At 48.0% G+C, this 60,989-nt stretch overlaps 2 protein-coding genes across 4 annotated transcripts; one reads left to right on the top strand and one right to left on the bottom strand.

Annotated features, from left to right (window-relative positions):
* Positions 1–399: 399 nt before the first annotated feature.
* MYDGF (myeloid derived growth factor) lies at positions 400–13,713 on the top strand. Its single transcript, XM_043976040.1, is given in 7 exon segments — positions 400–557; positions 559–832; positions 5,171–5,221; positions 6,993–7,054; positions 9,202–9,283; positions 10,981–11,053; positions 12,970–13,713. Coding segments are annotated over 7 exon segments (726 nt in total). The 5' UTR covers positions 400–453; the 3' UTR covers positions 13,050–13,713.
* Positions 13,714–18,346: 4,633 nt separating this feature from the next.
* On the bottom strand, positions 18,347–51,051 carry TNFAIP8L1 (TNF alpha induced protein 8 like 1). 3 transcript variants are annotated; one of them, XM_043976894.1, is made up of 3 exons: positions 50,767–50,902; positions 45,845–46,474; positions 18,347–20,149 (listed from the first exon to the last, which is right to left on the bottom strand). In XM_043976894.1, the coding sequence occupies exon 3, from the start codon at positions 20,142–20,144 to the stop codon at positions 19,584–19,586; it is 561 nt and encodes a 186-aa protein (XP_043832829.1). In that variant the 5' UTR covers positions 20,145–20,149; positions 45,845–46,474; positions 50,767–50,902; the 3' UTR covers positions 18,347–19,583. The 3 variants fall into 3 exon arrangements, with proteins under 3 accessions (XP_043832829.1, XP_043832831.1, XP_043832828.1); XM_043976896.1 differs by lacking the exon at positions 45,845–46,474 and having other exon boundaries at positions 18,347–20,130; positions 50,767–51,051; XM_043976893.1 differs by lacking the exon at positions 45,845–46,474 and having other exon boundaries at positions 50,767–50,893.
* Between the last annotated feature and the right edge of the window lie 9,938 nt (positions 51,052–60,989).

The raw sequence follows: 60,989 nt of genomic DNA, 5'->3' as shown, positions 1-60,989 counted from the left end.
GCGCAATGGATAGAGCAGCGGTCCTGGAATCAGGAGGACTTGAGTTCAAATCCAGCCTCAGACGCTTGACACTTACTAGCTGTGGGACCTTGGGCAAGTCACTTAACTCTTATTGCCCCGCAAAACACCCCAAAACCAAATACATGAATTAACAAATAGAAATCCCAATTCTGTTCTCTTGGTGCCGGGTTTGACGATATACGAAACGGAGGGAGGGGAATGTGATGTAACGCCACGGAGCGTGACGTAACGCCACGGAAGGCAAAGAAATGAATGGGTCTCGGAAAAAGCGCCATCTGTGGGCGGGGCTTTTCCGGTCCCGGGTCCGCGTCTACTTTCTCATTGGAGTCAAGTGCGGATTGAGGGGAGCACCTCACAGGACAAGGTCACCCCGTTTACAACCCCGAGGAGCCCCCCAATTCTAAACCTGGGGCAGGCCTACAGTCCGCTCTGATGCCTGCCCCGGCTTCAGATCACCTCCTTCACACCCAAGATGGCGGCCCGGCGGCGGGGGAGGGGAGAGCCAGTCACGTGGCCAGCGCTAGCTCTGACGTGGAGTTCTGTCCCCCGCCCGCCCCGCGGCCCGCTTAACGTGTCCCTCTCGGCGCCCCGTCAGCGTTTTCTTCCCTCCCAGCCTCCGGCCCGAATGGCGGCGCCCAGCGGCCATGGCGGCCTCGGCGCCCCCGGCCCACGCCCCTGGGCCTCACTCCTCCTGCTCCTGGCGACGGCGGCCGCGGCAGCGGGGGGCGGCAGCGAAGGGGACCGCGCCGTGGAGTTTGACGTGCGGCCCGGCGGGGTGGTGCACTCCTTCTCGCAGAGCCTCGCGAAGGCGGTACGGGGGCCGGGGCCGGGCTGGGGCCGGGGCGGCTGGAGGGGCGGGCCTTTCGTCCACCCGAACGAGAGGCGAGAAGGGGACGGCGGGACAGGGAAGCGCGAGCCCGGACGTCCGCCGCGTGCTACCGGGCCTGCGGGTGAGGGGCGCCCCGGCCTCGGGCCGCTCCGACCCCCGCCTCTGGCCCGACAGCCCGGGTCCGAGTCCGACCCTTGCCTGATGACCCAGGGCCTCCAAGAACGGGATTGGGTGCCCAGACTCACTCCCCCGGCGGGGGGTGGGGGCGAGCCCCAAGGACTTTGCCGTCCTGTGGCCGAAGGGTCCTCCCGGCTCCGACTTGCTCAGTCCTGGGGACCCTTCCACTTCAGATATCTGTCTCGAGTCGTTGAGTTCCCACCATTATGTGTCAGGCACCGTGCTAAGCATTGGGGTGCAAAAAGAGGCAGAAGACAGTCCCTTGCCCGCAGGGAGCTTAGGATCTAATGGAGACACCATGCAAACGAGTCATATACTGGATAAACAGGCAATAATCAGCTTAGGGAAGGCTGTTTAGTTGGTCCTTCTTTCTGGAAGAGGACCATGATAGATATCATGACTTGCAGTGAATTGCATTTAAGTGAGGGAGGGCTGGGCAAGGTCACCAGCCTCACTTCCTGCTCCAGAGCCAATCCGGGTCCTGTGGCAAGCTATAGATCAGGATGACTGGAGATGACCTCTGATGTTTAAGGCAGATACAGCTAGTAAGAGGTGAGATTTGAACTCAGGTCCTCCCACCTTCAGGGCCAGTGCTCTATCCACTGCACCACCTAGCTGCCCCGGGGGAGGGGGGGGGCAGTATCTCTAGAATCAAGAAGGCTTGGCAAAGGTGCTTGTAGAAGATGAGGTTATATCTGGGAATTGAAGGATGTCAGGGAAGCCAGGAAGGAGGACAACCACTTCATTTAGGGTTTTCTTGGCAAAGATCCTGGAGCGGTTTGCCATTTCCTTCTCCAGTTCATTTTACAGATGAGGAAACTGAGGCAAACAGGGTGAATGAAGTGACTTGCCCAGGGTCACAGATCTGGTAAGTGTCTGAGGTTGTATTGAAGTCTTCCAGACTGTACGGAGTGCTCTGTCCAATGTCCAGTCACCTAATGGAGCCGGGAGGAGTGTCTTTTAAAGGAATAGTAAAGAAGGACAAGCACTAGAGTAAGTGGGAGATTGACTTAACAGGAACACACATTGAACCCTTACTGTGTGCTGGGCCCTGTGCTAGGCGTGGAGGGAGACACTGAAAGAAGTGAACTTCAGCTCCTATCCACATTGCACAGTCTTCTGGACCAGATAAAACATATGCAAATACAGTATCTTCCTGGATAAGTGGTTAACATAACAGTCTGGTAGGGAGATTATGGACGTGGAGATCCGGTGAAAAGTGAACAGTCGTTAACTATCTGTACTGTATATGTGCAGCATTGTGCTGGGGAGTCACAGATGAAAATTTAGGCTGGTCCTGGCCTTGCCCCGGCCAGACGGGTCACTACTTCTGCAAGGCTTAGTTTCCTACCTTTTCAAAGAATCAATCGTTTCTCTCTCTGTATCTCTCTTTAGCTCAGGCCTCAGCACCTCTTGCCTGAACTGTTTGAGTGTCCTCTTCTTTGGTCTCCCTGCACTCCTCAAATCTCTCCTGCACTCTGGTCCATCCTCCACACAGCTGTCAAAGGGATCTTTCTAAAGCAAAGGTCTGACCAGGTGTCTGTCTGTCTGTCTGTCTGTGGGTATATTTGTAAAATCTGTCTATTTCTTTCTTTATATATGTAAAATCTGTCTTTCTAAAATTTCACACACACACACACACACACACACACACACACACACGCTCTAGTAGGGATGTCCATCCCTTCCAGGTTCAGATAGAACCTTCTCCATCCGGCATGCAGAATTCTCCACCTCCTGGCCCCTTCCTCCCCTTAACAGATTTCCGTTCCTACTCTTCAGCCCAGATACACACATGATATGGAGTCTCCCATCTCTGTGCTTTGCACTAGACAGGCCATGCACCAGGCCCAGAATACACCTCCCTTCTCATCTCTTCCTCTTGAAATTCTGGGTCTTTCTTTCTTTCTTTCTTTCTTTCTTTCTTTCTTTCTTTCTTTCTTTCTTTCTTTCTTTCTTTCTCTCTCTCTCTCTCTCTCTCTCTCTCTCTCTCTCTCTCTCTCTCTCTCTCTTTCTTTCTTTCGCAGGGCAGTGAGGGTTAAGTGACTTGCCCAGGGTCACACAGCCAGTAAATGTCAAGTGTCTGAGGTCAGATTTGAACTCAGGTCCTCCTGAATGCAGGGCCGGTACTTTATCCACAGCGCCACCTAGCTGCCCCCCAGGAGGTTTTTTCAAGGCTGTTCAAGCACCACCTTGTAGGTGCTTAACAAGCATTTGTTACTTGATTCATTCCTCTGTAAAGAGTAGATGATGCCCAATGCTCTGCCTGCCTCCCCTCACAGGGTTGTAAAGATTAGGTAAAATAAGTAGTGGCTGTGAACTGTGAATTCTATGGGGACAAGGGGCAGCTAGGTGGCACAGTGGATAGAGTGCTGGCCCTGGAGTCATGAGGGCCTGAGTTCAAATCTTACCTCAGACACTAGCTGTGTGACCCTGGGCAAGTCACAACCCCAATTGCCTTAAACATCCAGGGCCATCTCCAGTTGTCTTGATCATGGCTCCGGAGGAGAAGTAAGGTTGGTGGCCTTGCACAGCCCTCCCTCACTTAAATCCAATTCATTACAAGTCATGACTTCTGTCATGGTCCTCTTCAAGAACGAAGGACAAACAGCAACCATGAGGACAAGGACTTCCAGACCGCTTGCCTAGCCCAGAGCCCTGCTTGTACTAGGCGTTAAATAACTGTTGTATATGACCAAGTGTTCTGGGATGAAGGAAAGAGAATGTAGGGAAGAAGTTCCCAAGCCTGGGGTCCTGGTGGCCCCAGAGCTCTGCTGTCCAGTGCTGGTAGCACTGTGGTCTTTTATGAAGTGGCTAGGGGAGCCCTGCCCCCCAGAACCCCTCAGCTTGGGGCTACAGGAGCAGCCCAGCATCTCAGGAAGAACAGCTCCTCTGTTACAGACCCCTGATGGACATTCCCAAAAGTCGACTCCTGGCACCACCAAGGTTCAGGGGGATGAGTGACCACCTCCCAAAGGAGTGAGCTTCTCAGAGGGTTTGCCCTGTTACAGTGTGATCTTCATCTGCACTCCTGCTAAATCAGCCCATTTGTGTGCCCCAGTGTGGCCTGGGGGTCCTGGTGCCCTGGACAGTAAAACAGAGAGAGATGCCCTGGGCTCCTCTGTTTCTGAAGCAGGAGTGCTTTGCAGCATGCAGCGAGCACATCCTGTGGGCAGGGCTCAGTGCAGGCAGTCCTGCCCTTGAGGAACTTTTATTCCCTGAGATTGAAGTTTACTTACAAGCCTCTGTAATTTCTCGACAGCTAGATGGCCTAGGGGATAGAGTACTGGACTTGGAGTTAGGCAGTCCTAACTCTGAATCCAGCCTCAGACACTTAATAACTGTGTGATCCTGGGTAAGTCACTTAATCTCCCTCTGCCTCAGTTTCTTTATCTGTTAGGATAAGGGTGATAGTAGCACTGGTCTTACAGGTTCTGCCATATCAGTATCTCTCTTCAATGTGACATCCAGAACTGTTCCAGATCCTCCAGGAGTGATCTGACTAAGGCAGATTACAGGGGCCCTTAATCCCTCTCAAATCTATGGGCATTGAACCCCTGGGCCAAGGTTCAGGAGAGCATAGAAGAGGAGAATGGAGTGGTAGATTGTGTGTTCAGGGCTGTGGATGGTGTAGTTCAGGGAAAAGGAAAAATGAGTACATTGTCCATCGAGCCACTTACCCAGGAATAACCAGGAGGGAGGGCTGGAAATGACAAAGGAGGAAGATTTCAGCTCTGCATAAAAAAGTCTCCCAATAAGTCAAGTTGTCCAAAAGTAGAATGACTGCCCTGCCTCTGGAGGGAGTGAGTTTCCCATCACTGGAGGCACCCCTATTGGAAGACCATGTCAGATAGATTCTTGAAGGTGTTTATTCTTCAGCTTGAAACAGGATTTTTCTAAGGTTCATTTCCACTCTGGGCTCCTGTGTCTTAATCCTCTCCCAACTTCTTGGTGTAGATAATTGAGTTAATTGATTGTAGTTTGCCTATAGCAGTGCCTAACAAAGGCATTTGACTTCCTCATTTGACTTCCTTTGCTCAGAGCCAAGAAAACTGAAAAGTAGGGGAGATGTATTTAACAACACTTTATGATTTCCCGTTGCCTGCTGTTCCCAAGATTTATTTTTTCTCCTTTGTTCTCCAGGGAGGGCACACCTGCACATTCACTTATGCTTCTCAAGGTGGGACTAATGAGGTGAGTTATTCAAATCCTAGCACAGCTTGGCCAGAGGCCAGTTCCATCCCCCCATAGAAGCAAGCTCCACCTTCCCTTAAGAGGCTGAGTGAGCGGATGCTCCTGAGAGGCGACAGAATAGCTGACTGGGGGTCAGCTTGTCTTGGTTCAGCGGGACTCCAGGCAGGGCTTTTAACCCTGATAGGCCTCACTGTCAGTGCAGTAGAGAAACATTACATGCCCCATACCTCCCAGACTTGACTGGAGAAGGCCTTGGATTGGACCCAGAAGACCTGGCTTTGAGTCCTCCCTCTGCTTCTTAAGGGGCCTGAGCAGATCCCCTCAGGGGGCTCGTCCATCAAGGGGAGTCAGTAATAACTGCTCTGCCTGTCTCACGGGGGAGGTGTGGGGGCAGGGAGGGGGGAATTCGAGGAAGATTAAATGCAATGATGTGTCTAAAGTGCTGTGTAAATGTCACCCACTATTATTATCATTTTTATTATTTATTCTTATTCCTTTGCACTCCCTGGGATGAAGAAGTCGTATAATAGGTTTTGAGTTTTTGTGGAACCCATGGTGATGATGTAATTTAAAAGATGCTGTCTAGTGAATTTCATAATTTCGTGGTGGTAATTGTTTAGAATTCCCTAGCATTTCTTTAGCATTTTGCCTTTGAAAAGAACTTGATGATAACTAAGAGGTGCTGAGAAGTAGATTCATCACCTGGCCCCTTCCCTCCCCTGCCTTTCCTTACCATTGTGCCCCCTGGAATCCCTGGGTCATTAACAAACCTCCCTTCATCCTTCATCTCTTCTGATCATGCTCTTTCTATCATCTAGGGCTCTCTCGAGCTGACACCACACCTTCTTCATGGCTTAGCTGCTCCTCCTCTCGTTCCTCCAGACTCTGGGCTAGGAGCCGGAGTGGGTGCTCAGCAGCCTCTCCTCTGGCATTCCCTCTGTCTATATGAGGGCTTCTTAACCTGGAGTCTGTGCCCTTGAATGGGAAAAAAGCGATCATTGGTTGCCTTCTTAATCCTGTGTATTTTATTTTATGTATTTTAAAACATTCTGAGACTTCAGCCTGCCAAAGGGTCTCTGACAGAGGGTCTAAGAACCTTTGATATTGTCCAGTCTGGATTCTTGTTGCTGTGATCTTCTCCTTTTCTCAAATAGTTCAATACATATTAACAGAGACATGTTAGAAAGGAAGTGCTGTTACTTTAGTCCACCTGAGAGGTGTGTCCTTGGGGGGGAGGGGTGGAACAGGAGGTGACCACTAGGTGATAGGGAGAAGGCCCAGGATGGGGGAGGACTTGTGGAGGGAGAACAACAAGGCCTGACAACTGACTGCTGGATTGAATGGAATCGCTGTCATGCTACTGTAATAGTCCCTCATCCAGAGGCTGCATTTACACCCTTCTTCACCCCCGACCCAGAGATGGGCTAAAAGTCAACAGGAACAAGTAACTGACAGTGCTGGGGAGGCAGGGCTACCCCCGCCAGACCTTGGTGTGACATGGCCCTCCCTCTCTGGACCCATCAGGCTTCATGCTGCCCCTTCCACCAGGGGTCCTCACTCACATTCTTCGTCAGCATCGTCAGCAAGTCGGTACCTTCTTAGGTAATTTTCTAAAAGCAGGAAGAGCGTTCCTTGGTTGGTTGGATGCTGTTCCTGGGTTAGAACGTTTTACTGGTGCTCAGGGGCCTCAAAGCAATTTTAAGTGGAAAAAAGTCGTAAGATGTTTTCTGTTTACAAGCATCATGAGACTTAAGCTGTCTTCTGTTCACAGCAATGGCAAATGAGCCTGGACCTCAGCGATGACAGCCAACTCCTCACCTGCATCGTTTGGAGGCAAGTTCAGTCTTTGACTGTTATTTTATCTGCCCTCTGGCTCCTTTAGAACTCATGATGGATATGGCTTGGGGCTTGGGGTCAGCATGACCTGGGTTCAAATTCTCCCTCTGACACTATGGCAGGATTATGTGGCCCTGGGCAAATCACTTTACCTCTCTGTGCCTCAGTTTCCTCATCTGTAAAATGGGGGTAAGATAGTATTTGTAAACTGCTTCACAAACTTTGAAATGCTAGCCAAAAGCCAGAAGTAGGAATTACAGCAGCAGTGGTGACGGCAGAGCCAGGGAAAGCTAGAGAAGGAGCGGCCTTGGAACATAAAATACAGGATGTCATCAGAGCTGGGAAGGGACCTTAGAACACTGAATGAAGGGAGGAAAAAGCAGTTATTGAGCTCTCACTTTGTACCAAGCACTGTGCTGAGCGCGGGGGGGAGACAAGTAGAAAAAGGAGAAAGTCTCTGTTTTCAAGGTGCTTATGTTGTAATTAGGGGAGAAGAGACAACACAGGTCAGATGGGAAAAAGTCCTGAGTGTGCAGTTTCAGCAAGGCCCCAGCCCCCGTGGGCAGTGGTCAGCAGTTCAGGTGACAGGGAAGTGGTCTTGAGGCCTAGAGGACCATAGGATGTATTGGCAGAGCAGGTGATAAGGGCTGATGGTTCTCCATCTGACAGGAAGAAAAAGACTTGGTGGCTCCCATCTCAGGACAGCTGGGCTGGACCTCAGATAATCCTTTGTTCCATCTCCCTCCTTTTCCACTTAAGGAGACCCAGAAAGGACTTGGATGCATTTCTCACTTAATACTGCTGAAGAGTGTCCTTTGCCTCCTAGAATGGATGGTACAGTGGTGGTTTTCATGGGGTCTGTCATTGGGTGGAGTATAGTAGCCAGCTGTCATGAAGAGTTAGTTCAGAGCATGCAGCTGTGTGGAGAGAAGAGCTAGGATTGGAACTAGGTCCTAAAAGTAGGGTAGGGTTTGGGTAAACAGAAGAAGGGGGTATACCGGATAAAGAAAGCAAACATGTAATTATGCTTCGGTTTTCAGTTAGCTTTTCATGTACAGTTTGGGTCTTCTCTTTACCCAGTCCCACTGTGAGCTCCTGGAGGCCAGGAAATAAGGCTTGTATTTCTAATTCCTTTCGTATTGCTTGCACTTAGTAGGTGCTCAATAACTATTCGATACTTGGGCCTCACTCTGTGTTGAATTGATTTGGATTCCCTATGTTAGCCTGAGGCTATCTCAGAGGCTTCTGGATGACCCAGGTTTTAGGAGTACTGCTCTTGTTACAAGAGAATGAAAGCATGGATGTAGTGTGGGGAGCTAAGGCAATGGGCGAGCATTGGCCTTACTTCTGATCCTTCTGTTGCCTTACTGTAGGTCTGGGGAAAACCTGGTTAACTTTTGTTTTCTGGTTTGGCTACCCTCAAAATGCAGGTGATCAGTAACCCCTCGAAGGGCATTTTTGAGTTTTATTTTAGCACCTTCGAGATCATCAGAATGTAGCTCAACACCTAAAATACTCGATAAACCTTAAAGCTGAATTGAATCACCCATTTCTGTCACTATTGGTGATTTCCTGGCCGTGAGGGCTCCTTCTGCTAATGCGGTTCCCAACTCCTACGTCTGGAGCCTTTCCCCATTGGCTGAGCTAAGCTGGTCTTCAGACAAATGTTTCTGAGGTTATCCCCAGGCCCAGAGTCTGGCTGGAATCTCAGCTTTCTAGGTCACTTTAGGGTTTACAAAACACTTCTCCTGAGCTACCTCACTTGCCCCTGACAACAGTTCTGTGAAGTAGAGAGGGTGGGTATTATCCTCATCCTATAGATGAGGACACCAAGCCTTAGCAGCAAAGTAACCGACCAGGGATCATCCAGCTAGGCAGAGATGGAATCCAGGCTCCAGGATGGCGTGGCTGCCCTCCCTCAGCAGGGAAGGAGAGACCTGCTGCATCATCCCCCACAGTGCGATGCTTCTCTCCCAGAGCCCATGACCTCTTGGGCTTCCATTTCTCCCTGGTTTTAAGAAGCCAGGATCAGGTGCTCAAAGGGCGCTGGGCAGCTGCAGATCATTTGTGCAGTGACTATTCAGAGTGTGTACCACCTCGACAGCGTTCCCTTCTCCGAATGACTAATGATTTTTTTTTTTTAGGCCCCAGGGAAAGTCCTACCTGTTCTTTACTCAGTTTAAGGCAGAAGTGCAGGGAGCAGAGGTGGAATACGGCATGGCTTATGTAAGTCTTAGTATATGACTCTAACTAAGGGTAGGCATTTGGGGATAATGCCAGGATTGCTGCCCAGGCCTCTGCTCCATGAAATCAGGTGCCCGTGCTGATGGGAGGCAGGGCAGAGGAGGCTGTCTGAATTAATGACAAGTCTGACTTGAGAAGGTGGTTAAAATTCAATTTTGTTACTCAGAAAGCCAGAGAGTAACACACACTTAGGTGGTTTTAAATGAGTTGCCAAGCAGAGGCCCTGCGTGACTGCTTTCATGAATAGATAATGGGTCATTTGTAATTAGTTCTGGGGTTTGGGGTGGATGCTGTGGGAGGGAAGGGAAGGCTGGTCCCTGAAGTAAGTTAAATATTCCCCCTTAATTTCATAGGCTGCCCTGTAGCCAGTATATGCCCAAATTATCTAATTCTGAATTGGTGGGATGTCAATGGGTGAAATTGAGAGTTTTAGTTAGAAGGGTTTGACTTTATTTCTTTCTTTATTTTTTTTCCCGATATATAAAATATATATATTCTGCTGTCACTGAGGCAGGGAGCCAGGGCCCTGGCTGTCAATGGGGTGCATGTACCCCTTGGGGAGGATAGTCCACAGCCAGCTGTGGGTGGGCTCAAATGACAAAGGGGAGGAAAGGGGGTGTTCCCACAGGTAGAGTTCCCACTGCATTGACTTTGCAGCAATCTCTGGCTGACCTACCCAATGCCCACCCCTAAAAGCTGGGAGGCCAGGAGCTGTAGGCAGGCAGGCCAACAGGGAGGGGCTTAGAGGAGGCTGAGAGCCATGTGACCAAGAAGTCCCCCTAATTTCTAAAGGGCCAGCAGGAGGTGTGTAGTGCGACCGAACAAGGGAACCTTCACCTGTTCGAGGGGGAACAAGGTTCCCACTTCAAACTATACAGTAATACTGGGGCGGGGGTGGGGTGGGGTGGAGAGGAGCAGGTTGGGGCAGCTCATGGCTGCCTTGCCTTGGCTTTATTTTTAAAAAAGGAATCTCTTCTATATTGATTTTTGGGGTATCCCAGGCCTCCTCATGTCACTAAATAAGCTTAGTCCTGGCTGCCAGCCTGTGGCTGCCATGCAAGTATCTTGCCTCTCTTTGGCCAACATGGAAGGGAGCCAGTGCTGATAAATGTGCTTTCTCTATCCTTTTTACAAATCTCTGACTGAGGGAAAACTTAGAAATGACAGCATCATCGCTAGTGGGCAGAGAGAGCACCGGGCATGGAGAGACGGACGCAGGAGGCCCGGATCAGGCCCAGCTCTCACACTTGCTGGCTGGGTGGCTCTGGGCTTTGTCTGGCCACTAGGAATACAGGCGTGGGCAGACCATGTGTGCTCTGTGGAGGCTTCATAGTCCTTTTTGAAATGTCAGCCCATGTTTCTCTCAAGAGTGTCAAGGCTCAGTGCCCCAGTGATCCTCACAGCAGCTCCACGAGGGGGAGGCAGTGAGGGCACCTCAGAGAGGGGAAATGGTCTGCCCACAGTCACCCGGCCCCTAAGTGTCTGAGGCCCAGGCAGAGCGGGTTCCCTTGTGCCCTTGCTAGCTCTAGTCGAGCCGTTTGATGAGCTCTGAAATAGATGAATGTCCACAGCAGCACATGAGCTTCTCTGGCCTAAGAACCGGGTTTTTTGTTCAAAGCAAATGGAACAGTCAGACCCCTATACAGAGTCCTCTGGTAAACCTCAGAATTGCTTTTCAGTCTAAAGCTTCAACTGGAAAAGATGCAGATGTTCCCCTGAAGCCTGAAGAATTTGAAGTGACCAGCACAGCAGGTAAATATTTATTTTAGAAGAGCAGTGAAGGGGAACTGTGAGAGATGAGTCAGAAGGGAAAGGAGGAAGGCATGAGAGAGAGAGAGATGAATGCTGAATGCAGTATTGAAGGGAAAGCATGTGGTAAAATCCCCTGTGGCTTTCCTTGCTACCAACCATATGACCTTAAAGAAGGCCTTTCACCTGAGCATGGTGGCACACACTAGGGAGAGGGAGGCTGGCGGACCACCTGAGCTTGGTAGTTCTGAACTTTGGAGGTGAAGGGAAATGAGGCTGCTTACGAAGGGTCTGTCAGCCCACACTTCTGCCCACGGGAGCCAGTCAAAGATCCTGTGTCCAGATTGCAGTGAGATCAGGTCTGTGAGAGGTCACTGTCCTTCCAGCCTGGGCAAAATAGGGAGACCCAATCTCTAAGAACAAAAAAACAGGATTTCTTTTCTCTGGGCCTCAGTTTCCTTATCTGTAAAATGTTTCGATTGAACTAAAGAATCTCTTAAGATTCCTTAGAGCTGTAAAACCTATGACCTAGTGACTCATTTTATAGCTCAGACGCAGTGATGGAATGGATTTGGGTGTGAATACCTGGGGTAGGATAGCAGGACATCCAAACAGAAGGGATTGATAGGCAACAGATGTGGTAGAAGAGAGGACTGAATTTGGAGGCAAGGGAGCTGTGTTCAGATCCTAGAGACTAGCTCTGATAGAGCCTGGCTTTGTTTTCCTTATTAAGAAGCTGAAAATAATTACCCTACCCAGTGAGACTGCTGTAAGGAAATCATCCTGTCAGCTGAAAGCACCCCATGGAGTTGTTATTCTTAAGAAGTCTGATGTACAGGCCAGGAATCGGCCCTGATTCCATCAGGTCTTAGGCCTCGGCTCTGCTCACTTGCCATAATGACAGGAGGAAAAGTTGAGACAGGCTGATGTCACAGAAAGCACGGTGTTTAGTGCTCAAACGAAATTGATTATCTTGGGTGTGAGCTGCCTCTCATGTCTGGCTTTTCAGTGCAGAGTTATAGTTTTCAAGGGAGATGGCCTCAATCCCCAGTCTTTTAGGCCTTCAATCTACCCACATTTTACCCATGGTTACCTTTCAAATGAACAGCCCCACCCAGACCTCTGTTAAGACTCTAGGAAGCTTATATTGGGAGTGGGTCCCTGGGTGTAGGGATAGGGCTTGGCTTCCCTTTCAGTCATTCTAGAGCCAAGAATAGCCAGGGGTGTCACAGGTTCATAATTAAAGGCCCTGAGTCAGAAACACTCTACTCATGTAGGGCTCAGACTCCAGATGGTTGAGAGAGGGTATGACCAAGAAGCCTAGTATAAGCAAATACGGCCTTTGATTGGGAAGTGGTTGTCACCAAGTCCATGTTTCTAAGAGAGGCAGAGCTGCAGGTGACAGTTGACAGCAGAGAAAGGAGAACTTTGGGCCTAGTTCCAGCATTTAGCACAGTGTCTGGCACATAGCAGGCACTCAATAAATGTTGATTGAGGTGCACAGCTCTCTAGGACTATTTGGAAGAGGGGCAAATAGGCCCACGTCTGTGACATGTCTTGTGATGGTGAGGAATCTAAGAGCCCATCTGGTGCAGGACCCTCATTTTATAGGAGAAACTAATCCCAGAGGGGCTGAGGGACTTGTCCCAGGTGAGACAAGCAGTGAGTGTCGTCGTTGCCCCACTCCAAAGCTGATGCCCTCCCCACGATGCTGTGCTGCGTGTGCCTAGTAACTGGAGGAAGAGAGAAATTACATGTTTGAGAGGAGATTTCCACTTAAAAAGGTCAAACTTAAAAAAGAATTGGCAACAAAAGAAAGTGGGGTTCAGGTGTCCAAACATTCATGAGGGGACTTCTGCAGAGTGTGTTCTTTTTTTCCCCCTCTGATTGTATATTTTTGTCTGTGTTTATTTTTTCAGTGACCCACAGGCAAGGAGCATTCCGAGCTGAACTGTCTAAAATTGTGATAGTGGCCAGAACAGGCCATGCTGAACTGTGATCTGAAGCCTTGTCCGAAGTTTGTCTTGTCTTGTCTCTACTGACGTGCCCGGAGGGGACTGTCTTGGGCCGGTTTCCTAGGGGATATTGTCATGGTTTGCCACACAGATGTCTACATTGTTGTACTTGGGGTGTTAAGGCCAGGACTCTGCAGGTGTATGGCTCAGAAGCCTCTCTTCCAGGCCCGCAGGAGTGGCCCAGATCCCTGGCCTGCCCTCAGACAGCCTGTCACTGCTTTTCCTTCCATACCTCATGGTACTTCTGTTCTAGACAAGAGTCCTTTGATGCTTCCTCTTGAGGGGAGGTCAGAGGAGGGCCAAAACAAATGGGCCCAAGGCTGACTCAGCATCACTTCAGTTTCACAAGAACGTATTCGCCTTCCTGCCCAGATGGGCACCTCTGTCCAGGGAGGGCATAGCCCTTTTTGCCCCCAGACGAGGGGGATCCAACTATCTGCTGCCACATGCCCAGGTCTGAAACTATCGGTATGGGGAAAGGCAGCTTGACTCTGACACAAACAGAAATCCAGCCAACTTGTTCTGTCTCTTCAGGACTACTTTCCTATGTCTAGCCCATTTGTTTCCTTGTAGATTGACTGTGAAGGGAATTCAACATTCTTTCATGTCTAAATAAATGATGGGGGGCAGGGCAGGGTTAAAAACTAACCTCTGTCTTTGAAGAGCTTTTCTTACTCAAAGGATTCAGTATCTTCAGGCTGCTGCTTGTGATCTGAGAGAGGGATCCCTCTGCCGGGGGGGTGGGGGTGGGGGGGGGTGGCTCTTGTGTGTAGCTGCCAGGGTAGAAGCCTGTGCAGACCGAGCACTTATCCAAAGGGTAGGGTCTGACTCGGGACCCAACTCTCCCTTGTAGTGTTTTAGCCAACATAGGATTAGAGATGGAAGAGAGCTTCTATTCCAAACCCTCCTTAAACTGAGGTGGTGGAAAGATTCCATAATTTCCCCAACTTTGCACAGTGAGTGTCAGAAATGGCCTTTGAACCCAGGTGGATCCTCGGATTCTAGGACTGGCCCCCGTTGCCTCTCTACTAAGCAGCAAAGCTCCAGCCCCAGCCTGGGCCCTCGGACTCCAGATCCAGTGCTTTTGCCCCAATCTCTAGATACAGAATCATGAGATCACAGGATTTAAAGCCAGAAGGGGCCTTAGAGACCACCTAGTTCAAGCCCTTCATTTTACAGGTGAAAATGAAGGGTCTTCAAAGATAAGTCAATTGCCCAAGGTCACCCAGCAATAAAGGGAGGCAGGATTCAAACCCAGGTGTTTGGCTCCATGTGCAGTGCTTCCCCACCATGCCAGGCTGCCTCATGCTTTTGTGGGGAGCCAGTGCTGGTGACAGGCAGTTCATCTGTATAGTCCACTTGTTGGGCTGTTTGCCTGACACTTAAGAGAGCTTTGATTGGGGGAAGGGCTGGGGAGCCGAGAGCTGAACATTCCCACTGGAGTGCTCACTCATCTTGGCAGAGACACTCCCAAGTCAAACCATTTGGTTTCTTTCCCTCCCCTTACGGAAAATGGAGCTAATAAAAGCACTAACCTAGTTCTTGGGGTGGTCTAAATGTTATGGGTAAAGCCCTTTTGAGGCTGAAATTCTCTGTGTAAGTGCCCTAAATTGTGCCTTAATGGTAAGGGAGGATGTGCTAGATAGAAAAAAATCCTTTTGAGTTCAGAGCAATTTAGCTGCTCTGTGACACCCTGAAGACCCTGATGGGACTAGACTGTCTGGCATTATGTCTGTACTTAATGGAGATACTTCACCAGCTCAGTCATCTTGTTGTCACTGTGTAGCATCTTCCTAATAGGACGAATAATCATCTCCAGCTACCAGCCTGGGCAGCTGAATCATCCGTCAGAGCTGCTGGGGAAGTTTTGCCTAGAGCAGAAAAGACAAGGGTCATGGTCACTTTTCAAGGGCTATTGTGCGGAAAGGAGCAGACTTGTTCCGCTTGATGAGGAGAGAACCGGGTTTCAGCTCAATGTAAAGAAAATAACAGTAGTGGCTAAGGTTTATATAGCACTGAGTAAGAGGCACTGTGCTAAGCACTTCACAAGTATGACCTCATTTGATCCTTATGACAAACCTGAGCGGTAGGTGCTGTTATATTCTATTTTACAGATGAGGAAACTGAGGCAGACAGGTTAAGTGACTTGTCCAGGGTCATGCAGCTAGCAAATGTCTCAGGCTGGATTTGAACTCAGGTCTTCCTGAATTAAAAAAAAAAAATCAAAAACCTAATGATCAGCTATCCAGAAGTGGAGTGACCTGTGTTATGAAGTAGTGGGTAATGGGAACATCACTGAAAGTTTGCAAGTGCAGAGATGATGAACCTTTGTAGAAGAGCATACCCACTTAGGGGCAGTTGGGCTAGATCGTCCAAAGACCCATGCAGTGCTTACTCTGCTTCGGTTTGCCCACTGATGATGTCTTCTTTCCTCCATGAGGGACCAGGCTGCTGTTTTCATTAAGCTGGCTAGTGTTTCCCCTAAAAAGGAGGTATCCAGAAAGTTCTTGTGGTGAAAGGATTGCTGCCATTCCTTAGGTAGCTTCAGCTAATGCAGACACGCACATTATAGGATGGAAGAAGCCAGCGGTCCCAAGAATGGTTGTTGGTGGACTGTGGTCACAGAAGTGGATCTAGTTAGTGGCCCATGAAAATTTATGGTACCAGCTCCTTCCACCCTTTCCTCACTGCCTCTGATGGACGCTCTACCAATAAATCACAGGGATGCTATTCCAGGCCCTCGTTTCTTACATCTGGATTGCAGTACAATGACTCAAGCCAAGAATCACATTGGATGAAAAGTCGTGACTGCCTTTGGAGTTTAGGGAAAGAAAAAGAAAAACACGGCCACAGAATGAATAAACAAACAAAATCCCACCAGGGTTCTGATCTCACTGGAGCAAGGAGCCTGGGAGTTTGACTCCTGGGTTTTCTTCCCACTTCTCCTTGCCTCTGTTTTCCTACTCTGCAAATCAATCAAGGTAGTCTGTTTCAGTTTGCCGATTGGAGAAACGGAACTCTAGTCGCTACCCAGAATCCCAGGTGATTGGATTCCAAGATGAAAGGCACTTAATTACAAATCAGTGTTCTCAAAGTAAGGGGTGGGGAAGAGAGGTAAGATTAGGTTGGAACTAGAGATTCTGATGATGAGGAAAATCTACCACTAATCTGTAACCCCCAGCTTGTCAGTGCAGGACACAGCATAGTGCCATGAATGGTGTATTGGACTGGGGGTCAAGCCCAGCTCTGCCATTAACTGGCCATACAACTTTGGCAAAGTAGAGTGCTGGCCCTGGAGTCAGCGGGACCTGAATTCAGATCCAGCCTCGGACACACCAGCTATATGACCCTAGACAAGTCCTTAACCCTGTTTGCCTCAGTTTTCTCAAATGTACAATGTGCTGGGGAAGGAAATGGCAAACCAGTCCAGTATCTGTGCCGAGAGAATACCAAATGGCATCACAAAGAGTCGGATGTGACTGAAACAATTGAACAGCAACAACAAACAACTGGGCAAATCACTTCTCTTCAAGAGTCTGGGAAATGCAAACATAATTAGACTCTTTCCTCATGGAGCTTCCAATCTACAAGGAAATAGACATCATCCTAGGTCACTCTAAGGAGAATACATGCTAAGGGTTTTAAATGAAGACAAAAGGCTCTCAGGTGGAAGGGAGAAAAGCAGGGCCATCTAGGTCTTGGGGAAGATTTTACAGCAGCTTCACTGGAACTTGTCATTAAAGGATGGGAAGGCAATGGGTGGAAAGAGTCTAGTTGTCCCAGTCAGTATGCAGAGGTAAAAGAGCATGGGACCCACACTGTGGACAGAATTGTCCTATGAGGCATGAAAGGTAGGGTGGCACTGGTTCAATACTTGGTAGGCACTGCGGTTTTTGTTTTCAGGGCAATGAGGGTTAAGTGACTTGCCCAGGGTCACACAGCTAGTAAGTGTCAAGTGTCTGAGGCCAGATTTGAACTCAGGTACTCCTGAATCCAGGGCAGGTGCTTTATCCACTGTGCCACCTAGCTGCCCCGGCACTGTGGCTTTTACACAGAAGAATGACTTTCTCCAATTGATGCACGAAGATGAGCCTGGCAGCTGAATGAAGAACGGCTCAGAGGAGGGTGGGGGCCGACAGCAGAGGTGGGAAAACCAGTTAGGAGATTGTGTGATAGTTCTAGGGGATGCTAATGAGGGCTGGCATCGAGGTGGGAGCAGTATGACTGGATGGGAGATACTGAGGTGGTCTCCGATCCTCTGTTTCTTCTGCAAAATGAGGAGGTAGGACTGGGTGGTCTCTGAGGTCCTTTCAGGCTCTGACATTCGATGATTCTAGTGCAAAGAGATTCCTTGTTAAGTATAAATTAGCCTCTATCTATGGGGGAATGTACTTAGATGGAAGGTGGTTGGGCTTTGAAACATGAAAGCCTGAAATTTATCAGCTTTGTCAACTGACAGGAGCAGGAAGCGTCTGGCAGGCAGAACAGCTCCGTGTTCCAAACCTTGTAGTCGTTTGAAAGAGCAAGGGTGCAGAAGCCTCAGGCTGTGCGCCACACAGCAGGCGTGAGGCTGAAAAGATAAGTCAAGCCTGGCTCTGCCAAGGACCCATCACCCTTGTGAAGGGACTAATTCGTACATGACAAAACTGAGTTCTAAGCTGCGGCTGGTCCCCCTCTAACATTTGATAGTCTACTCACTACTCTCCTCTGGTCCCCCATCACTCAATCGGGTAGGAATTTATCTAGGGCACTGCTTTCTGAGCCCACCTCATTTTCAGTTGTTTTGATGTGTGGTGTGCAAGCAATGCCCTCAGTGGCATTTGGTGTGGGGAGGGGTGGGGGAACAAGGGGGTGATGGGTAGAAAAGCTGCAGACAGGCCGTCTCAGTTTGTTTGTCAGCACGGATGGGCTTTTCTTCCAACTTCCCCCTGCACTGGTGTGTGTGTGTGTGTGTGTGTGTGTGTGTGTGTGTGTGTGTGTGAATACTTACGCTTTTTGAATGAGCAATAAAACTAAGCTTCGTTGGTCTTTGGAGTCCACAGCCAAGCTGAGCATGTTCTGAAATGAACCCTTGTTCTGGAATAGAGTGGCCCAAACTCCCACTGCCTGTAGCCCCCACGCTGAGGGATGGGGAAATGGGAGCTGTTGTCAGAAAAGGTCACAGGAATATGATCATTTGTGCAGGGCTGGGGCCATTATTTCCATTTGAAAGGGAAGAGGGAGAGCAAGAGCAGACTATGAACCAATTGTGATACCATTTAATCAGCAGCTTTGAGCCAGTCCAAGTAGAAGGTATATGATTTTATTTAAATAGCTCAGTAGTATCATTTGTCTTTAAAAAAAAAACAAACAACAAAAACAATTGAATCCCAAACCCATGAAATCCCAAGGACAGATTGGATAGTGACCAAAGAACAAACACAATTATATTGATAGATAGGACAGAATGTCATTTGGGAACCTCCTGGTTCCTCTTAGGATAACCAAAGTGCCCATTTGTCATTTGGTCTGAAGCTGCATCTCTGATCTCACTGGAAATTAAGATTCCCCAGTCTAGGAGATTCATTTGCATCTCATGGATGAGGATGGTGGTGGTCAGGGCCTTTTGCCCACACATAGAAAGGGAGTCCCAGCCACGATGGAAAAATACCACAGGACAAACAACTATATGCCTCTGAGTTCAAAAAAGGACATGTAAGATGAACCATCAATCCCTCTTCAATAGCGGTATCTCTCTTCCCTCTGCAAGCTGTCTCTTTAGCCCAAGGAGATATACCAGAGAGATCTGGTTCTTACAAATTTTTAAGTCCTAAAAAAAACCCAACCCACCTCCCTGAACCTTCTGCAGGCCTTGCAAACAAACAGCAGCTAAGCCTGTGTGTGTGTGTGCTGGCACTCCCAGGCCTTTCCCTTCATTTGCTGAATAAATTTCTCAGTCCTGACTAGCTTCACAGGAACCAAACCCAAAGTCCTGTTAACACTGTGAGTGGGAAGGAGTCTTGCTCCTGTGTGGTAGGTTTTCCCTAGCCAGCTCTTGGACTGCATACACTGGGCTTTCAGAGTGTGAAAGCAGTTGGATCTCCTAAGACCACAGGGCAGTTCCTGAGCTACACACAGGCATGAGCATTCAGACCAAGTCGGAGGATGGGACATACATTAGGCCGCATGGTCAACTCCCTGAAGCTGAGGTGCCAACTAATGGACACCTGAATTGCCTCTAGTCACCTCACCATATTCTCCATGGGAAAACGCATCTCTCTTTGGAGCAAAAAACTCCGCCTTGGGCTCCTTGATTTCCCCAGAGTGCTTCCTACACAAGTGGAGGCGAGGCCTGTGAAACCTGCTGATAAAACGATTCTGTGGGTTGCAAATTCCCATCAGGAATGGGAGAAGATGGAGTCAGGTGGGCTAGATTCAGATTGGGAGAAATATTAGAAATAGGAATAAGAAGCACATCTCCCCCACCTCTGAAGCCAAGAGCAGGATGGTTGCCCCTGTGTTTCATGTAGTTTCCAGGGTCATATGCTGTCTTCATCCAGCATTTTATTGATCCCATCACAGATCCGTCGCAGGTGGGACCGGTAGGGCTCAGAGGGTCCATACAGAGCTGCCAGGAACTCAAAGTCTGCAAAGTGGTTAAAGACATGGTTGATGCGCGAATGGGACTTGCTGGTCAGGTGTGTGTTGACAGCCTGGTGCAGCAGGTCTCGGCACTCGTGGAGGGTGGTGGCCATGACCCGCCGGTCAAACGTGAAGTCTATTTGGTAGAAGCTGACCGCGGTCATGGCCAGGTGGTGCACTTTCTTCCGGAAGCGGTCCATCAGCGCCAGCTCCTCGGGGCTGAACTGCCCGTTGCGGTAGAGAATGCCTAGCTTCATGACGATCTTGATGAGGTCCTTGATGATCTTTTGAGCCTCCTTCCGGTTCCGGGTGAATTCCTTTGTCGCCCTGTAGAGCTCATCCAGGACCTCACTGGTCGTGTCGTCGATGAACACGCTGGCCATGGTCTTGGAGGCCATCTTGCTGAGGAGCTTCTTCTGAGCCTGCAGGGCAAGGTTCTTGGTGCTGAAGGTGTCCATGTTTGCTGAAGGCAGGAGAGAGAAGAGAGAGAGAGAATGAGAGAGACAGAGACAGAGACAGAGGAAAGACAGACAGACAGACAGAAACAGAGAGAGACAGAGAGAGAAAAGAGAAAAGCATACGTGAGTAATCATTCCTTATACCCTACCTGGGAGTTCTCTAGACAGCCTGCCCCCCATTTTGGCTGGCTGAAGAGTCAGGGGGTTCACTGTGTAGTCACTTTCATTTTTGTGTGATATCATTTTCCCCCTTCCCCGTTTGTTTTTTGTTTTTGTTTTTGTTTTTTTGTGTGTGGCAATGAGGGTTAAGTGACTTGCCCAGGGTCACACAGCTAGTGTCAAGTGTCTGAGGCTGGATTTGAACTCAGGTCCTCCTGAATCTGAGGCCAGTGCTTTATCCACTGCTCCACCTAGCTGCTCCCCCTCCCCTATTTATGAAATAGGCTCTGTTCTGTACTCCCTTCCTAGCTGTGTGACCTAAAGCAAAGCATGCCTCTAGAAGCCTCTTTCTCTCTTGTAAAACAAGGGGGTCAGATTTCATCCCTGACTGTTAATGGCCCAGACAATCAAGAATCTTCTAATGATTTCTTGATTTTTTAAACTAAAGACATTTAAACTAAAGACATTTCATTTATACCTTTTGGGTTTTATGTCACTGCAATTTCCTTCCTTTGTAAAAAAAAAAAGTTCAGAAAAACCACCTGATACATCAACAGTAGCTGTTACTGTAAGTGACATCCGGCACTCATAGGATTCTACTTTTCTAAGGAAAGGTGGGAGGTGCCTTTTCTCCTCTCTAGGACAGACTAGTCATATAATAACTTCATCAAGGTTGGTTGTTTGCTTAAAAAAAAAAAAGCAAATGACTCGGTAGTAAAATGCTGTCAGAAAGACCTGAATTCAAATCTGAACTCAGACAGTTGTGTCTACCTATGTACCTCAGTTTCCTCAACTGTAAAATAGGGATAATAACAGCATCTACCTACTTCATAGGGTTGTTGTAGGGATCAAATGAGATAATATTTATAAAGTGCTTAGAACAGTGCCTGGCACACAGTAGGCATTATATAAATGCTTATCCCCTTCTCCATTCCCTTCCCTTCCCTTCCCTTCCCTTCCCTTCCCTTTCTTTTCCTTCCCTTCCCAGAAGTAAATGAATTTGGTTTAACAATTGGAGGGGGAAAATAAAGGATGTCTGTAACAGCAGGTATATGTTGAGGGTCTGGCTGAGGGTGGATTGTATTTCCTTGCTCCAGAAACCTGAAAATGACAAGTTGAGCCATTCATCCCTCAGGGGCCAGGAGAACTGTCTCACCATTTACCAAAGGCAATTCTAACATCTTGGTCATTCAGAGAAGCCCTCATCTCCCCAAATACCTGGGGGACCTTGGAATTCCAAGTCCCTTGGAATCATTCTTGAGTCTTCTCTCTTCTCCACCCCTCAAATATTCATTCATTTGCTAAGCCTTACCCACTGATTCTACCCAGACAAAATCTCTCCCATCCATAATCCCTTCTCTCTGCTCTCGTGCCATTAGTGTCTACCTGAGGCCTTCATTACCTCTCCTCTAGACTCCTCTCCTAGCTGTTCTCAGTCTTCCCCTGTTCCCATCCATCCTCCACACAGCTGCCCAAATAATCTTCCTAAAGCAATGGTCAGATCACATCGGTGCCCCCACTTCAAGAAGCTGCACCAGCTCGCTATTGACTCTAGGATAAAATCTGAACTCCTCAGCTTGGCATTGAAAGCCACTCCTAGTCTGACCGCAGGCTCCCTCCCTTTCCAGACTTATCTCCCATAACTCCTCTTCATACACTTTTTACATTCCGTCCAAGACTGTCTACTTTTTCTTCTCCAAATGTGGCATTCCATCCCCTGGCTCCATGATTTTGTACAGCTGTCCCCCATGCCAGGAATGCACTCATCTCTGCTTAGCTTCCCACAAGACTCAGCTAGTCTGCCACCTTTCCTGATTCTCCCTAGAGTTAGTTATTCCTCTCTCCCTCCTCAAATTATGTTGCAGCTTATCCCCAGGTAAAACATAAAACTTCTTGAGGACAGAGGTGGTTTTTCATTTCTATCCCCAAGTCCCACACTGCATACTGTGCCTTTAATCAATCCTTGTTCAACTGAAGAGAAGCACCATCATCCCTATGGGCATTTGTAGATTCCCTTTTGGAGGAAATTGTTAAGATCATCAGAACTGGGACTTGCCATGATAACGTAAGTTATTCTAGTAAGTGACATTAGATTTTAGAAGATCATAGATTTAGAATTGGAAGGGAGTTTAGAGGTAATCTAGGACAACCCTCTTGTTTTATAGATAAGATAACCGAGGTCCGGAAGGAAAAGTAAAGTGATGGGTCACACATGTAGTGAGTGGCGGAGCCAGGGATTCCCATTCAAGTCTCATATCTCCCTGTTCAGTTTCTGCACTCTTACTATTGCTTCAAGATGCCTTGCAGTGTAGTCCATTTTCCAGATAAGGAAACTGAGGCCCAGGAAGTGATAGATAATACCTTGCTCAAAAGAACCCCTTGTTGGGGGCAGCCAGGTGGCACAGTGGATAAAACACCAACGCTGGATTCAGGAAGACCTGAATTCAAATCCGGCCCCAGACACTTGACAGTTACTAGCTGTGTGACCGTGGGCAAGTCACTTAACCCTCATTGCCCTGCCCCCCCCAAAAAGAACCCCTTGTTTTTATAGCACTTTAAAGTTTCCAACGTACTTTCTGCACAACAATTCTATAAAGGCAGATGGGGGCAAGAATGATCTTCCTTTTGGTGAAGTCACCTTCGGTAGTCACACACACACACACACATGCTATCAAGCATCAAAGGCAGGACTTTTAACCCCAAGCCCCAGTGCTCCTTCTGCTACACAATGCTAAGTCTCCTCTGGAGGGGAGGAGGAGTGCTCCTGCCACAGCCTACCTTTATAGGCAAGCGGGGGTAATGGGAACAATATGGAATTTAGGGTCAGAAAACCTAGGTGTGAATTCTCACTCTGTTATTTGCTACTTTCCTGCTTATTTCTGCAATTCCTAGCTCCCTCTCAAAGTTCCCTGTTCAATAACAGATTCAATCACAGGATGGCACACCCAGAAGTCAGTGCCATTCTCTGGGCACTACCCTCTGGGACCAGCCCATGTGTTTTGGCAAGGGTAAGTTCCTGCAGCTGTGACCCAAGGAAGTTTGTCATGAAACCAGCTAGCAAGAAAGGGTAGCCTGATCTGGTTTGGGTTATGATAAACTATTTGGAAGAGTACAGGAAGTGACCATCTTTCCTTGGTGTAGAGGTGGGGGACTATGGGCGTGGAATATTATATATGCTGTCAGATGGGTCTCTGTGGGTTGGTTTTGCTTAACTATTTTTCTTTACTACAAGGGAAGGCTCGTGGTGTGGGAAGAATGGGAGAGGTGCAAAGGGAGGGATACAAGGAAGAATATTTCTACGACTGGAAAACAAAAAGCACCCCAAAACTTTTTAAAATAAAATAAAATATTTTTTTTAATGACACAGACAAGATATGTGAATCACACAGGATAAGTCCACATGGATGGAATGCAATCTTCCTGGCTAGAAGGAACATTCAGATCACTGGGACCACAAAGAGGCTTGTTCTTGATAAATCTTCAAACACTTGCTCAGCACCTACTGTGTTATTTTGATTTTGCCTTCAGGGTCTATCGAGGAATTAGATTCACCAAACCCACTTCCCTAAACCTGAAAATAGAGTCAGAACTTTAAGCTCATAGATCCGGGAAGCAATTTGTAGATTGAGGCCAATCTTCTTATTTTACAGCCGGGGAAACTGAGGACTTGGATGGGGAAGAGACTCCTCCAGCTACTGAGTGACAGAGCTGGCCTACAACCCAGCTTTGCTGGCCCATCCAGGGCACTTGCCACTGCAGCACACCATGGGAATAGATGTACTTTCCCTCAATGCATTCGATTCTTTTATTATCCCTTCCTCCATTCATTCAACAAATATTTATGAAGCACCTACTAGGTACAAAGTTTGGTTTCATGAAGTCCTAACCCGTATGGTGTTTTAACCTACACAAGATGCTTCATAAATGAGAACTGAATGAATGGAGGAAGGAATACGTCCTTACAGTCTACTGGAAGCATACACACAGTGGAATGCTTGGGGAATGTTTAACAACTGACTCTTCAAGAAAAAAAAGTTTGAAGAACATTTTAAGTTTAATTTGCATTATTAACATTTTCTCCATCATTTTCTTAAGTCCAGACAATCAACAAAACAATAAAACAAGCCCAGGTCTTGATTTGTATCATTTGCCAACTTCCAAGGTATAAATGCTCACCCTGAAATTTTAACAATCAGCTCTTGTGAGCCAGTTCAACCTGGTTCCAGCACAGCCCAGGACATTTACAGAGATAAGTAAATAAGACCTAATTTGATACAAGAGAAAACAGCAACAAACTAGGGAGATCAGGGAAGGCTTCCTGTGGGAGGTGGTCCCTCTGTTGAGCTTGAAGAAATCAGAGGATTTCTAAGAGCCCGGAATGAGAGTATTTCATGCATGAGAAATGGAGGGACAGAAGCTGAAGATGGAACTCCAGGTTCAAGGAACAGCAAAAGCAGGGCAGTTTGGTCGGAATGTGTAGTTTGTAAAAGGGAAGAATATGAAATGAACCTGGAAATCGAGGCTGGAGCCAGATTGTATCTTATTCTTGTTCATCCTTCATTTCAAAAGAGGACCAATGACATCACAGGGGGACATCTTGACTTGTGAGTGAATTTGATTGGAGTGAGGCAGAGATTTGTAAAGTCATCAGCTCACTCACTATCCCAGAGGCATCGAAATCCAGTGGCAAGACAAAAGTCAAGACTAGTGGATATGACTCAGGATGCAGTAGATGAGCTTGGCATCTTGGATGTCTGACCAAGCTCTAAGTCCTCCACCTTCAGCCTCCTTCATGGCCAATGGAACAAATTGTTTTCATCTGCCTGTTACCCTCAAGGGTGTGTGTGTGTGTAAAGGGTTGGAGGGAGTCTTCACATTTTCCAGGTAGACATTCTAGCAGGGGTTTTGAAGCAGGGGAGTGATGTGTTCACACCTGTGAAGATGATTTAGGTAGCCCTGTGGAGAGAGAAGAGTCTGGAAACATTCTCCAAATGCCTAGATCTGTGTGTGTGTGTGTGTGTGTGTGTGTGTGTGTGTGTGTGTTGTCTAATGAGCCCAGGCCATGGATGGTCAGAGAAGGACTTGTGGTGGTCACGGTGTGAGAATGAGAAAACAGACCCCATTCCTGGTTCTGAGTGGCTGTTTGGGCTGATGATTATCTGGCAACAATTTGTGTCTCTACAGAATTTTTAGACTCATAAAGCACTTTTCTCACAGTGACACCCAGTGGGTAGATTTCAGAAGATGGGGGGGGGGCTTCAACCCTGTTTAACGAAAAGGATTCTTAACTTGGGGTCCGTGAACTTAATAACTGTATTTCACTATAAATGTTTCCTTTGTAATTCTCTGCATTTTGTTTCATGCATTTAAAAACATTCTTCTGAAAAGGGGTCCCCAGGCTTCCCCAGACTGACTTGCCAAAGGGGGTCCAGGACATAAAAAGGATGAAGACCCCCTGCTGTAGTCCAGTCCTCTCCTTTTATAGGAGGAACCTGAGAGACAACAAGTGATTTACCCAAAGGCACACCATAAGTGGAAGAAACTCAGGACTTCCGACCTGGAGTGTGTGTGTGGGGCGGGGGGCAGGTCTCTTCAGCCCATAATAGCCTGTTACTATCTTTGTTTTACAGACAAAGAAAGGAAGCCCAGAGGACGTCCGTGCTCTCTAACTGATTAGTGATTAGGCTCAGATTCGGACCCAGTTCTCTGGACTCAAATTTAGAACCCCTTCACCACGCCACAACAGTATTTTTAATCCCCATTTTGGAGATGAAGAAACAGGCCTGGAGTAGGCCCGTGATGACCCCCAGGATTTGGACAGAGGGCCCCTGACTCTAGCTTGAGCCCCCCTTCCACTATAATAACACGTTGCACTTTGCACTTAGGTGAGAAGCCCTCCTTAGTCATCCAGACTCCTCCAGCCCAGCAGATAATGGGGATCCTCCCTGGATGCAAAGCCAGCTAATCAGGATGGAGCCACCAAGAAATTTATTGTGCCTGTGCTTTCACACAGAGTTATTTATGGCTTTCTGGAAATGCAATGGCCTGTCAGCATTCCCTTTGATGTGAAAACATTGATTTTTAACAGTGTGAACCTTGGACAGGGGGCTGGCTCCCACTCCTAATAAAAAGCAGAGAAAACATAGGGGCAGGCCAGCCCACAGCTGGGAGTGGGCAGGGACCAATCATTGATGAGGAGAAGGGGGGAGGAGGAGGAGGAGGAGGAGGAGGAGGAGGGGGAGCAGGGGGAGGGGGAGGAGGAGGGGGGAGGAGGAAGAGGAAGAGGAGGAAGAGGAAAAGGAGGAGGAAAAGGAGGGGGAGGAGGGGGAGGAGGAGGAGGAGGGGGGAGGAAGAGGAGGGGGAGGAGGGGGGAGAAGGAGGAGGAAGAGGAGGGGGAGGGGGGGAGAAGGAGGAGTGGTTTGCCATTTCCTTCTCTAACTCATTTGACAGATGAGGAAACTGAGACAAACAGGGTGAAGTAACTTGTCCAGGGTCTCATGAGCTACTAAGTATCTGAGGCTGGATTTGAACTCAGGTCTCCCTAACTCCAGATGTTCTATCCACTGCACCACTAGTGCTTATATCACATGGTAAAATGATAGGACTGTAAGAGATTGTCTTTAAAGTTCTTGTTGAATGTAAGCTCTTGAGGGCAGGGACTCATTTCTCTCTCTCTCTCTCTCTCTCTCTCTCTCTCTCTCTATATATATATATATATATATATATATATATATATTTTTTTTTTTTTTTTGCAGGGCAATGGGGGTTAAGTGACTTGCCAAGGGTCACACAGCTAGTAAGTGTCAAGTGTCTGAGGTTGGATTTGAATTCAGGTCCTCCTGAATCCAGGGTCGGTGCTTTATCCACTGCGCCACCTAGCTGCCCCCTTGTCTTTATATTTCTAAGGCTTAAGGACACAATGCCTGGTATAGAATATACTTATAAATGCTTATGAACTGATTATTGCTCTGACATCCTGTGTTCTCAGGGCCCTCCTATCTCTGACAATCTGTGTTCTAAGACCCTCCCAGCCCTGACATCCTGTGTTCTAAGACCCCTCCCAGTCCTGACACTTGGTGTTCTAAGGGCTCTCTCCATTCTAGTCCTCCACTCCTCATCCCCACAGTCCTTTCCATCCCCTCGATTTGCTTCTCTTTCCAAGGTCATTGCTGAACTTAGCATCCTATTTCCTTGCAGCTGAACCTTTGTAATAAATAGCTTCTTAACTGGTCTTGTAGCCTCAAAATCACAGAGTTGGAAGGGACTTCAAAGACCATCTGGCCAAACCTAAAGCCATCCAAGAATCCTCCGGACAATATAATAATAATGACAGCCAACGTTAACATGATATTTTAAGGTTTGCAAAGTGCTTTCTATATAATATCTCGTTTGACCGTCACAACCGCCCTGGGTAAGGTAGGGGCTATTATTCCTGTTTTATAGAAAAAGAAACAGAGGCTGAGAGGGTGACTAGTAACTCTGGCAGGGTCAAACAGACAGTGTCTGAAGCAGGATTCAAACTCAGGTCTTCTTGATTCCCAGCTTAATCCCTTCACCACTTAGTTGGACTATCCAGTCAAATCATTATCTTGCCTTTGCTCCACTATCCAGACCTCCAATGAAGGAGAACCTCACCTCCCCCACCTACAGACGCACTATATATCCACCACACAACTCACCCCCACCCCTTCACACACACCCACACCCACACCTACCATACACCATACACTCACAGCCACACATACATACACAGACACATGCCACACCCACACCTACCATACACCATACACTCACAGCCACACATACATACACAGACACATGCCCCACCCACACCAGGTGTTTACCAGAACCCCCTGAGGCTTTTTTTGCCATCCCAGGTGTTTCTTCCCCTCTCCATCCTTTCTGGGTTTTTTTGTTTGTTTGTTTTTTGGGTGAGGCAATTGGGATTAAGTGACTTGCCCAGGGTCACACAGCTAGTAAGAGTCAAGTGTCTTCAGCCAGATTTGAACTCAGGTCTTACTGACTCCAGGGCCGGTGCTTTATCCACTGTACCACCTAGCTGCCTCCTCTCTCTCCTTTCTGCCCCAGCCCCACCTGTAATCCCTAGCAAACCACTGCTCTGATCAAATATATTCAATGGCTCCTACTACCTTCAAAATAAAAACTAAATTCCTCAGCCTGGCATTCAAGGCCCTCCTCCCTGCATCAAACCAACCAGTCCACTTGCTGCTCCTTGAAAACATTTTGCTTTTTATTTGGCCACCTCCAGGCTCCTTCTTATATCAGTTCAGAGGCCTCCTTTCCTCCTTGTTGTCTCTGAGTGGCCACCCCTCAAGACCCAGCTCAGATCTCCCCCTTCCAGGAAGCCCACCCTGATAGCTCAGGGATGGGTTTGTACAGTCCTCACTCCTTCACCCTTGTTTCCGACTCTGGAACCTTTCCTATTTTCATCTTTTTGGGGGCCCAGTGGACCAAGCATTGGGCCTGCTGTCGGGAAGGCCTGCTTTCAAATCCAACCTCAGATGATAACTAGATGTGTGACCTCGAGCAAGTCCCTTAGTCTCTTCCTGCCTCAGTTGCCTCATCTATAAAATGGGGGTAATAACAGCATCAACTTCCTAGGGTGGTTGTGAGGATCGATGAGATAATACTATATTTGTGAAGAGTTTGCCAAACCTCGAAGTGCCTTATAAATGTTAGCAATTCTATTCTGCCTCTATCTAAACCTGCCTGGATGGTCAACCTGTGGCTGGGAACTCCCTGGAAACAAGGACTGACTCTTCTTCTTCTTTGCCCCTCCTACCACAATGCAGTAACACTAATTATAACAACAGAAAACTCACAGAGAGACAGTGCAGTACAATGGGAAGAGCCCCAGGCTTAGAGCTGGAGAACCTGAGAGGAAATCCCGACTCCCTCACTCTCTCCCAAGCAGCTTAGATTTTACCAGTGACTGGGGGAGTGAGGAGGAATAAGCCTCTGTGTGTGTGTGCACGCACGTGTACATGTATGTACACACATTGCGTGAGTACACATGTGACCCCATGGGCAAAAGTCTGGGCAAAAGCATAAAGAAAAATATATAGGATGATGAAAAGAAACCAAAGCTTAGTGAAAATAAAGATCTTCCCCCCCCCCATTCCAGTTCACAAACTTGCATAGACCCCTTGGCAAGTGTTGCTGGTGAAAGTGGGGTCTGGGGACGGCAAGTTAAGAACCTTTGGACTATGGGGAACAAGAAATGTACAGAAATCAGTCCTTTCCACTATATAGTCTCTGTCTCTGTCTCTCTCCCTCCCTTCTTCTGTTTCTGTCTCTGTCTGTCTCTGTCTCTGTCTGCCTGTCTCTCTGTCTTTCTGTCTCTGTCTCTCTCCCTCCCTCCTTCTGTCTCTCTGTTTCTGCCTCTCTCTCTCTTTCTCTCTTTCTCTCTCTCTCTCTCTCTCTCTCTCTCTCTCTCTCTCTCTCTCTCTATCTATATATATATGTATATATATATAATATAATATGCATATATAATTCCACTATACCCTAATATTTGAGCAAGCGGAGCAAGACTCGGAGGAGAATGATACCAAGTAGAGTGGAATAACGTCAAGGAAAGGTCCAAAGTACTCTAGGAGAATGTGAAGAAGGAGGGATGGAAGCAGGGACAGCCTAGAAAGCTTCATGGCCCTGGAGCCAGCAGGAAGCTCAGCTTTGAGTTATGTCTCTGTGAGTGTGCAAGTGAGTCTCTTTCCTCCTTGGCTGCTTTCTCATCAAAAAAGTGTGTATGGGGGGGTGTCAGAATAGACAGTGTCAAAGGTCTCTTCTGGCCCCGCCATTCTGTGATCATGGCTCATGAAGTTGTTAGGGCGAATATTACTGTTCCCACTTTACACTGGAGGGAACAGGGACTCAGGAGAGATCGAGTGGCCAGCCTATGGTCAGTCACCAGTGAGTTAAATGGGATTGAAGGCAGGACTCCTGACCCCAAGCCCAGAGCTTTTTTTTTTGTTCCCCAGAGCTCTTTGTATCACTGCCCGCATAGAACCATGCAAGGTATCCACTGGTTTGCTCTCCTGACCAAGAAGAGAAGGTGGCAAGAGCTCTCTGACCCAGTTGTTCCACTGAGGCAGGTCCTTCTTTCTTGGGGAGCCCAGAGCCTACCTGGGGAGATGAGACTGACTAACTGGGGCAAAGTGAAGTATCCTCCTCACTTTTCCCTTCTTGGAGCTTGGGGGAGGGAAAGGCCTAACAGAGGCACGAGTCAGGGGTCATCCCTGCCCCAGTCCTTCATGCCCCCATCCATGACAATCCTCCTAGTTCATGCTGGAGGCAGGGGGCCACGTGGGCCGCCTTCTGTTCTCTGGAGACCCTGCGCTATTCAGCTGTAACAAAGTTTGCCTTTGTCTGAGCCGGAAGGCTCACTCCTCTTACCCCCTCTGCCTGCCAAAAGACAGCTGGATGGGGATCCACACTGCGACCATCTACCTACTCCCACACTTCATCAAGGCACTTGCCCACTGGAGAGCTTCCTGTGGCTCCCCACTGCCTGATCAAATGCCAACACTGAAGCCTGGTGTCGGACCAGGTCTTCCACAATTCAACCCCACCCTAATTCTCCAGCCCAGTGTCTCCTACTTCCCCAACATGGAGAAGTGGAAAAAACGCTGAAGTTGGGGTCAGGAAACCTGGGTTTAAACTCTGTCACTTACTGGCTGTGTAATCCTAGCTAAATCATTTGTTAAGGTTCAGTTTCCTCCTTTGTAAAGTGGGGATGGGATGATAATCCTTAAACCACTCCCTTCACTGGGTGATTACAAGGAAGACATTCTGTAAACTTTAAAGCACTAAAGATATATGAGGGTTTTCAAAATTGTTTTATAATAATTACATAATTATAACAACTCCCATTTACTTTGGGACTTTTAAGATTTACAAAGCACTACGTGTATATGTGTGTGTATGTATATAATCTCACGAATCATCACCATAACCCCTCTGAGATAGCTAGCGCAAATATTATCACCCCCATTTGACCGGTGAGGAAACTGAGGCATCCAGCGGGGAGGTGAATTACCTAGGTTACATAATTAGTAAGTGGGAAAGATAGGACCTTCATGGAGATCCCAGGACTCCAATTCTTTTCTAATCTGGCCTCAGGTGCTTTTTAGCCATGTGACCCTGGGCAAGTCACTTCACTTCTGTTTGCCTCAGTTTCCTCAGCTGTCAAATGAAGATCATAAAGCACCCTCATTGCAGGGTTGTTGTGAGGAACAAATGAGACCTCAGTGATGTCTGTAAAGAGCACATTGCCTGGCACATAGTAGGCTCTGAATAGATCCTTCCTTGAGCCTGGCATGCCATGCTTTCCCATCCTCCCTTTCATTGGGGCCAAGCTGATCCTTTCAGTACTAATACTCTACAGCGGTGCTCAGCCCTGAGGCCCAGGCCCTTGCGAGCGATGTTGCTGAAGCATATCCAACACGGGTGGAGCGTGGCCGCTTACCCACCTGGGAAGCAGGGGTCTGAGGCTGCTCTGGCATCACTTGCCCAGTGAGGATGGATGTCTCAGCCCTGACCCTTCTCAGAGCCTTATTGTTCCACAACCTCCGGCCATGCACAAAGGCAGGACCTGCTCCGGGAGGATGGTGGAACAATTGTCCATTATGACCGAGTGCCAGGTAGATGGTGGCCATTGCTCGTACCAAGAGCCCTTTAGCCCTGGACCCGGGAGGGGGGGGCTCCAACTTCAATCCCCTTCAGGAGCTGGCTGTGGAGGCTTCCTCACCCCCAGACCTACTGCTGCACATGGGATGTGGAAGGGATATTAACTCTGTTCTGCTTCACTGTGAGATCTGAAAGAAAACCAGTGGCTCGGCTATCCCCCCACACCCAGGGAGTACCCAGACACCAGGCATCTGGCTAGCCAGCACCTGGTCTAGGATCTGGGCCTCTGACCTGGCCCGACCAGAAGCCAAGCACACGTCTCGCAGGGAGGATCTCTTCTGGGCATCGTTCCCCGCCATGTTGAGATGGGGCAAAGTGTCAAGTGTGAATCCAGTCAGTGTCCAGAGGATCCTGACCCATATGTCCCACCTGATCTCTCCTTGGTGGCTCAGCCCTTTCTTCCCTGGTGTTTAAAGAGAGCCCAGAAAAAAAAAAAAAAGAAAGCCCAGGTGTCTGTCCTTCATCATCACGGCCTTTCCTTCTGTGGAACCCTGACTCAATGAGTACTTAACCCCATTCTGCAGCTTAAAAACTCCCACTTCCTCCTCCCTCTGAATGCCCATGATTTAGAATCACTGCTTTCTGAGGCAAAAATGCACTTCTCCTGCTACCACTGTGTGATCTCTCATCGCCTCGCCTCTACCCAGTCCCTAGCTGCCTCCTCTGCTCTCCCCCTTGACTCCCTCAGTCAATAACAAATTTCCCTCCATCCTAGACCTCTTCCTCACACTCTTCTATTTTCTTGAATCATCAAGAGGTAAGAGTACTAGATTTCTGAGCCACAGGACCTGGGTTCAAATCCTGACTTTGCTAAGCACTGCCCTGTGACCCTGGATAAAACCACTCAGGGCTTCAGTTTCCTTAACTGTAAAATGGGAGGGAGGGGGCAGAGTAAGGTTAGACTAGATGACTTCAAAGGTTTCTTTCAAGCTCTCATCTGTTTCTTCCTGTATTCACTGGCCCCACCAATTGTAGGTGCTCCTCTTTCCATCATACACCTCCCTCAGGTCTCCACCACACTGGACAAGGAGGAGGAAGAGAAGGAAGAGGAGGAAGGAGGAGGAGGGAGAAGGAGGGAGGGGGAAGAAGGAGGAGGAAGAGGGAGGAGGAGGAGGGAGGGGGAAGAAGGAGGAGGAGGAGGGAGAAGGGAGAAGGAGGGAGGTGGGAGGAGGGGGAGGGGAAGGAGGAGGAGAGAGAAGGAGGGAGGGGGAAAAAGGAGGAGGAGGGAGAGGGGGAAGAAGCAGGAGGAGGGAGAAGGAAGAGGAGGGAGAAGGAGGAGGGAGGAGGAGGAAGGAGGAGCAGGATGAGTAGGAGGAAGAAGGAGGAGGAGAAGAAAAAGGAGAAAGGAGGAGGAGGACACTCCCTCTGCCACTGTCATCACATGATAAACTCTCTTCCTTTGGGGTTCACTCCATAGATCACCCATGCCAGGTCCTTGTTGCAGTCTTCTGTTGTCCTTCAGGTTACTCTCTCTCCTTCCTCCAGGAGCTCAGTATCTGGTTCAGTCTTCCTCTCCAACCTCACCCCTGCCCCCATACTTGGAGAGTTGGATAGACCCATTAACAGCCCTTCCCAATTAATTCACTGAGTCCTCACCTCCCCAAACCTTTATCTTCAGTCCATCCCAGCCACTGAAGTCCCCCGTGACTGCCCTACACCCACCAGCCTGCTGTCCCAGAGTCCTCTCTCTGTACCCAACCATTTGTTCATCCATCTCTACCTGACTCCTCCTAAACCAGGGCTCCACCACCTTGTCTTTGTATCCTGGACCCCATAACCTGTGGATGCCTTCTTGGGATAATGCCTTTAAATGCCTCAAAATGTGCAAAATTACAAAGCAAACCAAACATGTTGAAATACAGGCCTTGACATATATTAGCACCAAGTCCACAGACCACAAGTTAAGCTGTCCTGACCTCGGTGTGACCCTCAGCCCCTTCATCCGTTCTTATTCTCCCAATCCCATGCCCGTGCTCTGGTTTCTTTTCCTCCCTTCCAGGCTTTACCACATAACAGACCGATTCAATCATGAACTGCTATCCTCTCCCTTTAAATCCTCTTCCGGCCTTGTCTTGTCAGACGCCAACCATGGGTTACCCCCACTATCCGTCTTTTCCGCTCCCACCAGCTCTGCTCTTTGGTGAATGCCCTCGGAGGAAGTGGCAACTTTTACTGTTGCAAAGAGACCACTGTGCCAACTCAAAACTCTAGAAATTTATCTAATTTCAACCATGGCACAGGCCTCCTTTTATTCTTCCTTGATTTTCTCTTCAACTCCCTGCAGTAATTCTTCCAAACTTTCTCTCTTCTCTCCACAACCCCTCAAGATGATCACTTTCCCCCACTGCTCTTTGAGGAGGACCTACCTCAGTTCCACTTTGCTGAGAAAATGAAGGTCACCCGCTGTAAATTCTCTCTTTTCCCTTGTCTCCCCACTCCAAATCCCGCTAATCATCCCCTGTTCTCTCCTCCTTGGCTCCAGCCTGTGAGACTGTGGTGGGCTGTCCCCTAGGCAGAGCAAACGACTACTTGAGACCCCGATCCCACCCCTGCCAGTGTGCTCTGAGCTTTCCCTTCTGCCATCTTCTCATCTCCAATCTCTCCTTATCTCTTGGCTGAGTGCTCACATACCTACAGAGGCCTTCTACATTTTTTCAAAGACAACGAGCTTTCACTCCTCCCTCCTCTCCTCTCTGGAAGCACGCTGTCTTCTTGCCCTTTTATAGGCAAGTGCCTGGAGGAAGCCCCCTGTGAGCTTTCCTTCCTCACCATCCACTCATTTCTCAACACCTGGAGGTCGGCCTTCCTACCCCACCCATTAACTGCAGCTGCTCCTTCCCAGTTGACCAAGTCTTCTTCTTCTTCTTCTTCTTTTTTTTTTTTTTTAGTGAGGCAATTGGGGTCAAGTGACTTGCCCAGGGTCACACAGCCAGCAAGTGTCAAGTGTCTGAGGCCGGACCTGAACTCAGGCACTCCCGACTCCAGGGCCAGCGCTCCATCCACTGCACCATCTAGCTGCCCCCCAAGTCTTCTTTTAAGGGCCAGATCCAAGGCCCTCCCTTCACTCTTCTTCCTTAATCTCCTTTAGGTTCTAACACTATATTCTCTCCTCTTTTGATTTCTCTGATACTCTATCCTCTTCATTCTCCTATCTCTCTGCTCTCCCTCGCCATCATCACCATCCGTTTCTATGTCCCTAAGTGAAAAAGTCCCCCAAAGGTCTGTCCTGGACCATTTTTTCTTCTCTCCCTGCACTTTTTCTTGGCAATTTCTCTGCTCCCGTAGCTTCAATGATTGCCTCTAGGCAGATAACTGCCAAATTTATTTATCCAACCCTCAACTCTTTCTTGAACTCCAATGATGCATTACCGACTTGCTTGCTAGACATCCCAACCTGCAGCAGCTTAAATTCAATATACCCGGAACAGGATTCATTATCTTCCCTCCTGAAACTGATTCTTCTCCAGACTTGCTTATTTCTATCAAAGGCAGTACCATCTCCCTAGTAGCGTAGGATTGTGGTCCCCTATGTGACCTCCCTCTTCCTCACCTTCTCTATCCAGTTGCCAGATATTGCCAGTTCTCTCTCCACAACATCTCTCACATTGGACTCCTCTCCGTTTCTATGGTTACTTCCCTCACTGAGGCCTTTATCACTTCTGCTCATTGACCTCCCCGGGTAAGTCCCCTCTCCAATGCATCCATTACACAGATGCCAAAATAATCTCTTCCCCTACTTAAGAAGTGCCAATGCTTCTCTATTGTCCCTAGGGCAAAATACAGCCTCCTCAGCTCGGCTTGGAGGGGCCTCCAGAGTGTGGCTCTGCCCTCCCTCTTCAGTCTTATTTCATTCCACTCTCTTCCATGAATTCTTCATTCCAGCCAAACTATTCTCCTTTAACTAATTCCTTGATCCTGCCTCCATGTCTTTGCAGAGGCTGTGCCCCATGTCTAGACCACCCTCCTTCCTCATTTCTACATCTTAGAACCAAATGAGAGCTAGGAGTGACAAAGAGGCAGTCATGAAAGGTGTCAATAAAACATTTTTGTTGTGTTTTTTTTTATCAAATGAAATCATGTAAAGTGCTTTAGAGCAGTTAGAGATTCCCTAAGCTTCCTCCGAGGCTCTGGCCCTACCTGGCCCCCAATTGGGATCGCTTTCTCCCCAGGATCATAGGTTGACAACTGGAAAGGCCAACAGAGGTCATCAAGTCTGAGCCCCTCATTTTACAGAGGAAGAAACTGGCAGCGAGGTGATGAAGCAGATAGAGCTCTAGGCCTGGGGTCAGGGAGACCTGAGTTCAAATCCAGCCTCACTGTTTGACCTGGGGCAAGTCACCTAACCTCTGTCTGCCTCTGTTTCCTCATCTGTAGAATGGGGGTGATCATAGCACCTACCTCTGTATTGTGCCAGGATCAAAAATGCTTAACACAGTGGGCCTGCATATAGTAGGTGCTACATAAATAATAGCCATTATTATTATTATTTTTTTTAGTGAGGCAATTGGGGTTAAGTGACTTGCCCAGGGTCACACAGCTAGTAAGTGTTAAGTGTCTGAGGCTGGATTTGAACTCAGGTACTCCTGAATCCAGGGCCGGTGCTCTATCCACTGCGCCACCTAGCTGCCCCGATAGCCATTATTATTAAGAACCTGGGGTCTAGAGCTGGGCAAAGCATCGAGGGGCAGGGCTGAGGTGTGATCTACCCCACACACAGTAAGAGTATAAGCAACTAGAGGGAAGGAAGTGTTCCATTTTTGCCTCTGCAACGCCAGTGTCTAGAGTGCATAGTAGGCACTTTAATAAATACTGGTGAAATGGATGGAAGCGCACTTGCTGTTTTGGCCCAAGGCCTAGGTGGGCTTCTTTTGCTACCAAGGCACCTCCCCACCCCACTGGCCTCCTGTTGATCCAGTTCAGGTTGTAAGGAAACAAAAGATACATGAGTGGCCACAGTAGCCATTGTCCTATGGGCCTTTCTTAATCCACACAGCTTTTGTCTCCTTACCCAGCTCAACCTTCCTGCCCCCAAGCCCAGCCCTCTGGGATGACACACTGGGCAGGGTTCAAGGAGGGCCCCAGGGAGTAGGTTCAGCATTCTCATCAACTTTGCTTCTTGTAGCCCCTGTGGTTGAATTGAAATGGTACTGGATGTGGCCTCAGAGAAGCAGCCAGATGACTCTTCTTCCCTGAGCCCCAGTTTTCACATCTGTAAAATGGTTCAAACTTCTAGTTCTAAATCCTGTGATCTCCCCTCTCCTCCCCCCGCCCTCCCCCCATTCCCCATCCCATTGTTCTATCCAGAAACTCCTTATCAAGGAGCGGAGATGTTTCTGGTCCCTGGGGAGCCAAGCAAGAGACCAGAATAAACCAGCAGCTTCCTTCCTGTTCCAGTCTGCTGCCTAGGTTTCTAAACCTCGGAGGAATAGCCTACAACAGGAGGCACAGCTCATGCACAAGACTCGGGGGCATAGACCAGGGCCACCTTCCTCTGCCAACACCCACACAGGTCAGCCAAGTTTCAGGGAAGGTCAGGACTGGGAGTAGCCCAGGCTGATCTCTCCCTGTACCCAACCCTGACTCTCATGGACCTGACCCCAGACTGGACCTCAAACACAGTCACCCATCTCACCAATGACCTTGGCCACTGGGGGACCAAGGGAGAGAGGATGGAGGTTCATTGCCATCCGTTGCCACCTGCTGGAGATTCAGCTCCAAGCCTGTACCCCCACTTAGGGTGGGAGATCACCTCCTTCTACTAGAATCCACCAACGGACAAAGGATGTGGATTTCAAGCTTGGGTCCCTGGCCCATGACCAGACACTCACATCGCATCACATCCCACATCTCTATTTCCTTCTTAGCAACAAATACCCCAGCAGCCAATTTCCCCTTGCTCGTTGGTTGGTCAAGCTCATTGGTGGAGGAGGTGCTAAGCTAATGAAGGGTTCCAGCCAAGTTCAAAGGTTAGGTTGATCAGGCTGATAACTACAACTGGACCAAACAATGTTCCTCCCATGGCAAAGAGTGTGGCAGGACTGGGCAGGGGGAGGCTTCCCCAGTGTTGTGTCCTCTTTTGCCACACCACTATCATGACTTGGGGAACAGCTCATATGCAGATAAAGCAGGGCAAACAAGATTAAACTTCCTGGGCCTCAGTTTCCTCATGTGTAAAATGAGATGGTTGAACTAGATAGCCGTTGAAGTTTTTTCCAGTCCTACATACAGCAGATTATGTTCTACACACTATGCCTGGAGTCCTTGGTGTATTGTACATGGACAGACATTGCTTCTATTCTTTTGTTTTTGTTTTTGTTTTGCAGGCAATGAGGGTTAAGTGACTTGCCCAGGGCCACATAGCTAGTAAGTGTCAAGTGTCTGAGGCCGAATTTGAACTCAGGTCCTCCTGAATCCAGGGCCAGTGCTTTATCCACTGTGCCACCTAGCTGCTCCCATTGCCTCTCTTCTTTGGCCATTTCCCTGCCTGACTTAGCATCTAAATCTCAACCCAAACTTAGTCTCATGGGCTTCACTCCTGACCTGACCTCCAGATGCTGATTCTGGTACTGACCAGGGAATCTGGACACTATGACCTATCCTTTTCAGGCTTTGCTCCTGCCTTGACCTGGGCTTCTGAACCCACCACCAGATCTATTCCTTTAGTCACCATTCTCACCTTATAATGGACGAAGGCCTCTGGATGGACTCGCTTAAGCCAGTCCTGCACTTTGGGCTACAATCCAATCTGGGCCAGCTGGGCCTCTGGACTTTCCCCTAGGACTGTGAACACGCAACCAATGTCCCTTCATTTGACTTGATCCCTGAGACTGAGGTCAGCTTTGATCAAGGGACTTGAGGTAAATTATGTGTGCCTTCTCCAATTCCATGGAACTACCCACAATCTCTGTACTGACCACTGTCCTGATCCTGCATCAAATCAGGGATCTGACTGGTCCTGGCACCTGGGGGTTCCAGATGACCATGCCAAGAGCTCTTCTCCTGAAAACTCTTTGAGAGAAACAGAACCTGAATTCATCCTGGGGCACCAACCTTCAGCTTATAGAGACATACCTCATTGTATTGTGCTTTACAGATAGGGCATTTTTTTTTTTAATTGAAGGTTTGTGGTAACCCTGTGTCAAGCAAGCTTATCAGTGCCATTTTCCCATAATGTTTCTGTGTGCCATTTTGGTAATTCTCACAACATTTCAAACTTTTTCATTATTATTATATCTGTTCTGTGATCTGTCATCAGGGATCTTTGATATTATTTTTGTAATTGTTCCAGGGGGCCATGAACCATGCCCAGAAAAGACAGTAAACGTGATTGATAAACGTTGTGTGCTTTCCGACTGTTCCACCAGCCAGCTGTTCTCTCTCCCTCTCCTTGCACCTCCCTATTCCCTGAGACACAATGATATTGAAATTAGGCTAATTAATACCCCCTACAATAGTCTTTAAGTGTTCAAGTGAAAGGAAGAGTCGATCGATGAGGCATATTTCATCATTGGCTTATTTTAAGAAATGGCTGCAGCCGATCCAACCTTTAGCAGCCACCAACTGATCAAGGCAAGACCCTTTTCCAGCACAGAGTTCTTGCTGAAGGCTTAGATGACATTTTTTTTTTAGCAACAAAGTATTTTTAATTAAGGTGTGTACATTGGAGTTTTTTTAGACTATTGCACACTAGACTACAGTATAGTGTAAACATAGCTTTTATATGCACTAGGAAACCAAAAAAAAATCTGTGTGACTCTCTTTATTGTGATTTTCATTTTATTTCAGTGGTCTGGAACTGAACCCAAAATATCCCTGAGGTATGCCTGTATTGCTTAAGTGCCCTGCTCTGAACCCTAGTATTCCCAGCATTCAGTATAAGGGCAGCTTTCATCTGATGAAGAAAGCCTTCTCTTTCCTCCTTCCTTCCTTCTTTCATTCTTTCTTCCTTCTTCCCATCTTCCTTTCTTTCCTTCCTCCTCCCTCTCTCCTTCCCTCTCTCCCTCCCTCCCTCCCTCTCTTTCTTCCTCCCTCCCTCCCTCCCTTTCTTCCTTCCTTCCTAAAACCTACTTACTTTGAGTGTGCCTGGCCTCTTGGGTTTGTGTGTCTATGCTGTGAGGGAGACCAGGGAGAATAACACAGAATTCCTGGCCTCAGGGAGCTCCCACTCTTAGAACATAAAACATTAGTGCTGGAAGGGGCTCTACTGCTATGACTTCTATATGTCAAGGATTAGGGATTGGAGGCTCCAGCCTTGTGCCCTCCATGCTACTCTCCATTATTTTTTGGGTGACCAACAACTTGAATTCCTTGTGAAAGAACTCACTCAACAACACACATCTGGTAAGGTAGATAATGGCCAAAAAAAGGTTCTGGGGCTTTTAGTGGAAAGCAAGCTCAATCTATTAGTTGATATAGCAGTCAAAAAACCTAATGTCATTCTGGACAGCATTGAGAAAGGCATGGCAGGGGCAGCTAGGTGGCACAGTGGATAGAGCACCAGCCCTGGATTCAGGGAGACCTGAGTTCAAATCCGGCCTCAGACACTCAACAGTTACTAGCTGTATGACCCCGGGCAAGTCACTTAACCCCAATTGCCTCAGCAAAAAGAAAGAAAGAAAGAAAGAAAGAAAGAAAGAAAGAAAGAAAGAAAGAAAGAAAGAAAGAAAGAAAGAAAGAAAGAAAGAAAGAAAGAAAGAAAGAAAGAAAGAAAGAAAGAAAGAAAGATATGGCATCTAATAATGGGGAAGACATCCTGTGTACCCCAGTCACAGACCACATTTGGAGGGTTGGATTCAGTTTAAGGTGGACATATCTTAAGGGGTAAAAAAACCCCCCAAAACTATTAAGTGAAAGAATATCCAGGAAGATGACTAAGATGGTGAAGAGAAGAATAGAGGGGAGGGGGAAGTGTGGTATAGTGAATAGGGTAGTGGGCTTTAGTTAGCCTCAAGACCTGGCTTGGAATCTAGCCTCTGACACTAGCTGTGTGGCAATGAACAAGTTACTTAGACCCAAGTTTCCTCATCTGTAAAATGGGAATGATAAATCCTACAGTCTCTACCTTATGTGGTAGTTTGTGAGGCTCAAATGAAATGATGTATGTAAATCACTCTGCAGATTTGATTTGATTTGTTTTTGGGGTTTTTTTGGTGGGGCAATTGGGGTTAAGTGACTTGCCCAGGGTCATACAGCTAGTAAGTGTCAAGTGTCTGAGGCCGGATTTGAATTCAGGTCCTACTGAATCCAGGGCCGGTGCTCTATCCACTGCACCACCTAGCTGCCCCCACACTCTGCAGATTTTAAAGCACTATGAAATTGCCAGTTATTATTATAATTGATTATCAATGATAATTTAGTAGTAGGAGTAGGAGTAGGAGTAGTGGTAGTAAGTAGTAAGTAGTATTGGAAAGCAGGTTCACAACAGAGTCTGAATCATCATAGAACTAACTGCTTCAAGGATTCAAGATTTGCTTTTTTGCTAATGCTCATGAGAGTGTTCTTCAGTCGTGTCAGACTCTTCATGATTCCATTTGGGGTTTTCTTGGCAAAGATACTGGAGAGGTTTGCCCTTTCCTTCTCCAGCTCATTTTACAGGTGAGGAAAGTGAGACAAACAGGGTTAAGTGACTTGCCCAGGGTCACACAGCTAGTAAGTGTCTGAGGCCAGATTTGAACTCCTGATTCCAAGCCCACCGCTCTTATCCACTGCGCCACCTAGCTGTCTGCTTCATAAGAGTGACTAAGGTTGGGGCAGCTAGATGGCACAGTGGATAGAGCACCGGCTCTGGAGTCAGGAGTACCTGAGTTCAAATCCTGCCTCAGACACTTAACACTTACTGGCTGTGTGACCCTGGGCAAGTCACTTAACCCCAATTGCCTAACCAAAAAAACCCAAAACAAAACAAAACAAAAAAAGAGTGACTAAGGTCATAATATCTGTCACCTTGCAGCAAGTCTTTGGGTGAGCCTCTTTGCACTTAGCCAGGCTTATCCTCAAATGACAGGTCCACGGGCCATGGAAAGGTAGGAAGCCTCTCCATCGTGGTGGGAGTTACAGGACCTGAGCTTATCTGACACAGCTTTCAAGAGCTAAGGGAGGAGGAGACTTGGAGTAGGACTCTGTTGGATAATAATAATAACTCACATTTCTATAGTATTAAAATACACTTTCCTCACAAACTCCAGTAAAGGAGACAGTTGCAAGCATGATTATTCCCATTTTGCAGATGAGGAAACTGAGGCTCACAGAAATGAGGTGACATCCGTGAGAACTTCCCAGCCAGTTAAGTCTCGGAAATTTGGAGCTCAAGATTCCTGCTGCCAAGCCCCAAACTATTTCCATTATGTTCATCTTGTTCAACCACTTCATTTTGCAGATAGGGAAACTGAGGCCTAGAAAAGGAGATGACTTGACCAGGTTCATGCCACAAATTGGTGGGAGAGCCAGGACTAGTACACAGGTGTCCACCCATGGGGCCAAAGAAGGGATGCTCTCTGTCCTGCCCCTCAGAGGGGCAGGTAGCCTGTTCCCCCATTTAATAAATATTTCACACCGTAATCCAAAGACCTTAAATAATTAATGAGCCAATGCAGCAGGTTGGGGGAGGCCCGAAGAGAGGGCACTGCTAGGCCACTCTCTGACCACCGCCAATCAGATTCACTCTGCTGCCCCCCTATCCCAAATACTGTGGCCTCCAAGCACCAAAGGCCACCTCCAGGACCTCTTGCCAGGTCGACTAGGCCCCTGGCTTCTTTTTCCTTTTCTTTCAACACAAGCAGGTGAGGTTTGGCAACGAGAGATACCAGAAAGGCCAACAGATCAGGACTAGGCTTGTCCCTCCCTCGAGGGGCCCAAGGCATCCCTGGAGTGTCTGGGCAACTCTGCCCATCCCATTCCCATTCAGCTAGCCTAGGACTTGGGCTGTCTCCTCCACCCCTGTCTCCCCTACCCCCAGCCTTACTGCCTGGTCTGAGGCCCAGAGTCAAACTGTCCTCAACCGGGTGACTCTCTGCATCTGTGCAGGCCACATTTCCACGTCCTCCTCTCTGCTCATTGGTGCATTTCCCTTCCTTCAAGGCCCAGTTCTGGTGCCCTCTCCTCTATGAAGACTTCCTGGGTTCTCTCAGCTGACAGTGATTTTCTCTTCCTTCAACCCTGGTCGGGTAAAATTCATTTGCCCCCAGTGATCTTACTTCCTCATATTCCTCGAACATCCCCCTATTCACTTATAGGCCGCTTAAAGTCCAATTATTTCATGCCAACCTTTGTCTTCCCCCAATGCTAAGAGTTCTGGGTGTTCTAGGTTTACAGAATCCTATCGAATTTTTAGTCAGACACTCCTTTCCAATACCAGAGCAGGACTTATACTATCACAGAGCGGCAGAGCTTGAAAGGCTGTTGTGAATCAGGACAACTGGGGTTCAGATCCCACCTCAGACACTCACTGGCTGTGGGGTATCGGGCAGGTTGCTTGATTGTTCTAAGCCTCAGTTTTCTCATCTGCAAAATGGGGATAATAACGGCAGCCCTCAGTTCCTCAGACAATTCTCGAAGACTTCATTGCAGAGCAGATGCCAACCTGCACTGGCAGAGAGAATTTCTTCACTGGGAATTTCTTTTCTAACCAATGATCTAGTAAAAAAAAAAATCTAGTGGTACAGATCTAGTAAAACAAACAAACAAAAAAACCCAACAGGGTTGATCCAAGGATCAAATGAGATGATGGATGGAAGCACCATCGAAATGAAAACTTTTATTGTTGAGGATCCTGTCCAGACCAACCTTCTCATTTTTATAGATTGGGAGTCTGAGGATCAGAGAGGAAGCAATCTGTCCAAGGTCACACAGCAACTAGAGAAGGGACTGTGGTTCCTTCCTTCTTAAGTCTGCCGGCCTTTCCACTATACCACACTAAGGGGAGGGTGTATCTCACCATGGTAGGGTTTGATTACCAGGTGTAGGCCTCCCCCCTCTAATTCCCAAGCTCATCAGAGGTACAGAGAAGGCTGAAAGGGATCTCTGCCTCTTCTTCCTCCCAGTCCTGGGGCAAGAACACCGACTGACCAATGGGAAGAATTCTAGGGCTGAGTTGGAGTCGATAGTTAAATTTTTAGTGTGAGCATTTATTTACTCCTCAGAAATCAGTGAAATGCAACAAATCAGAGTTTATTGTTTTGTTGACTGTCCATACATAAGAAAGTGAGGGAGAAAATGTTAATAATGAAGATTAAACTGTATGTCATGGGCAACCCCTCCTCCATCCCTCCTTGCCCAGATCTGCTTGTTAAACATTTACTAGCACACCCCTGCCAGACTCTGCTCTGCTCTTGTAATGGCTCATGCATGTCTTATTTGCCCACCAATACCCCATTGTGGAGTAAAGTAGGGTGCTGGACTTAGAGTCTGAAGACCTGGGTACAAATCCTGGCCTCAATACTTATCCACTTACCAGCTATGGCCTAAGGCAGGTTATTCTCTTTCCCCCCTCTCCCCTCCCCCAAACTCCAAGGTCCCTCCTTTGAGTCTATTGATTGGCTTGTTTCCGGCCAAAGAAACTAGGAAACTTTCATAATAATGAATACTAGCTTAAGGACCCTAGGTGATTCAGTAGATAGAGTCGGGAAGATCTGAGTTCAAATTTGACCCCAAATGCTTACTAGTTGTATGATCCTGGGCAAGTAACTTCACCCTGTTTACCTCAGTTTCCTCATCTGTAGGAAGGAAATGGCAACACACACCACTGTCTTTGTCAAGAAAACCCCAAATGGGGTCACAAAGAGTGGACACAACTGAAAACAACTAAACAACAATTCGTAAGGTACTTATAGCATAGTTCCTGGCACATAGTAGGTGCTTAATAAATGCCTGGCTCTTCTTCCATTCAAACACTTATGAAGCATTCAGCTCACCCACTAGCAGCCTAAGGGATCAGTTTGTCCCCCTCCCTTCTATCCATTTTATTCTTTAGGCTTTGGGTCAGGGCTCTCACTCCCATACTCGCCCACAGGGGGACCCCAGGATGGGAATTTCTTACAAAACATACCAAGAATCTCTTTTCATCTGAAATATATTTGTTTCCAGGGAGAATCCCTGCAGTCATTTCTATACATTCTCCCTTATTACCAAACCATTTTTACCCAGTGGGAAAAGTAAATGAAAATCCACCAGGGCAGTGGGGTAAGAACACTTCAGTCAGAAGACCGGAGAAGTATCGGGCCCAAGCATGCATCCCACCAAAGACCCAGGTGCTCCAGAGTACACGGGGAAGGCATTCCCAGGCTTAGACGTCAGGAAGTCCTGGTTCTAATCCTGGCTCTGGCATTTCTTTAATGGGTAACTTTGGAAAAGTTACTCCCCTCTTTCTGTGCCTCAGTTTACCCCTCTGTAAAATGGTATAGAACAGAGACCACCAGAGCTGGAAGGGCCTCTACAGACCACCAAATGACCAGGAATCCTTAAGAGGGGGTGGTTGTAAACTTGTTTTTAAAAATATTTTGATAACTATTTGAATAGACTAGGTTTCCTTTGTAATCCTATATATTCATTCTTATACATTTAAAAACATGATTCTGAGAAGGGGTCCATAAACTTCCCCAGACTGAGGGCCAAAGGGGGATCTTATGTCACAAAAAAAAAAAAACTAAGAAGCCCTGGGCTAATCAAAACCCCTCATCTTACAGATAGGGAAACAGAGGCCCAGATCACGTATAGCAAACTGGAGCAGAGCCAGGAGCAGGTCAGGTGCTCTGACTCCCAGCCCAGGGTCCCTTCTGCTCCATCACTGCCTCTCCCACCTCACAGCCCCCACACACCCAACCCTCTTCCACACTCACCCAAAACAGGTCAACACTCATCTGAGGAATGCTCCAGTCCCCAAACCCTGAGGGGACAGCAAGTATTGGGGGGCTCAGGGAAGAGAGGGGCTCTAGTCAGGGGGGCAATCGGGAAACAGCCCCAATGTTTGGATGACTCCTGGCGCTCCTGTCCAGGCAACAGGTATTTGTTCTTCGTGGTTGCCATGGGCACGGCGGGCAGGGGCCCGGTTACACCTTTGCTGGCCCCTCCTCCAACATCTCCCAGCTGCTCCCCAACGTGTCAGGGCATTACTTGTTTGTTCATTGGCTGCCCAGGAGATGCAAGTCAGCAGGGTCTCCCTTTTCACTTTTTTAAAGCCCCAGGGTTGACAACACCTTGGCCGGCAGGCTAGGGGGGGCAGTTAGTTTGCCTTCAGAGCTGTGGCTCCCCAGCTCATGTTTCCACTGGCCCCCCTGGATCCAAGGAATGTGCTTCTCAAGGCCCAGTGGTCAGCGAGGCAGAATGAGGAGAGCCCGGGATGGGAGCCAGCACACACAGCTTCTAACTCCAACCCTGCCACTCACTCTGTGTGGGCAGGTCTCCTCTCGGGGATTCAGTTTCTTCATGTGTCCAGTGGGGCCATGACTTCTCCAGGATATTGGGAGTCTCTAAGGGGAGAATGTACCTTAGAGAAGGTCTAAAGGGAGGGAGAGGGACCTGAGTGTGGGCTTGGGACTTCCTCCAGGAGGAATATTGGAAAGGATGTCCCAGCCCTCTTAGACACCCTGCCAAGGAAAAGGGGTGCTTTCCTGTTGTGCCTCTCCTCTCTCCCCTTGAAAATGAGGGCTGCCTGAGTGATGGAGAAGGGCAGACTGAAGCATGAATGGCTCAGGGACAAATCGAGCTCTTCCTGCTCCATTTATGAGCCTGGATTGGGGGCGCCCCCCGCCTCTTCCTTCTCACAAAGCATACAGCACTGTCAGGGCCAGAAGCCCAGAACATGGGCCTAATCCTGTTTGTTCAATGATTTCCCCCATGTGATCTTGGGCAGGTTATTTCATCTTTATGGACCTCAGTTTCTCCATATGTAAAATGAAAGACTAAATGTCACTTAGCTTTAAGGGCTGAATTCTGACATTCTATGTTCTAAGGACCCTCCCAGCTCTGACATCCTATGTTCTAAGAGTCTTCCCAACTCAGACTTCCTATGTTCTAAGGACCCTCCCAGCTCTGACATTCTCTGTTCTAAGAGCCCTCCCAGCTCTGACATCCTGTGTTTTAAGGACCCTCCCAGCTCTGACACTCTGTGTTCTAAAGGCCCTCCCAGCTCTGACATCCTATGTTCTAAGAGTCCTCCCAGCTCAGACTTCCTATGTTCTAAGGACCCTCCCAGTTCTGACATCCTATGTTCTAAGGACCGTCCCAGCTCTGACATCCTATGTTCTAAAGTAAAGTCCCAGCTCTGACATTCTCTGTTCTAAGAGCCCTCCCAGCTCTGACATCCTGGGTTCTAAGGACCCTCCCAGCTCTGATATTCTATGTTCTAAGGGCACTCTCAGCTCTGACATTCTCTGTTCTCAGGCCCCTTCCAGCTTTGGCACTCAATGTTCTAAGGTTGCTCCCAGCTCTGACGTGTCCTATGGGCCCTCCCAGCTCTGACATTCTCTGTTCTAAGGGTCTTTTCAGATCTGACTTTCGATGAGTCTATAGCTGAAAGGAATCAAATAAAGAAACTCAGGGCTTGTGGGGAGGGGGAAAGAAAAAAAGGAGGAAGGAAGGCACATTTCAGAAACCATTGTTCAGTCTGCTGGGTTCCTTCAGAGAGGGGAATTCCCAGGAATACGGGATCTACTGCCTTGGCTATATTAGGGGGTGCTGGGAGTGAGTGCCTTATTCGTCAAGCAGATGCCTCAATCACCGGCTGTTTCCTGAGCTCACCCATCTGGGCCTTGCTGAGGCACTACACCCATCCCTGGGCCCCAGAGGAGTGTCAGGTGAAGACACCTACTCAAGGCTCTGCCCACAGCAAGCAACAGCTTGAAAGTTGGTCAGATTCACACCTGGCCCTGATGACAAGAAGGAGGAGCCGAGTCAGGAAGTGAGTCAGAGCACAGGCAGGCCTCAGCAACATCGGCTCAGTCACTCAGTCACTGGGCTTAGGAAGACACAATGATAAGGGTGAAGTGGGGGTGGGGTGGGCCCGGGCTGAAAGGGGACCAGGGGGAGATTGTCCTGGGAGGACAGGGGTAGGACATGGAAATCAAAGCTCTTGGCATCATATCATTTTACCTCAGCCACTTTATAAGACACTTCAAAGCACCCTAATGGCCCTAATTACTATGGCTAGGTCCTGGACCCATTTAATATCTGAGATGTGGAGGCAGCAACTGAGACCTGCCCAAGGAAGGAAGGCCTGGGAGAGGTTTCACCTTAGGAAGACACCTTGACCTTGCTCTGGCTGGGTTATCAGCAGCAGCTTCCTTTACCCCAGAACTTCCAGAACTCTCTGAATTCTGCCCCCCCCCTCCCTTCAAATGTTGGCTCACATTCCTTGCTGTCCTGGGTCCCGGAGTCAGGAAGATCTGAGTTCAAGTCCTCCCTCAGACACATTCTAGCTGTGTGACCCTAGGTGAGTGGCTTGTTTCAGTTTCCCCAAGTGTAACATGAATAATAGCACCTACGTCTTAAAGTTGTGAGGTTGTTGTAAAGCATTTAGTCAGTGCTATATAAATGTTTATTTTCCCTTCTCTACCTCTTCATCCTCCTCTCTGCCTCTCCAAATTCTGTGTGTCTGCTCTCAAGTCCCGCCCCATTCTAATCCCCCAGGGAAGCCTTGTACATTAGCCTTCCAACAGCAGTTTCTGCCAGACCTAGCTGGAGTCTCTACCTCTCCATAGCCTTGGTTTTCCCATGTATTCCCATAGCTGATAAGCTGGTACAGGCCCTCATTACCTCCTGGCACCTCCACATAAACTGCTACTTGTGGTTCGGTCATTTTCCAGTCGTGTATGATTCTTTGTGACCCCCTTTGGGGTTTTCTTGGCAAAGATACTAGAGCAGTTTGCTATTTTCTCCTCTGGCTCATTTTACAGATGATGATATGGAGGCAAACGGGGTTAAGTGACTTGCCCAGGGTCACACAGCTAGCAAGTATCTGAGGCCAGATCTGAACTCAGGAAGATGAGTCTTCTCGACTCCAAGCCTGGTGCTCAATCTACTGCATCATCTAGCTGCCCTCACTATTACACCAGCCTGTTAGTAGGTGATCTTGTCCCCACACTTTCCTCCCTGAAGTCCATCCTTCAAGGGTCTGCCAGATGAAACTTTCTTCCACATTTTTCCTGGTCCTCCTCTGCTCAAAGAACTTCAGAGTCTCAAATAACCAAGTGAAGCCAATCTCCTCTGCCTGGCATTCACTACCTTCTATCATCTGGCCTCCCCCCTCAACTTTTCCAATTTTCTTTCCTGTTATTATTCCCTTCCAGGGCACACTCTCCACTTTATTTAGTTTCCTGAAGATCTTTAGCTGCCTCGGCACCTGGAATGCCCCCCCCCCCCATTTACCTGGGGCATGCCTGCCCATCCTGTAAAGTGCACGTTACAAAATGATGAAGCCCAGGAAGCCTCCCCAATTCTCCATGCTGTGATAACCTAATGTGCCCCCTCCCCTCCCATCAGACCTCTCATTGCACATTGGTGCAGCGATTCTACTAAATTTATTATATACAATAGCGGATTATGAGAGGCAGTGATTGGGCTGCAGTGGGTGGAAGGCCAGCCTCAGAAGCAGGAAGCCCATGGTTTGCCTCCTGACTCCTTGTTATGCATACCCCTACGTGTGATTGTCGGTAACACTTTAACCTCTTAGTGCCCCAAGCAATGAATCCTCTAAGGCTGTAAATTACATATTAGTTGCCCATATACCTCAGATGGAGGGAAGTTTCCTCATCTGTAAAAGGAAGGACTAAATGGGTTTGAAGTCTCTTCCAGTTCTAACGTTCTTGATTCGTGATTTTTTTTTTGCCCCCAAGGGCACAGCAAGAGGGCACCAGGTGGGTCATCAGCAAATCAGAGGGAAGAGGTTGTCTCTTTTGGACCAGCCCAAAAGTTGGCCTCAGGGTGTGTCTGGGGTGGAGGGTGGAGGAGGGCAGAACTAGTGAGATAACTGGGACTGTGTGGGAGCTTTCCCAGGGCCTAGGGGGCCGGGGTCAGGGCCAGACCTTGGGGGGCGGGGTGTATCGGCCCCAGTGGAAGATTCTCAACCTGGAGAGAATTTGGCAACCCACCCAGTCCCCATCCCCTAGCTCCAATCCCCGACTTTCCGGATTTGGGGTAAAAGACCCAAGAGTCAGGAGTCCGAGGGACAGAGCCAGAGGAGCAAGCACACGCTGAGCGGCAAATCAAAGAAAGAGAGGACGTGTCAAAGGCCAAGAGCCCCTCTCCCTCCCAACCCGGGCGACCACGAGACAGAGAAGGGGCTGGGGAGGAAGGCAGAGAAAGAGACGGAGCAGGAGACGGAGAGACTTGCACTGAAACACATGCGGGGTGGCGCGGGGGGTGGGGGGGGGAGAGGGAGAGAGAGAGAGAGAGAGAGAGAGAGAGAGAGAGAGAGAGAGAGAGAGAGAGAGAGAGAGAGAGAGAGAGAGAGAGAGAGAGAGAGAGAGAGAGAGAGAGAGAGAGAGAGAGAGAGAGAGAGAGAAGGGAAGTGGGAGGGATGGAGAGCGAGACCCAGAGGGGAGACTGAGGGAGGCAGGGAGACAGACTAGAGACAGGAGATTGAGGAGCGAGGGAAAGAGGGAAGCCGGGACTGGGGCGGGCTGCAGCCAAGGCTGCCCGGTCCGTGAGTGTCCCCGGGCTGCCCGGCTGTCTCCCCTGCTCCCACGCCGCCCGTGGGCTCCGGGGGCCCGCGGGTCCTCGCTGCCGCCACCTCCTCCCGCGCCGGGGGCCCAGGGGAACTCACCTGTCAACAGATCCGCCTCCGCGGAGCTCCGCGGACCCTCCGAGAGTCGCCGCTGCCGCCGCCGAGGCTCGCCTGGAATGCGAGGGACGCTCGCTGCCCCGAAGCCCCAGGTCCGGGTGGGCGCCCACGCGTGGAGCTGGGACGGGGATGGGCCAGCAGGGGAGCGCGCCCGGCAGCGGGACACTTGGCCCGGTTAGTGTCTCTAGCGTGTGCGGCGGCTGCCGGACGCCTGCAGCCCGGCCCGGGGCCCCATGCACTGCACTGCCCGGATCCCGGAGGCCGAGGCCAAGGGGGCAAAGGGAAGGAAGGGGGAGAGGAGGGAAGAAAATTCAAGCCAAAGTTTCCCAGTCCAGGAGGGCGGGGCGAGAGTGCGGGACAGGCCAATGGCCGGCCGAGCTTCCTACGAAGCGACCAATGGAAGGCGAGCAGGACGCGGGCCGGGGAGGGGTGGGAGGGAGCGTGTGATCGTGTGTGTCGGTGTGTTTGTGTGTATGTCTGTGTGTGTGGCTGGGAGGGACCGATCCAAGCCCTGTCAGCCCCCGCCCCCGGTCCCCATCCCGGATCCCGGATCCCCAAGGTCCAAGAGGCCGGAGAGAAAGCAGGAAATGGGTAGGAACGATGGATGGAAGTTGTAGAGAAACAGATTTCTGCTCAACCGAGGGGAAAACATCCTAACAATCAGAGCTGCGGAAAACTGGAGGGCTCATGCCTCCAGAGATCCTGAGCTCCCCGTCATTTAAAGTGGATGCTGGATCACCTATTTGGGGGTTGTTATAGAAGGAATTCCTGCTTAGCTACAGGTCGGACTGGATGCCCTCTGAGGTCATAGTAATGAAAGGATTTAGACCAGGAAACACCCTTAGAGATGACCTTGTCTAGCTAACCTCCTCATTTCACAGATGAGAAAACTGAGGCCCCGGGAAAGGAAATCACTTGCAGAGGGTCACAGGGCAGTGAGTGACAGAACCAGCATTTGGACTCAATTCCTCTGACTCCAAATTCGAAGCTATTTCTACTGACATCCTTCCAAGTCACCTCAGTTCAACACCTTTGAATCATCCCAGACTCTCCCTCCCTCCTTACATCCATTCAGCAGTCACATCTCTCCAGTCCCTGGAGAGTCCCTCAACCCTGTTTGCCTCAGTTTCCTCATCTGTAAAATAAGCTAGAGAAGGAAATGGCAAAACCACTCCAGTATCTTTGCCAAGAAAACCCCTCGTGGGATCACAAAGGAAAACGACTGAAATGAATGAATGAATATCTCTCATATCTCCCATCCTCTTTCCCCAGTCCACCACTCTAGCTCAGGCCTCACCTAAAGACAACTCCAATAGCCTCTCGAATGGACTTCCTGTTTCAAGTTGTTCTGGACTCTCTGCTCCAATCCATCGCCCACACAGCTGAGTAATTTTCCTAAAGTGTGAATCTGACCGTGTCATTCCCCTACTCAATAAATTCAGGTGGCTCCCTATGACCTCTAGGATCACAGATATAGAGCTGGAAGAGAGTTCAGAGGCCATCTGGTCCACCCCCCTCATTTCACTGATGGGAAACCGACAGCCTCTTCACTTGGGCATTTAAAACCCTTTTACAGCCTGTCTCCAACCTATCTTTCCAGTCTTATTAAACATTACTTCCCTTTGAGGTCCCTATGGTCGGTCAAACTGGTACCTGATGCCCCCTTCTCTCATCTTTTTCTTTGCGTTGGCTCTTTCCCCCAACATCATGTCTAGAATGCACTCCCTCTTCATCTCTGCCTCTTAGAATACCCCTTCAAGATTTCTTCTATGTGGAGCCTTTCCTATCTGTAGGAGCCCTCCCCATCCTTATCACCTTGTCTGGATTTTGTTTATACCTCTCTAGGTGCATGTTCACTCCATCATAGAATGAAAGTTTCTTGAGGGGAGGGATAGATTTTTGAGTGCCTGGCACATAATGTTGTTGTTGTTTGCCCTTCATTCTCACTATTTTTTCCCCACTATTGTATGTGTATGTGTGTGTGTGTGTGTGTGTGAGAGAGAGAGGGTGGGGGAGCAATTGGGGTTAAGTGACTTGCCCAGGGTCACATGGCTAGTAACTGTCTGAGGCTGGATTTGAACTCAGGCTCTCCTGACTCCAGGGCCAGTGTTCTATCTACTGTGCCACCTGGCTGCCCCATTTGTCCTTCATTCTTGAAGAGGACCATGGAGCCCAGGTGATGTCATAACTTGCAGTGAATTGGATTTAAATGAGTGAGGGCTGTGCAAGGTCACCAACCTCACTCTCTTCTCCAGAGCCATGTGGTCCAGTGGCAAGATATACATCAGGATGACTGAAGATGGCCCCAAATGTTTTTTAAAGTGACTTGCCCAGGGTCACATGACTAGTAAGTGTCTGAGGTGAATTTGAACTCAGGTCCTCCAAACTTCAGGGCCAGTGCTCTATCTGCTGTGCCACCTAGTTGCCCCTCATCTGGCCCATCATAGGTGCTTAATAAATGGATTGATTAATTGTACTAGATTTAGTGAGCTTGGGAAATATAGGGTCTGTTGCTCAAAGTCCCAGTGTTGCCCCAACCTTTAAACCTAAAAAATGGCTTAGCTGGCATAGGTAGCCTTTGAAGGTAGAGGCATCAAAAGGCCTTCTCTCTCTCTCTCTCTCTCTCTCTGTCTCTCTCTCTCTCTCTGTCTCTGTCTCTCTCTCCCTGTATCTCTCTCTCCCTGTATCTCTGTCTCTGTCTCTGTCTCTGTCACACACACACACACACACACACACACACACACACACACACCCCTGCTTTTGCCCCAGGCAAAAACGTTCCCAGCCATAACTCTTGGAGTAGTAGGTAATGTCTAAGAGTCCTTGCAGGTTGGTATTTAGTTTTCCAGGCTTTTTTTCCCCTGGAACTCCATCATCCTTAAAACTAACAGATCTAGCAGGTGATTGAACCCCATCATCTCATTATCAGGTTCACAGGATCCTCTGCCTCCATCACCACTGTCCTGGCCCTCCTTGTCCTCTCAGTCCTGTGGGGCCAAGTATCAGGGTGACATTCCATAGGGATTCTTTGGGGGTAAACAGCTACGTATTTATTCAAACTCCTTTCCTTTGATTCTGCAGCTGGTTCCAGGATATCAGGTTGGTGAGGACGGTGGGGGGGGGATGGGTGGGAAAAGAGTGACTGATCCAGATGTGGTTTTCTTGTTCCTCTCACCAGAGGAGGATGCAGCTGTTGTTTTTAGGAAAACAGCTGGGATCCTGCCCAAAGTCCTCTGTGAGGTGTTTGTTTCCTCCCAAGGAGTGACCCAGATACTGCGTTGAATGGATCATCCCCGCTTCGCCTTTCAGGTCCCACCCACCATCCAAAGTGTAACTCAAGGGTCGCTTCCTTTGTGAAACCTCCCCTAGACAGTCAGCAAAGTGTGGCAAGAAGAGGCCTGGATTTGGACTCAAAGGAGCTAGGTTTGTGTCGTTGAACTTCTCTAGGTCTTGGTTTTCTGATGTGGGATAACCCACCAACTTGCACTGTAAGGTCAAGTCCCCAGAGGGATGACTACCCCACTCTTAAATTCTAAAGCTCCCTAGTTCCTATTAGTTCATCTATCTTTACTCTTGTTAGCCAGGAAGCATAAGGCAAAGGCATTTTATTCAGATAGCATGAACAGTAGTAACCAAGTAGTAACTATAAGCTTGGGGCTTACTCTCCCACAGATACACAGAGCATCAGGGGAAGAGCAGACACACACTCTTTTCTCACCTCTTCCTATCAGAATCCTTAGCTTTCTTCTAGGCTCTACTGAGGTGTGACCAGCTACACAAGGCCTTTCCTGGTCCCCAGAGCTGTTAGTTCCCACCCCATCCCCATTCCTTGAAATTACTTTGTATATATTTTTTGTTTCTTTATCTCTGTACATATTGTTCTTCTCCCCATCACCCAGATGCCTTGTGTGTCTGTTGCAAGATGCCATTGCTTAGGAGAAAGGATGAGGAGACAGGAGTCCCAAGAAGCCTACAGTACATACTACATAGCCCAGTACTCACCATGGCTGAGCCTGCTTAGCTACTGAGATCAGACAAAATTGGGCACATATGGGGTGGTGTGACTGTAAAAGGGGAGCACCCCTTACATCTCATTGTCTGTTAACGTGCTTCACACACACTGCAATTTTTTCAAGCGTATTGGAATGCCTCTTGATCACACTCCTCCCCAGCCATCCCTCTGATACATGTAAAATTTAAAGGATAGGCCAGATCAGAGGCTTTTAAAATCATGGAACCCTTTGACAGTCTGGCAGAGTCTCTGGGTCCCTTCTCAGAATTATGTTTTAAATACATAAAATACATCCAATTACAAAGAAATCCTATTATCCTGAAACACAGCAATCAAATATTTTTTAAAAACAGTTCACAAAACCCAGGTTAGGAACTCTGGGACTCAATGGTTTTTAAGGTACCTAGCAGCCTGAAATATTATAATTATAGGAAGCACAGTGCCAAAATGGAGTCCAGGATGAACAAGGGCCTGAAGGTCATGTCACATGGTATACTAGTTGGTGGAGTGGATAGAGTGCTAGGTCTGAAGTCAGGAAGACCTGAGTTCAAATCATGCTTTGGACACACTATCTGTGTGACCTTGGGTCAGTCACTTGACTTCTATTTGCCTCAGTTTCCTCAACTGCAAAATTGTGATAATAACAGCACCTACTCACCAGGATTATTGTGAAGATCAAATGAGATAATATTTGTAAAGCACTTAGCCCGGTGCCAGGCATATAGTAGGTACTATATCAATTCTAGCTATTATTTTGGATTGAAGATCTGTCAATTCTGCAAACATCTCTCCCATCCATCTTCTTCTCTCCACTCACAGAGCTGCTACCCTAGGTCAGGATTTTAGCAGGAACTGGGTTTTGTTTGTCTTTATGTCCCTAATGTCAGCACAGTGCCTTGCTGATTAGATGGTAAGCTCATTGAGGGCAGGAACTGTTTTCTCTTTTATCTTTGTATCCCCAAAGGCCAGCAAAATGTTGACATTGGTTGATTGCTAGATATTTAATAAATGCTAATTATATGGATGAATGAATTATGTTTCTCCTGTACAAGAGAAGATTTAGAAAGAGAATGGTTATAGGGGATACAGCATAGATAAGATCCTGGATACAACCTCTGTCATCTTCAGATGATCTTCCCCCCTCCCCTCCCCCTCCCAGCAGCTAAGGTGGCCCAATGGATAGATCACTAGGCTTGGAGTCAGGAAGACCTGAGTTCAAATTTGGCCTCAAATCCCTACTGGTTATGTTACCCTGGGCAAGTCACTTCATTTCTGTTTGTCTCTGTTTCCTCATCTGTAAAATGGGGTGGGGAGTAATAATAGCACCTACTTCTCAGGATTATTTTGAGGATCAAGTGAAATAATTATAAGGTACTTTGCAAACCTTAAAGTGCTGTGCCAGCTATTATTTTATATCAAATAAATTATTTATATTAAATTTTTGAAAGGCTTCATTTTTGGAAGGGGTGTTTTACTTGATCCCCCAAAGAACAGAACTAGGACCCATTAATGGGTATATGGCGGATTACAGAAAGGGAATAGCTTCAGCTCAGCATAATGACAACTTCCCAATAATTCAAGCTCTCCAAATATAGAACATGCTACTTTGGAAGGTAGTGAATCCCTCACCAAAAGGAAACTGCCATGATCTGGGATGCTTAGTCAGGTCCAGGTTGGACTAAATGATGTCTCAGTTCCTCAAAACTCAGAGATATTGAAATTCTTTAACCCTGCCCTGCACTTGGGAAGCTAGAGAGTACAGTGGATGGAGTGCCAGGTCTGGAGTCAGGAAGACCTGAGATCAAATCCAGACTCAGACACTTGCTAACTGTGTGACCCTGGGCAAGTCACAACCCTGTTTGTCTCAGTTGCTTCATCTGTAAAATGAATTGAAGAAGGGAAATAGCAAACCACATCTCTGCCAAGAAAACCCCAAATGAGAGCATGAAGAGTTGAAAACAACTGAAAAACAAGAAAGCCTGCACTCTGCGGGATGGGGGCGTTTGCATTGCTCATATCAAGAGACACAGGGAAGTAGTCAGTTATGACTGAAACTAGATCTCCTCTTTCTTCCTTGGGGCCTGCCCTTCCCCTTTTCCCCTGCCTCACACACTGAGGTCCATGCAGTCCCTGCATCTGAAGGTGGGAGGACCCTGTGACTCTTGATCTTTCTTCCTCCTCCTCACCCACCTTAGCCAAACCTGAGATTGGTTTCCTTTCTTCCTCTCTTTGAGGCGGGGGTCAGGTAGGATGGGTGGTCTGGGCCTGGGTCAGAGGGAGTTGGGTCAGTTGTCCTCTGTCTGGGTGGAGGGATATAACAGGGTAGATTATTTGGGCTTTCTCACTAATTCTGTACGGTTATTATTCTGTATGGTTAATGGGTGCTGGGTGATCAAGAGGGTCCTCTAGACAAGTAGGAGACAGAGGAGAGATAGTGATGGTAATAATCAGGCCTAAGTGGTGGTGAAGCAGATGCACTGCTAGTCAGGAAGACCTGAATTCAAATCTAGCCCCAGACACTTATGAGCTGTGTGACCATAGACAAATCACTTAACTTCTGTCTGCCTCAATATCTTTTTTCTTCTTTTTTTTGCCTCAATATCTTTATCTGTAAAATGGGGATAATAATAGCACCCATGTCCTAGGATTGTTGTGAGACTAAAATGAGATGATATTTATAAAATGCTCTGTAAGCCTTAAAGTGACGTATAAATGCTAGCTGGTGTATATGGAGTGTTCAGGAGGACTGGCAACTCTGGTGTGAGAGCTTGTCGAGCCCTTTTCAGGTCTGCTCATCCATTTGGGGTGTCCACCTGCCCCTCAACTCTCACCTGTGGCTCCAAGAAGCTATAGCATGCACAACGGCCACACTCCCATAAAACCATCTCCACAGATGGGCTAAACCAAGTTGAGGGTAACCGACAGGTCTCAAACCCATTGTTGAGTCAGGGGGATGAATACCCCAAGCATGTGAAGACATCCCTTGGTGGAATGGGAGGTCGAGAACAATCTGTTCTAATATCCATGAAAGTGACTGTAGCAGGGGGCAGCTAGGTGGTGCAGTGGATAGAACACTGCCCCTGGAGTCAGAAGGACCTGAGTTCAAATCCAGCCTCAGACACTTGACACTTACTAGCTGTGTGACCCTGGACGAGTCACTTAATCCCAATTGCATCACCAAAAAAAGTGACTCTAGCTGGTGCTATGGAGTGCTTAGAACTTGGTCAGACATTCAAAGAGGCCAAGGTCATTGACTACATCCCAGGTCATCACCAGTCATCTTGACTTTTATCTTTCCACTGGACCTCAGTGACTCTGGAAGACAGAACGAGACTGACGACTGCCCAACTCTGCCTCACTTCAATCCAATTCATGCACAAGTCGAGATCACCCATGATGTCACTGGTCCTCTTCCAAAATGAAGGATGACCACCAACCAATGCCAGCTATTATTAATACTTTTCTGTGGTGATTTAGAAAGTACTTCTCTCATAAACATCCTTTATGAAAGAAGAGTGTGGGAGGATTAGTATCATGTTACTCCAAAGGAATTAGGTAAGAGAAAAAGTATCATCACTTTCACTTTACAGAGGAGGAAATTAAGTCTCAGAAAAGGAAAATGCATTGGCCACATTCATGATGCTGTTGAGTGTCAGAGCCAGACCTGAAAACCAGGTCTCCTTGTCTCTCGGTCCAGGCATCAGAGGCCAGTCATGGTTGAGACTCAGGCATCCACTTATCTAAGAGGTCAGGGGATCAAAGCTGTGCCTGGCGGCAGGGGGTATGTTTTAGTCATTTTGTTATCTTGGGAGGTAAGGAAGGAGAATGAAATTCATGGCCCCTGGCTTGATGGTGGCTATAGGCTTTGTCTACATGAGTAATTTGCATGTAATTTCCAATGCCTGATGGGGGTGAATTGAGTAATCAGGGGAGCCTTGCAGCTCCTGGGTGACTTCAAGTACATTCCTTCAAGGGAAAGGTGTCACCTCCTCTTGTAGGGATCATTCAAAGGGCACTATGCCTGGATCCAAACACAGGTCACCCCAACTGTGTGGTGGTAGGAGGAGGGAGGGTATCAATTAGTCAGTCAATAAGCATTTCCCGTGTCAAATCACGACAAACTACATTTTTGGTGAAGAGAAACACCAAACTTGGAATTCATTCAGCAAATATCCCTTAAGTATATTGTGTGCTGAGTACTGTGCTAGCTACTAGCCTTACCCTCATGGAATTTACAATCTAGCAGAGGGAGAAGATAAAGATGAAATTAACTATGGTATACAATATTACTTGAAAAGTGAACCAAAAACCAACATGAAAGTTCAAAAGGGAACACAAATAAACAGGGTAACTTTGTTACTACCTTGTTAAATTTGATTTATAACTTTAAAAAATTGATATAATTTAAATTTGATATATAACTTTAAAAAGTAACTAGAAACAGTTCACAGTTTCATATAGAATCCTTTTTCTTGTTCTTTGTCTATTGAAATGCTTGTTGATAAGTTAATAAAAAAAGTTTCTAAAAGAAGTTCATCAAAGAGATATAAAACAAAGCATTAAGAGAAATCTGAGAGGGGAGAAGGGAGGACAAACTGAAGGAAGAAGTATCTGAGTTTGAAAAGGAAAACAGGAATTCTCCAGGTAAAGAGGGAGAGGCAGGGCATTCCAGATCTGGAGAATAGTGGAGAGGTCCAATCACAGGCCTGGTTGTAGAAGAGCGCAGTCATGCTTGGGGGAAATATGTGAAAGGAAAAAGACCAGTTTAATTTATCTGAAGCATAGAGAATGTGAAGGGAAACAATATGAGGTAAAGCTGAAAAGGTAGAATGGTGCCAAATTTTGGAGGTCCTTGAATGCCAAGTAGGGAATGGGGAGCCATTGAAGGTTTTCGAGCAGAGGAGTGACATGACCAGATCCATGGACAGGAGAGATGATGCTGGCAGCATGGAAAGGATAGATTAGAGAGAAGAAAAAGGAGAGGTCTGTAGCGTTACCAGTTAGATGAGGAAGGGCCTTTCCAGGTTGCTGTTTTTTAATATCTGGGGCATTAACTGAGAACTCTAGGCCTCTGGTGAGAGAGAGGAGGTCATTGAATAAGGAGACATGGGACCTAGGCATGGGACTATGGAAATGGCTCCCATTGGTAGAAAGCATGCAAAAGACATCTAACTCAATTTACTCAAATTTTCTCTCCAGCAACCCTGAGAAAAGGTCATTCAGCCTCTACTTGGATACCTTCTAGTGACAGGGAGCTCTCAACTTCACAAAACAATTTCTTCCATTATGAATACATGGCTATATGGGAAAACTTTAATCAATAGAGCTATCCAAAGGTGGAATTAGCTAGCAATCTCCAAGGGTTTTCAAGTAGAGTCTGAATGACCACTTCTCAGGGATCTTTTAGAGGGGATTCCTATTTACTATAGGTTGAAGTACATGACCTCTGAGGTCCCTTCTATGATTAAGAAAGAAAATGCTTCTATTGAGCCCAAATCTTCCTCACATTGGGCCAAAATCTGTTTCCCAGGGACTTCCCCTGTCGCTCCTAGCTCTGCCCTCTATGGCCAAGCTAAAGAAGTCTAACCCCGCCTTCTCCCATTTCACGTGGAAGCCTAGGTAGCTTTGTTGTTATTTGGTTGTGTTCTGCTCTTTTGACCCCATTTGGGGTTTTCTTGGCCAAGAGACCTGAGTGCTTTGCCATTTCCTTCTCCAGCTCACTTGACAGATGAGGAAATCAAAGTAAACAGGGTTAAGTGACTTGCCCAGGGTCACACAGCTAGTAAGTGTCTGAGGTCATATTTGAACTCAGGCCTTCCTGGCTTGGCACTCTATCCATTGTGCCTCCAAGCTTTTCCAGCTAGGTCCTGCTTAAAGGCAGCTAGGTGGTGCCTCAGATAGAGGACTGGGCTTGGAGTTGGGAAGACTGGGGTTCGAATCCTGCCTTGGATACTCACTAGCTGTGTGATCCTGGGCAAGTCGCTTAATCTGTGTTTGACTCAGTTTCCTCATCTGTGAAATGGGGATAATAATAACATTTACCTCCTAGGGTTGTTATAAGGATCAAATGAGTTAATAGTAGTTTTTGTTTGTTTGTTTTTGGAGAGGCAATTGGGGGTTAAGTGACTTGCCCAGGGTCACACAGCTATTGTTAAGTGTCTGAGGTCACATCTGAACTCAGGTTCTCCTAACT

The sequence above is a fragment of the Dromiciops gliroides genome, chromosome 1 (assembly GCF_019393635.1).
Source record: "Dromiciops gliroides isolate mDroGli1 chromosome 1, mDroGli1.pri, whole genome shotgun sequence".
Taxonomy (NCBI): domain Eukaryota; kingdom Metazoa; phylum Chordata; class Mammalia; order Microbiotheria; family Microbiotheriidae; genus Dromiciops; species Dromiciops gliroides.
Note: the sequence above shows the minus strand (reverse complement) of the source record. Positions and strands in the feature narration are given on the sequence as shown.

Coding starts and splice junctions, on each gene's coding strand:
- TNFAIP8L1 (XM_043976894.1), bottom strand. CDS start 20,144: ATGGACACCTTCAGCACCAAGAACCTTGCCCTGCAGGCTCAGAAGAAG.